At 36.5% G+C, this 72089-nt stretch overlaps 3 protein-coding genes and 1 long non-coding RNA gene across 4 annotated transcripts; 3 read left to right on the top strand and 1 right to left on the bottom strand.

The window, feature by feature from the left end:
• Positions 1-23719: 23719 nt before the first annotated feature.
• LOC136201459 (putative 12-oxophytodienoate reductase 11) lies at positions 23720-28019 on the top strand. The gene is made up of 5 exons (XM_065992123.1): positions 23720-23809; positions 23907-24047; positions 24151-24281; positions 26408-26560; positions 27393-28019. The coding sequence occupies exons 1-5, from the start codon at positions 23748-23750 to the stop codon at positions 27983-27985; spliced, it is 1080 nt and encodes a 359-aa protein (XP_065848195.1). The 5' UTR covers positions 23720-23747; the 3' UTR covers positions 27986-28019.
• A 17066-nt stretch (positions 28020-45085) lies between these two features.
• On the top strand, positions 45086-47098 carry LOC136235504 (12-oxophytodienoate reductase 1-like). Its single transcript, XM_066025217.1, has 2 exons — positions 45086-45162; positions 45802-47098. The coding sequence occupies exons 1-2, from the start codon at positions 45153-45155 to the stop codon at positions 46392-46394; spliced, it is 603 nt and encodes a 200-aa protein (XP_065881289.1). The 5' UTR covers positions 45086-45152; the 3' UTR covers positions 46395-47098.
• Positions 47099-49467: 2369 nt separating this feature from the next.
• Positions 49468-59948, bottom strand: LOC136235506 (uncharacterized). The gene is made up of 2 exons (XR_010691813.1): positions 59174-59948; positions 49468-57918 (listed from the first exon to the last, which is right to left on the bottom strand). It is a non-coding gene; the product is annotated as an uncharacterized lncRNA (long non-coding RNA).
• A 4-nt stretch (positions 59949-59952) lies between these two features.
• On the top strand, positions 59953-63107 carry LOC136235997 (12-oxophytodienoate reductase 1-like; the record flags this gene model as incomplete). The annotated part of the gene is made up of 4 exons (XM_066026124.1): positions 59953-59987; positions 60080-60210; positions 61612-61764; positions 62515-63107. Coding segments are annotated over 4 exons (912 nt in total), but the record flags the coding sequence as incomplete, so codon positions are not given.
• Positions 63108-72089: the final 8982 nt, after the last annotated feature.

Below are 72089 nucleotides of genomic sequence, written 5' to 3'. Positions count from 1 at the left end.
ATCTGGCATGCACAATTCACGCAATAGCCAATCTGTAACAGTTTGTCCACCAAGTTGAGGGGTCGATAAGCCGACTATCCTCCATAAATCACCTGTAAAGCTGCAATCAACAAATAAATGGTTAGCCGTTTCGTCCTGCTCCACACACACAGGGCATTCAGTCGTGATGGGAACACGTCTTTGAGCCAATCTAGCTCGAGTGGGTAAGTAGTCTGAGCAAACACGCCAGATAAACAATTTAAGCTTAGGGGGGACATCCAACCTCCACAAACCTCTCCAACCCTCATTACCCACTTCTTCTTCCTCCCCCTTCATCCCTTCCGTGAACCCCGACCTCACGGTATAGAAACCATCTTTTGACCAATGCCACACCCTAGTGTCTTCTCTAACATCAAAAGGTAGGATGATATCACTAATAGCACTCACTTCTGCTTCATTTAAACACCCATGAAGCCTATCCCGATCCCATCCCCTACCATTTTCAAGTAACAGGTCAGCAACTCTCATATCTTGCATCCCAGGGACCAAAAATGAATTTATGCAGAAATCATCTAGTTTGGGCACCCATTTAGGAAATGTTAGTGAGTTTTTAGAAACATTTTTTTATGTTTTTCCTTCTATTAATATTCAAATATTTCATTTTATAAATAAAATTTTCTAGTACCCGAAGGTTTTTTTTTCTATTTTTTTATAATAATAATAATTGTTTACTGATATTTTGTTATTACAATAATAATATCCGCTTTTTTTCTTAATATATATATTATAACAATAGGATTAGACTATGCTTACTTTGTTTTTGACAAAAATATTAAAGTGTTAATTAATTAAAAAATATTTTTAAAATGGAAAATCGTGTTGCTCTATTTGGATTAATTAGACTTTTTTTAAAATTGCTAAAATTCCCAAATACTATAGTAAGTAGAATGTTCAAAGCTAAATATTTTTTCTAGGGATGACTTAATTAGGCAATAATCCTAGTATGGTTTGGAGAAGTATATGGGAAGGCCTTAGCATATTGAGAAAAGGGACTAGATGGAGGGTTCAAAATGGTAGGTCCATTAGAGTTTGGGAGGACGCATGGGTATCTAATTTAGAGGGTTTTTGCATAAATTCCTTTATGGTCCCTGGATTGGAGAATTTGACAGCTGCTGACTTGTTACTTGAGAATGGGAGAGGGTGGGACATGGAGAGACTGAATGGGTGCTTTAGTGAAACTGAAGTGCAAGCCATTAGGGACATTATTTTGCCATATAACGTAGGGGAAGATATGAGAATCTGGCATTGGTCAAAGGATGGGTACTATAATGTGCATTCAGGCTACCTGGCAGGCATGGGTATTGTAGAAGATAATAGGGCTCAGGAAGGTTGGAGGAGATTATGGAGGTTGATGATTCCTCCTAAGCTTAAACAGTTTATTTGGCGAATTTGCTTAAGATGTATACCAACTAGAGCTCGGTTGGCCCAAAGAAGAGTCCCTATTACAACCAAATGCCCAGTATGTGTGGAGCAAGAGGAGACGAATAACCATTTATTTGTTGAGTGTTGTTTTGCAGGTGACATTTGGCGAATTGCAGGGGTTCCTACTCCGCTTGTGGGCAATTTGAATCTTGCTGAGTGGCTATTGCAAGCTGTATGTGGCTCAAACCAGGATATGATCGTCAGACTATGCTGTGCTTTAAAATCAATTTGGCACCACAGAAACAGAGTCTTTTAGCACATGAGGTGGTGGCCGGCAGATACTAGTTGGCTCATCAGTATGGAGGCAATTCAAGACTGGAGAGCCTATCAACAAAAGGTGTCGCCCAGACAAAGCAGGCTGACGGAACAGGGGACCATTGGAACCAATTATGGACAGCGGCAACCAGTATCGACAGTCGTTGTCGACAACGCGGCGTCCTCGTCGCACAGCATGGTGGGGCAGCCTGAGATTTCGACCAACAGATTTGTGAGGCAACCTGCGTTGATTCAGAAATGGAGGTCACCCAATCCAGGTTTTGTTAAATACAACATCGACGGGGCAATTTTCAAAGAATTAAGGAGCAGCGGCATGGGCACGGTAATCTGAGACGAAATGGGAGCCTTCCTACTATGTAGCAGCAGTTTTATTCTAGGTATCAAAGAACCTAGCATTATTGAAGCTCTTGCTATTCGCACGAGTTTGATATGGCTTGCTAATATGGGATATATATCTGTTGAGTTCGAATCTGATGCTAAACTTGTGGTCGATGCTATTCAATCTGGAAAACAGGATATCTCTGAGTTCGGAATGATTATACAGGATTGTCGAGTGTTGTTAAGATCCAACTCATCTTTTAAATTAGCTTTTATTCCTCATTTAGCGAACAGTGCAGCTCACTTGGTAGCTAGGCTTGCCTGTTCTAATGCTAGCGATTTCTTTTCAACTGTTGTGCCGGAATGGCTTTTGAACACTATTGAAATGGACGCGAGTCCATCATTTATATGATATTCATTTTTCTGGTTCAAAAAAAATAGACTTTTTTTATACTATAGATGTTTGAAAGAAGTTGATTAGATCTTAACATTATTAACATTTTTTTATTAGAAGCTCAGGGGAAGGAAGAGGCGAAAGGAAGGAGAACCCGATAGGGACCCCGAACCCAGGCCAAACCAAACCACCCGGAGAAATATATAAAAAATAAAAAATGAAGAAATACAAAGAGTTGAAAGAAAAAAAAAACTCAAAAACACACTCACAAGGAACTAAGAGAACTTATAGAATACTCTATTACAATAATCATTATCTAATAACTCATTGCAAAACTCAAGAGCACCATACCACCATTTGAAGGAGTCTGTTGAAGAGCCAAATTTAGTCAAGTCGTCCGCCACCCGATTTTCTTCTCTAAAGACATGAGAAATGAAAAACTCCATTCTGGAAACTAATGATAAACAGTGTAACCAATCATGACGAAGACTCCAGGGAATCATCATAGATTTAGATTTGAAAAGATTCAACACGTATGTAGAATCAACTTCAAGCCAGAGCTGATGCCAACCTCTATCCCAGGCAATAAAAATCACATGCATTGCACCTCATAATTATGCAATGAAAGCAGACGTATCAGAGAGCGGAAAAGCGAAGCATCCTTTCGGGAAACCACGACCATTACGGAACACACCCCAACTCCCGTCCTGTGACCACTAGAAGAGCCATCCGAATTGACTTTAGTCCAACCGAGACTAGGTGCTTGCCAACTAACCTCCACAATTCGAGGTGCACGAGGTAAGTTACCCCTAATACCAAGCTGTCTGAAAAAGTGAGTGTCAGACTAACGATTAAAATAAGTACTGGAAATTAATAGACTTGACTCCCTGATGAAACGCCATAGCTGACGAAGCATAACATGTATGTTTGGAGTCTGATCCTCAAAACAGACTCGATTACGTGAAGTCCAGATGATCCATATGATGCTAGATACGTCGACTTTCCAAAGATCCTTCATTTGTGGATTGAGTTACAACCGACAAGTATCAGAAAAAATAGAATTAATTGTGGTGTAATTAGTTCGAACTTGAAACAATCCATCGAGAGCCGCCTAGAGCGTATCAGCGAAAGGACAATCAATAAACAGGTGTGCACTCGTCTCACAGCCAGCGCAATAGAGAAAACATCGCGACGAAAGAATAATACCCCGTCATTGAAGAATGTCATGCGTAGGCAGTTTGTCACGGAGTAAACGCCAGCAGATTAGCGCCCGAGAAGGAGGAACAAATCCTTTCCAAATGACTGAGCACCAATCCGTCCATTCGGCGAAAGCAACATTATTTGTCAAAACAGAATAGAACTCCTTAACAGAAAGCTGTCCACAAATACGTTTCTTCCATATCACTTCATCGGAGTCAAACACACTTAAATTAAATAAGCACTTAACATTTTAATTTAAGTGATTAGGTTGGTTATGAAACAAAGCCTAACTCCCTTAACTTGTTTATTTGAAACAAATAACTCATCAAATAAGTTATGTCTGTGATTTTGAGAGTTTTTTTTTTATCATTTTGTTAATGTATCAACATATTAGTTAGATGTAACAGCAAATATTTTGGACATCTTTCATTTCTGCGGTAAGGCTATGTTAAATGTTTTTTGGGGTTTAAGATTATTTGTTACAAATAAGCAACTTTAAAGGGTTATTTGTTCTAAATAAGCAAGTTGAGTGAGTTCCCTCGCTCAGCGGGGACGCATAGTGCGGCCGGGCCGTCCTTTAAGCAAGTTGAGTGAGTTAGTTGTAACGTTGTGAAGTTCAGATATCGATTGTAGTTTTTGGACAACTTTGAGAGTTAAGGATGTATTAATTATTATTTAAAAAGGAATTATCTTTAATTACACCTTCTCTGAAAAAGTCATCTTTATAAAATACTAATCATTCAAGAAATTTTTATCAAAATCATTCAAGAAATTACAATGTAAATATATAACATTTGAAAAATTATGACCTTTTATTTCCGCATGACATAAAGTATTTAATATAATCCAACATGAAAATATATTAGTATTATTTGACCTCATCAAACGAATGTCTTAATTGCAACTGGACTCAATTATTCCTTAATTACTAGGACAAATTATAATTAGGTTAATACATATATATTAGTATTTATCTGTTATGTTATATATGCTCATATATCAAATAAATAGTTAATTATATTCTCGTAATTGTTGATGAAGGATACATATATTTGATTGTCGTTAATAATTATGAGTGTATATTTGGTTATTTATTACAAATAAGGGTATATTTATCCGTCGATAACAATTATGAAAGCATATTTGATTATTTATTTGATATAAGTGAGGTGGAAATAATGTAAAGGTTGGGGTGTTGGGTTGTTAGTGTCATATCATAATTGTTAGATTATTTCATTTTAGGCTTAATACATCATTTGCCTCTTGAATTTGTTCAAAAAAGTTTGATTAACCTCCTGAACATTCAAAGTGTTTCATTAACCCATCAACTTGCATAAAATGTTCAGTTAGCCTCTTAAACTTACGTAAAATGTAATCAATGGTTAACTCGGTTACAAAAAAGTAAGTTTTTTTTTATATAGAAAATGCTTATAATTTCATTAGATCAAAACACAATCAATACAACAAGAAAACAACAGTAAGGAATCAAACCTTACAAGATCTACAAAGAGAATAAAATGACTACATAGAGCAAAAAAAAGGTCATAAAGGCATAAAAAATACAAAACAACAATGAACCATATATTTCTCGTAAATCGGAATCTGCAGAAAAGTAGATGCAATCCAAATTTCACCATTTGGATCTGAGTCCTTTCTTCTGTTGCAACCACGTAGATTTACAAAAAAGTAAGTTAAATCTGGAAGATGTATTCCACACATCTTCGAATGTTATTACATAATTCAAAAATACATTAAAAATGAAGTTATTACTTGCTCAACTATAAAACTTGTCTTTTCTAATATTAAAACCGCATACCTCAATCTTGGTCATTTTACTTTTTTAAGACGTGTGCAATATATCTTCGTATTTAACTTACTTTTTTTTTTGCAACCGAGTGATCAAGTGATTATTTTACGCAAGTTCAGGGGCTAACTAAACATTTTATGCAAGTTGAGGAGGCAATCGGGACACTTTGAAAGTTCAGGGAGCCAAGCTTTTTGGACAAGTTTAAGGAGCAAATGATGTTTAAGCCTTCATTTTTTTTTTGTCATTTGAAAAATATGAAGATATATTGGATTGTTAATTTGGTATATGGACATATGTGACAGAACGGATAAATACAAAGACATATAGGGTTAAATGTGCATTTGTTCACTGAATTTATATGGTTGTTTCAAAATGGTCACTCAACTTTAATTTGTCTCAATAAAACAACTCAACTTTGAGTGACCAAATTCTTGACAGTTATAACATCACACAGAGCCTTATTATGACTGATAAGCCCAAAATATACCTAAAATATCATTAACAATTGCGTCAGTTTTATATTAAAATCGTGCTAATTATATCTATTTAGAGCACTTTTACGTCTATATATGTTTTTTTGATGCAATGTACTCAATTTTTTGGTTAAATCCAAATAGGAGCTAAAACGGAGCAAAAACGAGAGAAAAATCTAAGTTACGAGCTAAAAGTACGTGTAATTTAGAAGACCGATACGAGGAGATGGGAAGCAGTTGGAGACCGGGAACAAACACCCGTGTCGCGACCGAGATTCCCATATCTCGATCGCGACACGCTAATTTCAGACACGAAAATACACTTTCGTTTAGCTATATCTCTCAGTCTCAGGTCGCGACTGAGATTTCAGAATCTCGGTAGCAATAGTAGCAATTCCAGCACTGATTTCACATGTTAAATTTCCAAATAACGCGTCTATTCGTTCGGATAGAAACAACCCTTCACCAGCAGACACGACCCTTCTAACACAACCCTTCAACAACTATAAATAAGTGCTTCCTTTCAGAATTCAAAGTGGTTAGAGTTTTAGAGAGTTGATATTATGTTGAAGAAATTCTGATTCAGAAGAGAGTTGGATATTAGTTTTCATTTCTGTAAAGACACACTTACCGTACACAAGTTGTTCTTAGTTTAATTACAAACACAGTAGCAATTAGTTTAGATTTAAGAATTGTTCGAAGACAAGTTCACATTCTGATAGTGGATCCAGCGATCTCTATTTCGAGGGTTCAGCGAGAAGGATTAGCGGCTGAAGCGCCCCAGGGTCTGACAAACCTACGAAGTTTGAGGAAAGGATTGACAACCCATAACTCAAATTAGTTAAAATGGTATCCATGTTTCTTTTTCTCTGTTAACTTATGAAGATTCACAATTCAATAATAATACATTTTTTCTATTCAATATATACTTTCTGTTGTTATTTTGATGTTGTTCTGACAAAATGATTTTCAAAGTAATGTACTGGTGTTTTCATTAAAAACCTTTTACACAAATATATTTGTAAGGAAACTTTGTTGAACACTTAAAAGGATTAGGATTTATGGATGATATGATCGATAACTCGGCTTATCAGACATAAAACACCAATTTGATTAAGGTGGCGATTTGTTCCGACCGTAGAAAAATCGTCTGCAGTTTGAAGCCCGTTAATTGCGTTAAATGATGAATTATTACATGTTTATAATCTTACCAAAGTTATAGTTGTTTTCTTGCTTAATGCGAGTAAGTCTCGTGTATTTCTAATTCTAAAACATAAAAGTTTTCTGTAGTGTAATTAAATCTCAAGACAGATTTGCATTCTAAAGTCTCAACATATTATTTCTATCTAAACCAAACCAATCCAAATAATTAAATGATTTTCTAAAGTTAAACCTAAAGACGTGAATTAAACTGAATTAAAATAAGTTTTCGTTAAAAAGCGTTCCCTGTGGGTTCGATATCTTTTATTACTACAAGCGATTACGCAAGTTTTTACAGAAGGTTTATAAAAAACTTTTCTGTACTTGCCAAACCACTTACTAACTTACTTATGAAAGATTCTACTTTTGATTTTAAAAAGGATTGTTTACAAGCCTTTAGTACGTGCACGGTATACGCTTGTAGTAATAAAAGATATCGAACCCACAAGGAACGCTTTTTAATGAAAACTTATTTTAATTCAGTTTAATTCACGTCTTTAGGTTTAACTTTAGAAAATCGTTTAATTATTTGGATTGGTTTGATTTATATAGAAGTAATATGTTGAGACTTTAGAATGCAAATCTGTCTTGAGATTTAATTACACTACAGAAAACTTTTATGTTTTAGAATTAGAAATACACGAGACTTACTCGCATTAAGCAAGAAAACAACTATAACTTTGGTAAGATTATAAACATGTAATAATTCATCATTTAACGCAATTAACGGGCTTCGAACTGCAGACGATCTTTCTACGGTCGGAACAGATCGCTATCTTAATCAAATTGGTGTTTTATGTCTGATAAGCCGAACTATCGATCATATCATCCATAAATCCTAATCCTTTTAAGTGTTCAACAAAGTTTCCTTACAAATATATTTGTGTAAAAGGTTTTTAATGAAAACACCAGTACATTACTTTGAAAATCATTTTGTCAGAACAACATCAAAATAACAACAGAAAGTATATATTGAATAGAAAAAATGTATTATTATTGAATTGTGAATCTTCACAAGTTAACAGAGAAGAAGAAACATGGATACCATTTTAACTAATTTGAGTTCCGGGTTGTCAATCCTTTCCTCAAACTTCGTAGGTTTGTCAGACCCTGGGGCGCTTCAGCCGCTAATCCTTCTCACTGAATCCTCGAAATAGAGATCGCTGGATCCACTATCAGAATGTGAACTTGTCTTCGAACAATTCTTAAATCTAAACTAATTGCTATTGTGTTTGTAATTAAACTAAGAACAACTTGTGTACGACAAGTTTGTCTTTACAGAAAGGGTAAATTCCAAAAAAAACCCATGTGGTTTCACCGATTTCCAAATAAACCCCTGTGGTTTGTTTTTACCAAAAAAAATGAGCGTGGTTACGCTGTTACCCCGAAAAACGGAAAATGGCTTAACACCGTTAAATCTGATGACGTGGCGAAGGGTAAATTTGGAAAAAAGATTTTTTTTTATTTTTTTATTTTTTCTTTCTTCTTCTTCTTCTTCTATCTTCTTCTTCTTCTTCTTCTTCTTCTTCTTCTTCTTCTTCTTCTTCTTCTTCTTCCTCCTCCTCCTCCTCCTCCTCCTCCTCTTCTTCTTCCCCTCTCTCTCTTCTCCTTCCTCTCTTTATTTTTTTTAATCGGAAATCCCCAGATATCCAATTTCGGAAATCTGGAATTTCCAGTTTTCTGGAATTCCAGAAATTTGGAAATTCCAGATTTCTGAAATCAGAAATCTGGGGATTTCCGATTAAATGCAGCATTTGAAACAATATGGCACCGCTCAGACTTCTGCAAAATGTAATCCGCCATACTTGAAAGTTGAAGCTTCATGATGTTATTAGCCCGAAAGCTCAAATTGCTCCATTTAATCACAAATTATGAGTCTTTCATATCCATCAAATGCTGCATTTTCAGAAATACATAAACCACATTCATGTATGACACCAAACAAATGGAAAATTAACTATCCTACTCTTCAACATTCTGGCAAGCTATCAGTTGGATTGGAAGCATTCAATTCAATAATAGGCTTTATAATTTTTTATTTTATTTTACCAACTGTGTCAGCTTTGAACTTGCATATAGGATTGTCATAAAACGATTTCATTATGCATATTATTGTTCTTCAAATTTCCAGGAATCTGGAAATTCCCAGATTTCCGATTTCGGAAATCTGGGGATTTCCGATTAAAAAAAAGAAAGAGAGGAAGGAGAAGAGAGAGAGGAAGAAGAGAGAGAGAGGGGGGAAGAGGAGGAGGAGGAGGAGGAGGAAGAAGAAGAAGAAGAAGAAGAAGAAAGAAAAAGAAAAAATAAAAATAAAAAAATAAAAAAAAATATTTTTTCCAAATTTACCCTTCGCCACGTCAGCATTTTTAACACTGTTAATCCATTTTCCGTTTTTCGGGTAACGGCGTAACCACGCTCCTTTTTTTTTGGTAAAAACAAACCACATGGATTTATTTGGAAATCGGTGAAACCACAGGGTTTTTTTTTTGGAATTTACCCTTACAGAAATGAAAACTAATATCTAACTCTCTTCTGAATCATAATTTCTTCAACATAATCTAAAACTCTAACCACTTTGAATTCTGAAAGGAAGCACTTATTGATAGTTGCTGAAGGGTTGTGTTTGAAGGGTCGTGTCCGCTACTGAAGGGTCGTTTCTATCCGAACGAACATACGCGTTATTTGGAAATTTAACATGTGAAATCAGTGCTGGAATTGCTGCTGTTGCTACCGAGATTCTGAAATCTCAGTCGCGACCTCAGGCTGAGAGATATAGCTGGACGAAAGTGTATTTTCGTGTCTGAAATTAGCATGTCGTGATCGAGATATGGGAATCTCGGTCGCGACACAGGTGTTTGTTCCCGTTCTCCGACTACTTCCTGTCTCCTCGAATCGGTCTTCTGAATTACACGTACTTTTAGCTCGTAACTTAGATTTTTGCTCTGTTTTAGCTCCTATTTGGATTTAACCAAATAATTGAGTACCTTGCATCAAAGAAACATATATAGATGTAAAAGTACTCTAAATAGATATAATTAGCACGATTTCAATATAAAACTGACGTAATTGTTAATGATATTTTAGGTATATTTTGGGCTTATCAATGACCATGAAAATTAGTGCCTCTATCCCGTCCTCTCGAATTCCATTGCTGGCAATTTTTTGATTCATTATTGTGGAAATTTCTGGCTCCTCTGCCTCTTCCATTACTTCCATAGACCTTTACCTCTTGCTCTTCCTCTTCCATTCCGCCTATAAACTGCTTCTTTTCATCCTTTTCATTTAAATTCATCATTGCTTGTAAAGCTTGAGTGGCCGATTCTTATCTTTTCTTTAATCTCTCCTCATGGGCTTGTAATGAACCTAATAGTTGATCTACAGACAGTCTCATGGTCCTTTGATTCTTTAATAGCAGTCACCACATAGTCAAATTTTAGAGTTAAGGAACAAAGGATTTTTTCTACCACAAGAACATCCTTTATCGTCTATCCATATCTCTTCAACTGATTGACAGTGGCTATAGTTCTAGTAAAGATCTCCTTTATCGATTCCGACTCATTCATCTTAAGTTTTTCATACTCACCTCTCAAGGTTTGCAAACGTACCTTGATCACTTATCTTTTCCCTTAAAGGAATTCTCGAGAATGTCTCTTGCTTCCTTTACTTTGGTTACAGTAGAGACTTTCACTAACATATTCTCATCCAAACACACGTGGATAAGAAATATTGCTTGCTAATCTTTCTTTTTTAACCTCTTCAAATTTTCCTTTTGTGGAGCCATTAATTACTCTTCATTCTCTGTTTGAACATGTCCATTTTCTATCATGTCTCACACATCTTGGGATCCCAACAACGCCTTCATTCTAATGCACAAGTTGTCATAGTTATCCTTAGAGAATTGTGGATATTTGTTGGGGATATTTTTAGGCTTTGATATTAGATTGTTGGATCAAAAGAATAAAGTTTCAGAGGTACATATGAAGAGTATAATTATTGGAAAAAATTCTCTTAAACTGTTGCTTTTATTCATAGGTATATATAGATTACAAATAAAACTGTTAAGAAATAACACCACTCTCAGGAAATCTTAGTAAATACAGATAACTCTTAAAAACAAAAAAAAAATCTTAGTAAATACAGATAACTCTTAAGAAATAACACACCTCTAAGAATTCTATATATCATAATTAAGACTAATAAATATTTATCTTTTCAACAGACTGCTATGTCACCATAAAAGGTTATACAGTTTGAGAGAAATAACATTATTCCCAGATTCATCATATCATACCCCATTTTTTCTTATATTCCCTCTCAAATCTCATCCACTTCGAAATAAAACTTTGAATCAATAATTTAATATTGACCTTTTGTTTAAAAAACGATTATCGAGTATTAATTCCTATTTGGAGATATATCCATTTTTGATATAATGAATGTAACTTATAGATCATAACGTGTACATGTTTATTGAGTTCGTGAGCATTTGAGTACACATTTAAACTCATTACATCTCTCTCTAAAGACTTTTTTTTTCATAATACATGTCATTTTAGCATGATCAATACGCATTAAGTCACATTCTTTCTGTTATAAAACGTGGGTTTATGGTGATTAATTAGAATAATGGACTTATTATAAAATAAATAAATAGTGGAACCAATAAATAAGAGGCAACAAAGTCTTTTTTATAATATTCTTAATTTCTGTACAGTTCTATAGAAAGACATGTAATATTGAACATGTGGAGTAATAAATATCATTAATAATTTAATAATAATAATAATTCACTTGTAACACGTAAAGTGACTCTCTCTTTTTTTGAATAAAACAAACCTTATTATTATCTTAAATCAGAAGATAGAACATCAAGTATAAACGATCGTGGACAAGCCCACTCACCACGAACAGAACTAGAAGTAACAGTCTTAGCAAGACTATGGGCTGCTAAATTCGCTGATCGTTTCACAAAAGAGATAGAACAAGTGTTCAAATCTCGTAATAAATCACAACACTCACAAATAACATCAGACAAATATGATAATCGAATGTTTTGATGTTGAATATCCCGAACCACCGCCAAACAATCAGATTGAAATTCGACGTGTCCTAGATTGAAATCCTTGACCCATGATAACGCTTCGCGGATCGCCATAGCCTCTGCCAAGGGAGGATTAACTGTATCTGCAAGATAGCCCATACGAGCCGCAAAACATCGCCCTTGGTGATCTCGTAGAAGAAAACCATATGAACAGAAATTGTTTTGGTTATCAATGCACGTCAACATTGCATATGAAGCTTTCTGTTGCTGCCGAATGACATATTTCCTCAGGAGTGCGAAGCTTATCGTTCCATACTTTGTCATTTTGCGCCTTCCATAATTGCCAACATATCATTGCGATACGATTACAATCGCTCGTTGCATCTTCAAGGAGATTGATAAACCACTGAATGAAGCTGGTAATCTGATCCATTCGATTATCTTAGAAATTTTTTTGCCAAACTTGAGACGCCCGTGGACACCCGATGAAAACATGAAATTCATTTTCCCCAAATGCGCCACAAACGGGGCAGCAATTAGGAAGAGAATTATGACGGGATGCAAGGTTGTTTAGCGTTGGTAAACAGTTAGTAAATATTCTCCATAGACAATTCTTAATTTTCGGTGCTACCTTCAGGTTCCAAATTAAATTCCAGTTGATTCGATTTGTATTTATCAGAGACATCGGTATTGGTCTCAATGCTTGAAAGTATCCGCTTCTTACTGTGTACGCTCCAGATTTATCCTTCGGCTAGAACCATCCATCTTCTACCCTCCTACGTCTGATAGGAATGGAACGAATAAGCGCACCATCACGACTATTAAAATTAATGCTGATGATCTCTTCATTCCATCCCCCATAATCATTCCTTAAGTCTTTCACAAGGCCTGTTTGTAATGATGCAGCAACCGAACTCGTGGGATACGGGTTCTGATCGTCAGGAAGCCATGGACTATTCCAGATGGAACTGGACTCTCCATTGCCAATCTTCCGTCTCAGCCCCTCAATCAATAAATCATAACTAGCCATGATGCTACGCCATACGAAAGAAGGGTTATGCCCTACGGAAGCCTGTAAGAAATCAACATTAGGAAAATAACGTGCTTTCAGTAATTGAGCAACCAATGAATTCGGATATCGAACAAGTCGCCAACTTTGCTTAGCCAACAGTGCAAGATTAAATTTGTGAATGTCACGGAAGCCCAGTCCTCCATTTGATTTTGGCCAGCACAACTTATCCCAAGCCTTCCAGTGAATTCCACCTGATGTAGAGCCCGATGAATTCTACCAGAACTTGTTCAACATATTATTAACATCATTACAGAACTCATTTGGCATAAGAAAAATGCTCATTATGTAGGTGGAAATAGATTGTAGCACAGATTTGATGAGAATCTCCTTCCCTGCTCGAGACAAGTATTTTTCTTTCCAACTATTGATACGTTTCCAGATTCTGTCTTTTAAAAAACCAAAGGCTTGCATCTTGCTTCTACCAACAACTATAGGTGCCCCCAAATAGAAACCCGTATCCTCAACTTCTCCAACCCTGAGTTCATTACAAACATCAGAGCGGGCCTCAACTGTCGTATTGCCGCTAAAAAATATAGACGACTTTTGGAAATTCACGCATTGACCAGATGCTTGCTCGTAACACCTCAAACATGATTGAACCTCCTCGGCTTCTCTTTTATTTGCCCGAAAGAACAGGTAACTGTCATCGGCAAAGAATAAGTAGGAAACTTTTGGAGCATTGTGAGACACCTGAGCTCCATGAATCAATCCCATCTGTTCTCTGGCTGATAGTAACGATGATAGGCCTTCAGCACAGATTATGAATAGGAAAGGTGATAGCTAATATTTTTGATAGAATCCTGAGCAGAACATTACAGAGTGCAATCAAACGTAAATCAGAGACATATTCTGGCTTACTGATCTTTGGAATGAGCACAATCAATGTATCATTAAGATTCAGTGGGATCCTGCCAGAATGGAGAATAGAAAAACATACCTCGCATACATCAGGTCCCACTATACTCCAAAAATGCTGAAAGAAAGCCGGAGTTAATCCGTCAGGGCCCGGACTTTTATCCGGATGCATAGAGAAGCAAGCATTTTTTACTTCGTCGTTTGAGAATGCGTGAGATAGCAACTCATTTTCCTCCTATGTGACCCTTGATTGTACAAACGGTAGAAGTGCGGAATCATTATGATCCATACTCGTGAATATCCCATTAAAATATTCAGATAGAATATCGTCTAATCCGTTGCCCTTTGTGCACCAATTACCGTTAGAATCCTTGAGACTCGAAAAGTTGTTCCTCTTTCTTCTGTCTGTTGCGTAGGAATGGAAGTATTGTGAATTTGAATCACCATCTCTTAACCAAAGCAATTTAGCTCTCTGCTTCCAAAAATCTTTTTGTTTCTTTAATGTTGACATATATGCTAATGAGGCCTGCTTGAATCTTTCCATTCCATACTCGTCCCTTCTTCCTTGTATGGCTTCCATCTGCAATCTGTACATATTCAAGGATTTTTTAAAATTTGATTCCAAAGAGGAACTCCACTCTTTGAGTGCATCGGTACAAGCTGATATCTTAGTAGATATCGAACAATTTTTATCAGAGATCCATGCTTGACGAACAACTGTTTCACAGTGAGACTCCCTTAGCCAAGCATTCTCGAAACGGAACCTATTGATTATAGGACAGCGTAGCCACATCTTACTCTCTAAAAGGATAGCCGAGTGATCCGATGAAATATTCTACAAATAATTCTTTCCATTTTGAATTGACAAGTGCACGATCAAGAGTTTCCTCAATCCATCTATGAGTACCTCGACCGACTTTCCACGTGAATGGATACCCATCCATGGGAACTGACCCTAAACCACTCTCCTCCACGGCTTTTTTGAATCCTTCAATAAGCCAATTCGGCTGACTTCTACCTCCTCGCTTCTCCTGCAAACTCATTATATCATTAAAGTCCCCTATGCAGCACCATGCATAACCCTCTTGGTCTTTGAGGGATCGCAGCAAATCCCAAGAGGCTCTCCGGCGATGTCTTTCCGGGAAACCATAAAATCCCGTAACACGGACGTAAAGTGACTCTTATTGTAACAAGCCAGTCCGTTATATTTGAAGCTCTTACAAAAAGTCCATTGTATAGCAGGCTTAAATCTGTTACAATTACATTATTTTTGTAATGGGCCTCTCAAATGGCCCGTTACAGTTACAACCACTTCTATAACGGATCTTTCAATGAACCTGTTACAATTACATGGCTTTTGAATGGGCCTACCAAAGGGCCCATTATAAATGAGGTATTTTATAGGGATAGTTACGTTATATTTACATTTCAATAAATAAATATAAATTTTTGTGAAAATAATTTTTATTATATCAAATCTCCAAGAACTATATCTTATTATGCCAAATCTCCAAAAAAAAAAAAAAAAAAACTACACATTTCATATTCACTAATAAGTATCGTTTATAATTTGATAAAGTAACTATTTATATTGACAAAAAGAAATATAAAAATTGTTTACTCTACGTAAAATAATTTTCATGATTTATCATGTAATTTTTCCTATTTTATAAGCTGCTAGTATGTGTTAAAGGTATTGCAAATTGTTTATTGACTTATTAATTTTTAATATTTTTTGATATTTTTTTGAATCATTATTTTGATATTTTAAATATATGTAAAGTATTTTAAAATAAAAATATGATATTTTTATTTTATTAAAATATTAGTAATAACTATCAAATATTAAATATATAAACGTGTAAATATTTAAACTAATAGAAAATTGAAATATAAGATTAACATTTAGGTATATAAAAGTGTAAAATACGTAAAATCCAAGTATCATATATGTAATTTATCCATAATAAGTAACAAGAGGTCAGTATTTTAAATAGATCGAGGGACTAAATTATTGAATAAATAACTTAAATTATTAACATTTTTAGAGAGCAGAATCGTGTTGCTGATCGCTTGGCGGCGGCGGGCCATGAAGGGACGTTAGGCGTTACTACCCTTCCTGTTTCCCCTAGTTTCATCTCTCATCTTCTCTTAGAAGATAGGATTGGGGTTAGCTTCCCTAGGCTAATTCCTGGGTAGTTTGTTGTTATTCGTTTTTCTTTTCCTTTTCTACCAAAAAAAAAAATTATTGAATAAAAAAACTTAAAATAAATAACAAGAGGTACTAAATTATTGAATAAAAAAACTTAAGTACCATGTAATTAATGTATTATTGATAATAATTAATAAATTATTTACTTTTTTTATAATAGTTTAAAAGGTTTTACATATTAGGAGGATTGAATGAGATAACGAAAGTACTGAAATTTTGTTTTGAACATTTTCTACCTAAGTAAATTTGGACAATTTTAATAAAAAAAATATGTGCTTATGGCCAGGATCGCTGTTCAGCTACTGTCTCCAGTCTCTTATAGACCGGCTTTGGGCATATGTCAGGAATACAGTCGCCTAGGACTCAGGGCCAAAAGGGATCTAATTTTTTTTTTCTATATATATGTAATAATTGTTTTTTTTTATTATAAATGTAGTTATAATACTCATTCGGACTAAAAGGATATGAAATAATATGATATTTTACATTTAAAATGAGTCCAAATTTCTATTTTGAAATTTAAAGTACTTTTTTTTTATTATTAAAGACCCTTTATCTCTCATCGCCTAGGGCATATAAAATGTCAAGACCGGTCCAATATATGTTTGTCCGATTTGTTCATCTGCTGCATTGCTAAAGAACCTTTGTTTGAGTAATATTGTTCCGAGTCTATTTAAGCATAGATGCTATGTTTTGAGTTTTTGCCTCCCGCTGTTCAGTGCTAGCAAAACAGTCAGTCGTTGCTAGAAAAGAACCGCATTGGGAGGAGACATGCAAGTGATGTAGATTGAAAATCGATGTGGACGGTTTTAGTCTTAAACCGTCAAAGAACACAATCTTCTCAAGCCTAGCTTGAAGGTTGAATAAACCCAAAAGAATAACTCCGTGCTCCAATGGAGGCTTAATATTCAATATATCAAAAGTTGCGCTTTATTACAAAAGAGGGAGAATTTATACATTTTCCAAACTTAAGAGGAAATGACTAAAGACCCTCACTAGGGTTACAATATTAGCTATACCTCTAGTGGTAAAATAGGAGTGAGGTAAGCTAATGGCAGTTCAATAAATAAAAGGGGGATGACAAAACAGTGAATAAAAGGTGGCAGATCTTGCTCCTTGCAGGAAGAACTTGGAGAGGAAGTATCCCTCGGTCTAGACACGCTCCGCGTGGGTGCAGTCATAGACTTGGTGCATCTCGCTTCCTCATTTCACGTGACGCGTAGTTTGGGACACGCTCCGCATATTTGACCTCCTGGATATTACGCGTTCCGATTGCTCGATCAACGCTCTGCGTAGTTGGAGACACGCTTCGAGCGTACTTGGAGACACGCTTCGCGTATGTGGCTTCCTAGACTCTCCTTTTTGTTTGGGACTCTTCACGCTCCGCGTGCTGGCATCCACGCTCCACGTGTTTGGTTGGCTGAACTCTTCCTCCTTGGCTGGATCTCCATCGCCTTCACGAGCTTTGAAGCCACGCTCCGCGTTTCCAATGCCACGCTCTGCGTCCCTTAGCTCCGAATCTGCTGTTAGGAGAGGGATGCCTAGGGGTGGGCACGGTTCGGTTAACCGGTCCATTAGACAAAAAAAATTAACCGAACCGTTATCAACGGTTTTTTAACCATCCAAACCGAAACCGATCCATATCAACCGGTTAACCATACAACTGGTTAACCATTAATTTCGGTTAGGTTTTTCGGTTAACGGTTTTTAACCAATTCTCACCAGTTAACCAAAAATCAATGGTTAACCATAATTTTTACCCAAACCTAAATTTTTAAACAATATTAAAATACACATTCCAAAAATTCAAACGAAACGAATTCATATAAAAGTTCAAATTCAAACATAAGTACCGAACTAAAAAATAATTCATCAAATTTACATTTAAAACATAAAGAAATGTAAATAATATTTCGTCAAAGTGCTTATTACAACATTAATCCATCAAGTTTACATTCACGTATAATCTATGTTATATATTTATATTAATATAGGTTATAATCTATGTTAAAGACTTTTTTTAAATCTTATAATCTATGTTATCTAATCTATGTTATATAATTATATATTAATTTTTTTAAAAAAATTGGTTATATTTATTAAACGGTTCGGTTAACCGTTAACCGCGGTTTTTGAAACTCTAACCCGAAACCGAAACCGAAACCGGTAACTATATATTTTTTTTAACCATTAAGAAAACCACCGGTTCGGTTAACCGCTTTTTCCGGTTCGGATTACCGGTTTTCGGTTCGGTTACCGGTTTGATCGGGTTTTTTGCCCACCCCTAGGGATGCCCTCATCAGCAAGTGTGTTACCTATACATATAGCAAGCTAGGCATGACCAATATTTATGCTACAACTTGAGGGAGAGTATTACAGAAATAGCTAATCGATTATAGGAATTAGTCATTCTTAATTTAAAGGGTAATAACTGGGGGTAAATTCCATCAATGGTGTACAACCTTTACCCACATTTCATACTTTGGTGTACAACCTTCAATTTGTCTCACTAATATTTACGAACTTATAGGTGACCTCCCACGATGGTGTACAATAGGCAAAAATGACTGGTCAATGCTCAGTCAACGCGCCACCTCAGCTTTGACCGGTCAAAAAGTAAAAAAATAAATAAATAAATCTTAAATTACTTATATATCCTTCTAAAAATACTTCTTTTCTTATTAATTTTCTTTCTTTCTTTATTAATTTTCTTTTCTCTTTCTTTCTCTGTCTTTAGTTGCACAACTCTCTCTTCCACCTCTGGCCATCTCTCTTTTCTTTGAGAGAGAACGTGAAACTCAACCTCCTCTTTCTGTCACCTGCCGATTCCTTTTCCCTCCATCACCTCTGTTCTCGTTTTTTTTTCTTTTTCTTCCTCTTCCCTTCAAGGAAGGCGGCAATTCCGACTTCAATGGCTGGAGGAACCGAAAGGTAAAAAGAAGTTGCTAAGAGTAATCAGAATTTGAAGAAAGATCAAAAACCACAAATCCATGAATTTCAAGCTATTCAATGTCCCCAACTCCTCCTTTAATGGCCTAAAAAGTCTATTCACTTAAAGGAACAGAGTTTCCAATTTTTGTAAATTCCCTATTTCATCTCATCGGATAACATGTAATTAGCGGCGAGTTTTGAAATATCGTCGACGAGGACTAAATTTGAGTCGAGATAAATGACTCGTCTAGCACCAGAAGGGAGAATATCAAGCTAAGTAGCTCCGAGCATAGTTCAAAAGGAAATCGAGAGAAGAATGGATTGAAGTAAAAATGGGTCTAAAATGGAGGAGTCGTCTAAAGTATAGATGTTGAATTTGAGGTAGGGAAAAATTTGCAAGAGTTTCTCAAAATTTATTGTAAACGGTGGAGCTTCTTTGAATTGCTGGATCTTCTCAAATTGCCGGGAAAAATTTTCAGAGAGCTTCTTAAATTGTTGGGGAAATTTTTGAGAGAGAGATGATTTCAGATTAGAACTTATAATTTATAAGTACTAAAAAGAGAAAAGTAAAGATAAAGGGAGATAGGGTCATTTTTACTGATCATTTTTACCTGCTGTACACCATAGCGGGAGCTCACCTATAAAATCGTACATACTAGTGAGACAAATTGAAGGTTGTACACCAAAGTGTGAAATAAGATAAATGTTGTACACCATGGGTGAATTTTACCCTAATAACTGGATGATGGAAGAGTTTGAGAATATGAACATATTCAAATTAGGAAGACATAAAAGTTTATTTGGCTCAGATGGTATTCAAAATTTTATCATTACTCTGTTATGGTATCATTTGGTAACATTTGTCCTATGAGGTATCTATATGTGACCTTTAACTATTTTGGATGAAAAATTAACCGATTTGTTAATTATTCTCACACAACACAATATTGGACACGTGACATGTACAATTGTTTTAATTTTTCTTTTCCATATAGACTTAATATGTGGATAAATAAGAAAAAAAATTGATTCCTTAATTATCCACATATTAAGATCGTGTGAAAAAAAAACTTAAAATAATTTTCTCGTACACACGTCACATGTTAAAAATTGTGTCATATGAAAAAGTTAACAAATTAAATAATTTTCCATCCAAAATGGGTTAAACCTATAAGAATATTTTAAAGGGAAAATTATATGGACTCGTCTCTGGATTGAAAGTGACTCGACTTACGTTATTCGAATTTTCCGTGCCCGTGCGCAGATCATTCCCTGGACAATGCTTATGGATTGGTTAAATTGTTTAGATTCAATGACGCATATTCAGGTGGTTGTCTCCCATGTGTTCCGTGAGAGAAATCAAGTGGCGGACGCTCTTGCTAATTACGGACGTCTGGCCTCAGATTTACAAATGTGGAATACCCTTCCAGACTTCTGCTCCCTTCTTGCTAGAGATAATGCTCTTGGTAGGGATACGTTTAGATTTTCTTAAACCATTCTTTGTACTGGTTTCATACTTTTTTCATTTATTCATTTATATATTTGGTTCTTTGCCTTTTCGGGGGTGCCAACCTGGTTGGGATTCCCGTTGGGCTAGGTCCGTATTTCAATAAAAAAAAGGGCAAATTATACTATATGAGACAAATGATAAAATTTTGGATACGATAAGAACAAAATAAAGATTTTACCTAATTAGGCATTGAGATTTTGCACACCGTTTAGGGATAAAGTGCAAAAAAAAAATACACTTAACGTTTACAAATATGAGAAATTTTACTCTTAGGCCCCGTTCGCTTGGGGAAAAATATTCTGCAGGAAAATATTTTTCCAATTTTCCAGTGTTTGTTTGGGTAGGAAAATAAGTCAAAGGAAAATAAGTGGTAAGTCAATGGAAAATGAAGGAAGAAATAAAAGGGTAAAACATTTTCCCCAAAACACACGCGTTTAGAGAAAAATGGAGAAAACGTAAAAAAAATGTAAAAATACAAAAAATATGAAACACGAAAAAACATGAACAATGTGAAAACGTTACAAAACACGAGAATATGAAAAAAAAAATCGGTAAAAAATGAAAATGTGGACAAACACGAAAAACACAAAAACGCAAAAAAAAATAAATAATCAAACACTTGAAATCACAAAACATGAACAACGTGAAAAAGAGACAAAACACGAAATATACAAAAACGTGAAAAATACAAAAAAACACGAAAACGTAAAAAATACGAAAAACACGAAAAATACTAAAACGCAAAAAAAAAAAACAAACACTTGAAAAATCACAAAACATGAAAAAGTGATAAAACACGAAACATACAAAAATGTGAAAAATACAAAAAAACACAAAAACGTAAAAAAATACAAAAAATGCTAAAACACAAAAACATGACAATACGTGAAAAACGCGATAAGCATGAAAAGACGAAAAATGTAAACAAAACACGAAAACGTAAAAAACACAAAAACGTGAAAAATACGAAAAACATGAAAAAAACGCGAATAAGACGAAAAAGTAACAAAATACGAAAATAAAAAATACGAAAAAAAGAAAACGTGAAAAAGGAAAAACCCGAAAAACTAAACGTGAAAACATGAAAAAATGAAGACAAATGCTAAAAAAACACAATAACGTTAATAACACAAGAAAACGTACAAAATATGCCAAAAATATGAAAATGTGAAAAAACGTTTTTTGTGCACTTTTCCCATGTTTTCATTTTTTAATATATTTTTTACTTTTCGTGATTTTCACATTTTTTCAATTTTTGTGTTTTGAACAAATGTTCGCGTTTTCTTGTGTGTGTTTTCATGTTTTTTTGTTTTCCATATTTTTTTCAGGTTTTCGTGTTTTCCACACCTTTTCACGTTTTTTCAGGTTTTCGTGTTTTTCACATCTTTTCACGTTTTTTTTAGGTTTTCGTGTTTTCCACATCTTTTCACGTTTTTTTGAACGTTTTCGTGTTTTCCACATTTCTATTCCATTTTTTTTGTTATTCTATTCCTTTGCTGCTTAATTTGTGTTTAATACATGTGGATCTCTTTTTTGTGTTTTATATATATAATTGAAAATAAAAAAATAAAAAAAAATCTATATTTAGTGGTTGGAAAATATTTTCTAGTGTTGTAACCAAACACCAGAAAATATTTTCCAGTGTTGTTGCCAAACACAGAAAAATATTTTATTTTCCTGCACAATATTTTCCCTGCATAAAATTTTCCGGAATACAATATTTTCCCCCAAACAACAGGGCCTTAATGTTTAAAATTGTGCAATTTTACCCATAAAGTTGCCAGCCAAGAGCAATTTTACCCTTATCGTTGGCAAATTGTGTCAATTTCAGCATATCATTATAAAACACAAATGTTTTTTTATTATTCTGCACCAATTGCACGGAAGTTGATACTAAAAAAAGATTTCATTTTTTTTATGATTTAATAATAAAATTGGAGATAAATATTTGAATTTTTTTTGTCCAACTTGTACAAAAAAAAATATAATATAGTTTTTAAAAAAATTTAATTTTTTTCACATTTAATCATATGGTTGTGATTTGTTACTAATAAGTGATAAAATGACGCACATGTGAAATGTAGATGACAAGATTCATGACTGAAAAGACAATTTGATGAATAGTTTCTTCAACTGACCCAACTTGTCAACGTTAGAGGTAAAATTACTCTTGACTGCTAACGTCAACGATAAAATTGTACCATTTTAGACGTTAGGGGTAAAATAGCTCATAAACATTAATGATATTTTTACACTTTATCCCCACCATTTTTAATAATTCTATATGTTTTTTTAATAAAATAAAAGTAATTAAAAGGCCATTATTATTGTGTTCGACCACTGGACCCTCGGCATATGCCCCTCCTACACTGGCTCATGACAAATAGACATGTGCTCAATCCTAATATTTTCAGTTGGCAATCACAAATTTGACACTTGAGCTAACTCTCATTATTGTATATAATTGGCTTGAGAAATTATTTGCTCTCTTATTTACTTTCAATAGTTTTAATTTCTACTTAAGATTTTTAATAAGCTTAAATCTAATAGTGACGGGTCAAATTCACTTGGTCAGTCACTGACTAAGTAAAAACCACCGATGAATTATAAATTAATAAGTGTGTTAAAACCTTAACATATAACAGAATCTCGATCCATAAAAATTTAACGAACGGTTAATTTTTTTAGCTATTAATTTATCATTCACATTAATTGAGATTTCACCAATATTAATCTCCAACACACCCCTTTACGCGAATGTTCCTAGGCATGAAGTGTGCACAACACAAGCTCATCTAACCATGTGTTAAATTTAATCAACAAATGAGGTTGCAAGAATTCGAACCATCAACCACTTGGTTTTAAGAGACTCTGATACCATATCATGAAATCAACTGATTAATAGTTAATGTGCAAAAATACCTTTATTATTATCCGTGACATGTGACGGACCATATATAACAAGAACACCATTACTGAAATAACACTACCATCAATATGTCTTCTATTATTCCTCTCCTCACCCCTTACAAGATGGCAAACTTCAATCTTTCTCATAGGTAACATTAATTCTTATAAGTGCTTGTAACAATTTTTTAATTTCTTAAAGTGATCGATAGATCGAATTCTGAAATAATTTACAATTTTTTGGTTCAGAATTGTTATGTCGGCACTAACCAGGCAGCGATCTTACAACGATGTTCCTCAACCACATGCCATATTGTATTATTCTCAAAGAACAACCAAAGGCGGTCTTCTTATTACTGAAGCTACCGTAATTTCTGAAACCGGTAGAGGGTAATTTCGACTTTTATTTATTATCTACAAAGCTATATTTTTTGAAATTTAATTGAATTTCTAAGCATAAAGTAGTTGCCTTGTTTGGATACATTAATTGAAGGTCTAGAGATACACCTGGAATTTGGAAAAAGGAACAAATTGAAGCTTGGAAACCTATTGTAGATGCTGTTCATGCTAAAGGTGGCTTCTTCTTCTGTCAACTTTGGCATGTTGGTAGAATTTCAAATGCAGGTTTGTTCTTCACCACGTCTCAGGATCGGATCATTACATATAACATGTTAAATGCAAAAATAGGAGAAATTATTAGAATAAGTAAACTTTCTGTTACCATTTTATCTGTTACTATATTCAATCCCTAAAATCTTGTGAAGATCACAATTTGATTGTATTTCAATTACCTAGTTAGCAGTGGCGGATCTAGGATTTCCGAACAGGGGGGCTAATTTTAGCCCAAGGTTTAAAAAAAAATTATTGCATATATAAAAAAGTAAAATCAAATTATACAAAATTTTAATTGTATTGATAAATAAATGCTAAAAAGTACTTGTTACATATATTACTAGAAAATGTACCTATTTTTTGACAACGGACACGCTCTCGAAGTTAAAGAAGAACCTAAAATACATTCCATAAACTATAAAAACCCTAAACTAAAATTCCTAAATCAAAACCCTAAACTAATTCAACAAATTATAAATTAAACTATCAAAACCCTACAAATTCCATAAACTATCAAAACCCTAAATTAATTCAACAAATCACTAAATTAATTCAACAAATTATAAATTAAAAACCCTAAATGAAAATAAATCTAATTTTATAGAAGAAATTACATATCATATGAAATTTGGAGGCTAGCCGGAGTAATTAGAAGAAGAAAGTGGAGGAAAATGAAAAGAAAACGGAAGGGGGTGATGAAATAGGAAATTTGGTAAAAATGCAATGTGGCTTTTAAGGCCACTTTGCGCACTCCCCTAATCCCTGTTTTTTTTTTATTAATTGGCCCCCCAAAACGACGTCATTTTGGGTTGGGGCCAAATTAAATAAAATAGAAGAGATCGGGGACCTCTCGATCTCTTCTATTTTTTTTTTAATTTGGCCCCAACCCAAAACGACGTCGTTTTGGGGGGGCCAATTAATAAAAAAAACAGCCCAACCCAAGTGGGCTGGGCTGTATCTTCGCTACATCTCCTTCTCGACAGAGAAGATGTAGTAGTGGCTGGCGAACCCTAATCCCTCAGTGATACCGGGCAGCGGCTGGCTGGGGGGCTAATATTTAGCCCTCCCTAATCCTCCATGGCAGTGCCGGCGCCGTGGAGGCTGGAGCCCCCACGGGCGCCGGGCTGCCTCCGCCTCTGCTAGTTAGGACCTTAATTATAAGGATATTTATTTGTAATTATTGTATAAATATTAGGGAAAGGAACGAACTAAGCCAGGGGCGGATGTATGGGGGTCAAAGGGGGAATTTGCCCCCCCCCATTAAAAAAAAAAACTTTTTTTAGTCCAAAAATAAGGATTAAAGTGCAAAAATACCCCTAATGTTTTGGGTCAGGAGCAATTTTATCCCTAACGTCTAAAATGGTACAATTTTATCCCCAATCTTGGAAGCCAAGAGCAATTTTACCCCTAACGTTGATAAATTGGGTCAATTTGAGAAATAATTCATCAAACTGTCTTCTCGGTTATGAATAATAGTGTCTGAAATTGATCCAATTTATCAACGTTAGGGGTAAAATTGGTGCAAAATTACAAAATTGATATGCAATTGGTGCAAAATAAAGAAAAAAATGACTCTATTTTATAATAGAGTCTGAAATTGAGACAATTTATTAACGTTAGGGATAAAATTGCTCTTGGCTACAAACATTAGGGGTAAAATTGCATCATTTTAGATGTTAGGGGTAAAATTGCACCTGACCCAAAACGTTAGGGATATTTGATGCGTAACAACCCGAGAATCCCGGAAATGGATGATTACGAGTCGGAAACATTATAATTTATGTTTTTTATCAAAAAAATCATGAAAATAATGCATGACAATTGAACGATTTTGCATTTTTCGTCACCAAAAATTGAACAATTTTGCATTTTTTGTCATAAAAAATTTAACAATTTTACATTTTTTGTCTAAATTTTTTTTACGTAGAATTTTGCCCCCCCCTCTCTCAAATCCCGGATTCGCCACGGAACTAAGCAAGGATTCCAATTCTATCAGGAATGGATTAATCCTCATTAGTTTAGGCATGTTTCTAAATGAAAGAATTGAAACTCGGATTTTTAGTAGACTAACATACTAGTAAGAGAATTTAAGAAGAACACAATATTTGTAATTTTAATACTGAGTTTTATTTTGATAGATTTTCAACCAAATGGGCAGGCTCCTATCTCTTCCACAGGCAAACCCTTAAGTGAATTTGCAGAGTTCACACCTCCAAGACGACTACAAACAGATGAAATTCCTCAAATTATTAATGATTTCAGGATTGCTGCAAGAAATGCCATGGAAGCTGGTACATTTTTTCAGTATTTTTTTTTTGTTAGAATCAGATCCATTCAACATAATTCATCAAGATCAATAGCAGAAGTGTACCTGAATCCGTAACACAACGGAATGAATGTTATAATCTGAGTGGTTAATGACCAATTTTTAGTGGGTTGGGGGCCGATTTTGCACGTGTGTGGGTATTTTTTTTTTTTTGCTAAATCGAACTTGCCCAATTTTTTTATATATATATACATGTTATAATCTGAGTAAATGAACAAATTGTAAGTATTAATGTAAAAAATTTCAAAATTAAGGCACATTGTGTCTACGATTCTTAACATATAAAAGAAAAATTGTGTTCAATAAAAAAATTTTGATTTAGAGGACCTAACAGGCAAAAAAAAAATTAGAAATTTGGATTTGGACCGGCCTAATAGTCCAAAAATAAATTAGGAAGTCGGATTTGGTGGCCTAACACGTAAAAATAATAATTAGAAATTTGGATTTAAGAAGGGTCTAACAATTCTTGGGACATCTTGGGAATGTTAAACCAGCACGCCATTAATATTTCTTGGAGACACGGGTCCGGAATTGCCCCTGATCAAACCAATTTATCAAATACACTAGGTCAAACATCAAATTTATCAAATATCTAATCAAATTTAATGAAATCACAAATTTAGGACCATAATCCTTACATTTTATGGAGACAGGGGTCGAAACTACCCGTGATCATGATGGCTGTGGCTGCCGGAGGGGCCGTCCCCCTGTATACGTCCGTGAACGCAATCGAAAGCGTCTCAGATTGATTTGTGACATTATTGAATAATTTGAAATTTTCATTTTGTTACTTCCAGGCTTTGATGGAGTGGAGATCCATGGAGCTCATGGTTACCTAATTGATCAGTTTATGAAGGATTCAGTGAATGATCGAACAGATGAGTATGGCGGATCTCTGGAGAACAGATGTCGATTTCCTTTACAAGTAGTTGAAGCTATAGTCGACGAGATAGGAGCAGATAAAGTTGGAATTAGATTATCACCATTTACTGACTTTTATGAGTCAGAAGACTCAAACCCTAATGCTTTGGGATTTTACATGGCAAAATCTTTGAACAAATGTGGAATTGTTTACTGTGACATTGTTGAACCCAGATTGAAAATGGATCTTGACATAATTGAAACTCCATATAGTCTAGTGCCTATGAGAAAAGCTTTCAAAGGTACTTTCATGGTAGCTGGGGGATATGATAGGGAAGATGGAAACAAAGCAGTGAAAGAAAATTGTGCAGATGTTATTGCTTATGGTCGTCTTTTCTTGGCGAATCCGGATTTGCCAAAAAGATTTGAGCTTGATGCTCCTCTGAATAAGTATCACAGGGAAATATTTTATACAAATGATCCTGTGATTGGTTATACTGATTATCATTTTCTTCAAGACACTTCATAGGGTTTAGATGAAGAATTTGATTTCATTTCACTTATATTTATGTACTTGTACAAACTTTCAAGTTTTAGAAATAAGTATATTCATGTTTCAAAAAAAAATAAGTATATTCCATTTGTGAATAAAGAGAGCTAAAGTAAGGGGTATTCCCTATTAAAATGGTCAGGCCCCGGAAACAAAGCAAAATGGAAAAACCAAATTAAACACGAACACAATAAGGAGTAGTATCAAACTCAGACGTATCAGCATGTAGGAAATCCCGGAGGTCTGCATGCGGCACAACACATATAACCCAAGGATAAAGTTCCTCCGCAGTCATCCAATCAACGACCCGATTACTTTCTCTGAAGGTATAAACTAATCTGACATCCAACATTGTTTCAATAGAGTCTTGCACTCATTAATCAACCAAAAATGCCGATATGAGGGTTGCTCCATGTCAGCGAGAAGCCTAATTAGGACTTGAGAATCAATCTCTATAATAATGAGACCGAACCTCTTCTTCCAAGTCAACTGTAACCCATAGTAGACCCCCAAAGCTCAACAAGCTAATTTATAGGCAAACCCATCTAACCAACCGCTAACTCATCATGCACCAAACCACCCCTGGAAGCATACTCGGATTATGTTTGGTTGCTGATGAGGGCATCCCTCATTCAAACCCGAACCCGGAGTTAAGAGATGAGGACAGCGAGAGGCGGGATCACCAGCCAAGCACGCGAGGCATGCTTACCAAGGCGCGGGGCGTAGAGGGTTCCAGTCCCAAAGAGTTATCCAGGGAATCACTGACGCGGGGCGCATCCCCTAGTACGCGGGGCGTGAAAGCAGGGTCCGAAGTGCAGGGTGACCAGGAGGCCAACTACGCAGGGCGTACCACCAGGGACGCCATGCATGAAGATCATCAATGAGTATCACCACGGTCAGAGGTTCAAATGCGCGGGGCGTGAACCCAGGAACGCCACGCGTGAAGTCATCTTCGAAGGCCTTCCAATCTCAGTAGCTAAAACACACGGGGTGTACCAAGGTCCACGCGGGGCGTGTCCTACTAGAAGAATACTTCTCCTCCAAGTTCTCACTAGTGGGGGACCAATCCTACTCTTATTTAATTACTGTTTTGCCATCAACCACTATTTACTAGGTTGCCATTATTTTCTTCCCTTCCCATCTTACCCTTGATCCTATGTTTTACTAAAAACCCTATTCAAGGGTTTCTAGTCTTTTCCCTCTTATGTTGTTGGAGTATATAAGATCCTTTATTTGTAATGAAACACAACTTTTATGAAATTTATCTCAAAGCCTCCATTGGAGCTCAAGGTTAATCCTTGCTTGGGTTTATTCAACCTTCAAGTTTAGCTTGAAAAGATTGTATTCTTTGTGAGTTTACGACTAAAACTCTCAATCGACTTTAATCTACATCAGTTGGTATCAGAGCCGAGTCGTTTTCCTTCCCGGAGACTTCTTCTCGGAGATGGTTCAACCACGTATCACAAATGAAGCCACTGGATCCATGGAACAAAGAGTTGAGACGTTAGAAGGAAATTTGAAGCATCAAACGGAATCTCTAAACACGTTCGAGGAAAGGTATAACACGAGTACCCGAGAGATTCTTCTTGCCCTTGAAGAACTATCGGACTCCGCAACACTCAAGCTCTTCTAACCGGGGAACCCCACCGGCGGCAAGAAGAGCAAACCCGCCCTCTACTTGACCGGCAACCGACACCGCCACTAAGGAGAACTTATGCACCCCAAACATTGGACCCTCGGGTTCAAGAGGTAAGGCGGACTAATCCTGTAATCATTAGAAATGTGGATAGTGATAGTGATGGGGACTTATTTGACGATTACGATATACCTAGGATTGCTAAGAATATGTGGATTAGGATTGATGATAATGCCATATATGATAGACCTAGGCATGATGTGCTTGTGAATGATGTTGTTGGTCCCACGCATGTGCGTGTCGGGAATATGGATATTTTGCATAATGATGTTGTAGGTGGTTATGAGAGGGAGAATGTTGGTTTTAATGACCCGTATGGGGGTCGGGGTAATGAAAGAGGCGGATGTAGGGGCGAGCCGAATATGAGGATGTGGTACGGTGGAAAATTTGAGAGGGATGACGCCTTCAAATTAAAAGTAGACTTACCGTCATTCGGGGGAGAACTCGACATAGAGGGTTTTCTCGATTGGTTGCTAGAGGTGGAACGGTTCTTTGATTATTCAGGAATACCGGAGGATCGGAAAGTCCGTTTAGTGGCTTACCGGTTGAAAGGAGGAGCTTCGGTTTGGTGGGATAATGTTAAAGAAGGGAGAAGAAGAGGAGGAAGGGAGCCAATTAGATCTTGGCTTAGAATGAAGTCGATGTTGTGGGAGAGATTTCTACCACCCGACTACGAGCAGTACATTTACAGTTCTTATCGGAATTGCTCACAAGGTGCAAGGAGTGTGCACGAGTACACCTCGGAGTTCTTACGGCTTTCGACAAGGGCTAACTTGTCGAAAACCGAAAGCCAAAAGACTTTAAGGTATCTTGAAGGATTAAGGTACAACATCCAAGACCGGATTGGAACGCAAATGGTGATTCGGGTGCAAGACGCCCGTAATTTAGCATTAAAAGCCGAGGCACAGTTGAGTTTGAGGGGACGAGAGGGCTATAGGAGAGTCGGGACTGAAGGCGCTTATGGAGGGAGAGGAGCTCCCAAGGGGATTGATAAGGGCAAGGGTATTGCAAGTTCAAGCGATTCTAAGGCACCAAGTGCGGGAAAGGCACCTAGCGGAGATGTGAGGCCTTTTAAGGCGACACAACCCCCTAGGGGCAACAACCCTTATGCTAGACCGGCTCCATTCAAGTGTTTTTGATGCAATGAGTCGGGCCACCATTCTAATGAGTGTCCCAAGAGGAGGAGTGCCAACATGATTGTGCGGTACGAAGATGATGATGAGTACGATGATGAAGGGGATGTTTGTTGTGATCCGGTTGATGATGAGTATGAAAGAGAGTACGAAGGGCGGCAAGCCATACATGTGGTGAGGAGACTCTTAGTCTCGAGTAAAGTGGAAACGAACCAACGGCATCAATTGTTCCAAACCCGATGTTTAGTTCAAGGGGTAAAGTGCAATGTGATTATTGACAATGGTAGCCAAGAGAACATCACTAGCGACACAGCGGCTAAGAGGTTTGGGTTGGTTATCGAAGCACATCCGAGTCCGTATAGTGTGGGTTGGATCAAGAATGTCGGGGAGCTGAAAGTCACTCAAAGGTGTAGGGTACCTCTTGAGATAGGAGAGTACCAGGATGAAGTCTATTGTGACGTTGTAGAGATGGATGCTTGCCACCTACTGTTGGATAATCCGTGGCAGTTTGATAGGGATGCTACCCATGCCGGAAGGAAGAACACCTATCGATTTGTGAAGGACGGGACTCGTTATGTGCTCACACCTCTTGTAGGAGAGTCCAAGACTAAGGAGAAATCTACTTTGATCGTTTGCCCGACTCACAAGGCGTTTATCAACGAGTGTGAGGAAAGTCAAACGGTCTATGTAGTGATGGTGAAATCTAGTACACCATCGGGGAGGGTAGGTAGCGAAGGGGAAGAAGTCCCGGAAGAAGTAGGGAATTTGCTTAATGAGTTCCGTGATGTGTTTCCGGAGGAGTTACCATACGAGCTACCACCCCTACGGGACATCCAACACCATATCGATCTTGTGCCGGGAGCTAGCTTGCCTAGCCGCCCTCATTATCGGATGAGTCCCAAGGAGAGTGAGGTGATGAAGGAGAAGGTGGAAGAGTTGATAAGAATGGGCTATGTTAGGGAGAGCATGAGTCCATGTGCGGTGTCGGCTTTGTTGACACCCAAGAAAGATGGGTCGTGGAGGATGTGTGTGGATAGCCGAGACATCAACAAGATCACTATTCGGTACAAGTTTCTGATTCCCCAACTTGATGACATGCTTGATCAATTGGGTGGGTCCAAGTTCTTTTCGAAGATTGATTTGAGGAGTGGTACCACCAAATCCGGATCAAGGCGGGAGATGAATGGAAGACATCGTTTAAGACGTGTGATGGATTGTATGAGTGGCTAGTGATGCCATTCGGGATGACTAATGCACCGAGCACTTTCATGAGATTGATGAACCAAGTATTGCGTCCGGTGATTGGGAAGTTCGTGGTGGTCTACTTTGATGATATTCTCATCCATAGTAAAACGTTGGAAGAACATGTGGAGAACTTGAGGACCGTACTAGCTTTGCTCCAGGAGAACCAACTCTTTGCCAACACTAAGAAGTGTGACTTTGTGATGGAGAGCTTGGTGTTTCTCGGGTATGTGGTCAGTGGGAGCGGTATACAGGTTGATGAAGAAAAGGTTAGAGCTATTCGGGAGTGGCCGACTCCGAAGACCGTTGGGGATATTAGAAGCTTTCATGGGTTGGCTACTTTCTATAGACGGTTCATCCGGAATTTCAGCGCCATTGTGGCTCCTATGACCGAGTGTTTGAAGAAGGGTAGAGGCTTCAAGTGGGAAAACGAGCAAGAGAGCAGTTTTGCATTGATAAAGGAAAAACTAAGCACCGCTCCGGTTCTAGCCTTTCCAGATTTTGATAAGCTCTTTGAAGTCGAGTGCGACGCGAGTGGAGTAGGAGTTGGGGGAGTATTGATGCAAGAGAGGAGACCCATTGCTTATTTCAGTGAGAAGTTGTGTGACTCGAGACAAAAATGGGCCACCTATGATAAGGAATTCTATGCGGTAGTGCGGGCTCTTAAGACGTGAGAGCACTACCTTATTGGGAAGGAGTTCATGTTGTACACCGACCACCAAGCCCTCAAGTACCTAGGAAGCCAAAGGCAACTCCGAAGTTCTATGCATGCCCGGTGGTCCGCCTTTGTGGATAAGTTCCCCTATAAGCTTCTCCACAAAGCGGGGCAACAAAACAAGGTAGTGGATGCTTTTAGTCGAACAGTAGCACTCCTCAAAACAGTAGCCTTGGAGTTAGTAGACTTTGAGCACATCAAAGGGGAGTACTGTGATGACCCGGACTTTGGGAGCGAGTGGGAGAAGTGTAGGAACGGTACCGAATGAGGGGAGTATCAGTTAGTCGACGGGTTCCTCATGAGGGGTAGCCAATTGTGCCTGCCAGGTACGTCCATACGAGAAAGAGTGATCCGAGAACTACATGGAGGGGTGTTGGGAGGTCATTTTGATAGAGATAAGACCTTTGAGGCGGTTAGCTCCCGATACTTTTGGCCTAGGATGAGGAGAGATGTGGCATACATCGTGGAGCGATGTGAGAATTGCCAAACATCCAAGGGGCATGCTACTAATGCCGGATTACGAATGCACCTCCCGATTCCAGAAACCATTTGGGAGGATCTCTCAATGGATTTTGTGTTGGGGCTACCAAGGACCCAACGGGGTATGGATTCTATATTCGTGGTGGTGGATCGATTCTCCAAAATGGCTCATTTTATCCCGTGTCGAAGACTAGTGACGCCACCGCCATTGCTAAGCTTTTCTTCCGTGAGGTAGTGAGGCTACATGGGGTACCAAGGACCATAGTATCGGATTGGGACACCAAGTTCGTCAGCCACTTTTGGCGGACCATTTGGACCATCCTCGTATCCACTTTGAAATTTAGTACCACGGCTCACCCACAAACGGACGGGCAAACCGAAGCGGTAAACCGGACTTTGGGGAATCTATTGAGAAGCAAATGTCAAGACAAACCCAAGATGTGGGATTATATGATCGCGCAAGCCGAGTTTGCCTACAACTCCACCGTGAGTTCGACCACCGGGAAGTCCCCTTTGAGATTGTGTATACTAAAGCTCCGAATCACTCATTTGATTTGGGCGAGGTTCCGAAGGGAGAAAAGAAGAGTGTAGCGGCACATAACTTGGCTAACGACTATCACCAAATGCACCAAGAAGTTCGGCATAACATTGAGGAGAAAAACTGTAAGATCAAGGCCAAGGTTGACGAACACCGGAGAGATGTTCAGTTTGAGGTGGGAGATGAGGTGATGGTGTACTTGGGAAAGGAGCGACTCATGCATGCTACTAGTAGCAAACGGAGGCCAAGGAAGTATGGCCCCTATCGGATCACCAAGAAGATTAGCATCTCTCTTCGGGTCCCCAGGCACGTCCAGGACGATAGCATTCCTGTCATTGACTGTTTGGGTGAAAGCACAAAACGGCTTCAGCGCTACTCTAACTATCTCTCCTCTGCCGCCAGGAATAAGACCTTCCTTTACCAACCCGATGATGGCAAAACGGGGGAGACAAGTAAAAGAGGAACTCAGCCTCAGCCTTTAGGAACTGTGTCTGCGTCTGGAAGCAAAGGAAAAGTAATTGCTTATGTTGATCCCTCAGCTCAAAGAAAGAAGAAGTAAATCTAGCCAGTTTGTGTCTAGAGATTTGTCACCATATCCTGTTACCTGTTTTTTTGTGTTCTCTACTGTTTAGGTCAATATGCTCTGTTTTGTTGTTGTTTAAATCCAATATCACAATATCAGTTTTTTTTTTCTTCTTGATCTGACTAATCAAGTTTGAACAAACAAATCAAAAAGGTTAACCACATTAACACTAAACTAAGAGACAACATCTTTCCAAAACTAAGTCAGTATATACAAATGTAACAAGTCTAATGAAATTTGATCTTGGAAGGCTTAGAATAAAAGTAAGACAAAATGAATGCAACCCTTACGGGGGAGTCATATCAAAAACATCAATCATGGGGCAACTTATAACTGAGTTCCGTAATTATGTATTTTGCCAACATCAAAATGGGGGAGTTTGTTGAAACACCTTTCCACAAGATTTTGATTTGACAAAATCATCCATGATTAAGAGGCAATGAAATTTAGATGCTTTGATTTAATTGTACTTATATGTTTGTTAAATCTTGAGTGCAAAAATATATAAAGTAAAGACATGACAAAAGTCAGCACAAACGAAGCTGAGTAGAAAGGAACTCAGCATGACAAAATAGAAGCTGGTTGGAGCTAAAATTCAGAAACAAAACGAAGCTGACTAAAGCTGAAGACTTCTTCAGGAGCGGTTAAACAAAATGAAGCTGACCTTATAGGAACTCAGCATGAATCGTGAAACATTCGAAAAGAACAAACAAAGCTGAGTAACAGTCAGGACAGCATGAAGGATTCGTTCACAAAAAGACAAAGTCTGCAAATCTTCTGCACCAATAATTGGAACCTCGAAGACACCTAAAAGACTAATTCCGAGAGTCATGGGACGTTGGATTATTGGAAACAGACAACTGGCATAAGCAAACAAACCAGACGCTAGAGGACAAACCTGACGCCTGAAGAAAACAGAGAAAGGGAATGGAGGTGCAGTCTGAAGCTTTCCAGAAATTGTTCCCCAAAAGAGCCGTTTTGGTAGCAACGGTCAAGACATTTCAAAACAATCAAGTCCACAGAATTTCTTCTATAAAAGGACAATCGAAGAACTTAAAAAATGACTGAAGCATCAAAGAAAAATACAAGAGAGAAAGTTTCAAAAGCACTCAAATACAAAAAGAATCTTACACCGACGTTTCTATTCTATGTGTAAAAGCTAGATTGAGTTGTACTCATCTAAAGTGTTCTTTAGTTCAAAAATGAACAAGTCTGTGATCAGTAGGAATATTGAGAGTGTAAAGCTGAGTGCTTGGTTGTAAGCATTTCAGTAGTAGAGAAATCTAGGTGCTGGGTTGTAGCACTTAGTAGGAGTTGAGTAGACGAATAGAGGAAGGTACTCTTGCATATTCAACTGCCTTGTAATTGGTTTGTGCTCTACCTTTAAAGAGCTCAGTATTGGATTCAAAAAGCCAGGAGGACTCTGGGGACTGGACGTAGGCAGAGAGGCCGAACCAGGATAAGTGATACTGAGTAATCTCTAAACTCTCTCTTATAACTGCATTTGTTGTTTGCTTTATTTACTCAACATATAAATTGCCCAAGCTGATCCTGAGTAAGTAATTGGTGCTGAGTTAGAAGTTGACCTCCAAGAGTGTCAATTCCTAACTCTCAAGGAAACAACTTTGGTCAACATCTGACTAAAGCCGTCCTGTGATATATCTCACCAAGCTGACCAAAGGCTGAGTTAATAAACTCTCAAAATAACTTCTGGTCAGGTCAATTAAAACACGAAAAAGTTATATTAGTTCCTAACCCCCCCCCCTTGGAACTAATTACCAGGGACCAACAAGTGGTATCAGAGCAAAAGCTCACTACTCAAAGATTTAACAATCTTGAGCTGATCCCTAAAAATGGGTGAGAATAGCACTCGTTTCCTTCCTGGAAACCAAACAACACAGATACTCCCTGAGGGATTATCAATCACTAGACCACCCCTATTCTTTGGATCAAATTATACATTCTGGAAGAATAGGATGAAGAACTTTATTCAAGCCACAAACATGAGTGCATGACTTACAATTGTTCAAGGTCCACATGTGCCATACAAAACTATTAACAATGAGAAAATTGTTAAAAGTGAGGCTGAGTGGACAGAGGATGACCTCAGAAAACTACAAAATAATGCTTCGACTATAAACATGCTTCATTGTGCGTTAGATGCTGCAGAATACAATAAGATTTCAGGTTGTGAGTCAGCACAGGAGATTTGGAAGAAGCTTGAAGTAACCTATGAAGGCACAAGCAAAGTTAAGGAGTCTAAAGTCAATCAACATATGAGACTCTACGAGCTGTTTGAAATGAAGGAGAATGAAGACATCTCAGAAATGAACGCAAGGTTCACAAACATTATAAATGAGCTAAAAAGGCTTGGAAAGAACTTCACTGAAGAAGAACAAGTGAAGAAAAATTCTGAGAAGTCTGCCCAAGAGCTGGCAAGCAAAGAAAACAGCCGTAGAAGAAGCCCAAGACTTGACTACCTACAAATATGATGAGCTGATCGGATCCTTGCTGACCCATGAAATCTCTATGAAAAACTTTGAAGCCAAAGAAAAAGAAAAATCAGAAGATAAGAAACAAAAATCCCTTGTCATGAAAGCTGACTCAACTGAAGCGGAGTCAACTGATGATGAGGAATTGGCCATGTTCACCAGAAAGATGAAAAAACTGTTCAGGAGAAATGATAGAAATGGAAAAAGATCATTTAGAAGAAATGATAAGTACAAAGCTGAGTCAAGTGATAAGTACAAGAAGGACAGCTCGAAATCCGTCACATGTTTTGAGTGTCATCAAACCGGGCACATCAAGTCAAGCTGTCCCAACCTCAAGAAAGAGAAGAATGGAAGCAAAAAGGCTATGGTAGCCACATGGAGTGACAGTGATGAGTCAACATCATCTGAAGCTAAGCAAAATGAAACAGCCAACATATGTTTTATGGCAGATGATGGAGCTGACCAATCCCAATCTGAGCATGCTGGCCTTTCTGATGAAACTGACCAAGAGAATCACAACAATGAGGTAACATCTTTACTTTTTCTTAGAAATGAAATGGTGAATGCCCTGAGTGACTTATATACACTAACTAAGAAGTGTAATAAAAAGATTAAGGCACTCAGCAGGCGCTGTGATGAGATTGAAGAGGTCAAGCTGAGTGACCTCCGATATCTTCTCCAGGACAACTCTGACTTGCACACCAACATGCAAATCCTACATAAGTTTGTCACGGAGGTTCAATCTGAGTCAAAGAAACTTAGAAAGGATATCACAACATTACAGAGTCAAGGGAAGGGCTCAAACAGAAATAAAGCCATGATGAGTACGCAAATAATTGTCAGCATAAGCAAGTCACTCAATGTGAATGTTGTGGAAAAAGGGGACACACAAAGGATGTGTGTTGGCATAACAAGCGGATTGTCCAATGTGACTTCTGCGGAAGAAAAGGGCATTCCACAAAAGTATGTTGGCATGCCCAACACAATAATGCTGACTATACTCAGTTCAATCCACAAAGGGTATCTTTTTGTGACTTCTGTGGTAAACCAGGCCACACCATAAAAGTATGTCGTCACAAGTTAAAATATGACTTTGCACCTGTCTATACTAACAAGAAAGGACCCAAAAGGAATTGGGTACCTAAAAATGAATAGTTTAAACTACAGGTCAGCTTGACATGCGTGGAGAAGTCAAAACTATGGTATAGACAGCGCATGCTCAAGGCATATGACAGGTGATGAAACTCAGTTCATCACACTAGAGCTTAAACGAGGTGGAAGTGTAAGCTTTGGAGACAACAAGAAGGGTAAGATAGCCGGCTCAGGTACTATCGGAGGTAATCCAACCATTGAGTCTGTCTCCTTAGTTAAAGGTCTCAAATACAATCTGCTGAGTGTAGCTCAGCTTTGCAAGAGCGGCAGAAGGGTTGTATTTGATGATACTAAGTGTCAAATACTCGAGGGAAATACAAATGAATTAATTCTAACTGCCCCACGTGTAGAAAATGTATATATGTTAAACTTGGAAAAACAGTTTCCTAAAAATATATGCTTAGTGTCTAAAGAGGACAACTCCTGGCTATGGCATAGAAGACTTGGGCATGTCAGCATGGACCTTCTTGCCAAATTAGCTAGAAAGCAATTAGTTGAGGGATTACCCAAATTAAAGTTTGAAAAAGATCAACTATGTAGAGCCTGTCGGCAGGGTAAACAAACTAAAAAGTCATTTCACAGCAAAAATATCATCTCAACCAAAAGGCCATTGGAATTACTACACCTGGATCTTTTTGGACCTATCCAGCCACTCAGCTTGGGAGGTAAGAAATTTTCTTTGGTCATTATAGATGATTTCTCTCGGTACACTTGGATCATCTTGCTGAGTAGCAAGGATGAAACCTTTGAGATGTTCACCACATTGATCAAAAAGCTTGAAAATGACAAAGACCTAAAAGTAGCTCACATTAGAAGCGACAATGGTGGAGAATTCAAAAACCAACAGTTTGATGAATTCTATAAAACATGTGGTATTGACCACAACTTCTCTGCTCCTAGAACACCTCAACAAAATGGGGTTGTTGAAAGGAAAAATAGAACCATTGTCGAAATAGCTAGGACAATGCTGAGTGAAAATAGGAGTCCAAAGTACTTCTGGGGTGAAGCTGTTCACACGGCACGTTATATACTGAATAGGGCTCTAGTCAGACCTATACTCAAGAAAACCCCATATGAACTTTGGAAAGGTCGAAAGCCCAACATTGGATACTTTCGTGCCTTTGGGTGTAAATGTTTTATACTCAATACAAAAGACAATCTTGCTAAATTTGATGCTAAAGCTGATGAGGCGATCTTTTTAGGGTACTCAACAAACAGTAAAGCATATAGAGTATTTAATAAAAGAACCCAAATTGTAGAAGAGTCTGTACATGTTGAGTTCGATGAAACTAACCCTACAGGTAAGTCAGCTCAGACTGAAGAAGATGAACCAGGCTCAGCTTCCGCTGATCAACCAGAAGCCACAGTGTCAAACATACAGGAGCTGACTCAAGGTAAGCAAGAAATTGAAATATCATTTGCTGACCAATCTATTCCTGTAAAAATTGTAGAAACACCTCTTCCAAACAACTCAACATTGCCCAAGGAAGTAAAGATCCCAAGAGGTCATACAGAACAAGCCATTCTTGATGCTGCCAACAACAAACTGATGACCAGGGATCAACTTAGAAAATATCTCAGCAATGTTGCATTCGTATCAATACATAAGCCAAAGAATTTTGCTGATGCAAGAAGAGCTTGACCAATTCACCAGAAATGAGGTATGGGATTTAGTACCTAAACCTAGGAATCAAAAGCCCATAGGAACTAAGTGGGTCTTTAGAAATAAGCTAGATGAACATGGAAATGTGATTAGAAACAAAGCCCGACTTGTAGCCCAAGGCTATAGTCAGCAAGAGGGTATAGACTATGGAGAAACATTTGCTCCTGTTGCTAGATTAGAAGCTATATGTATATTGTGTGCCTATGCCAGTTACATGAATTTTAAACTATACCAAATGGATGTAAAAAGTGCGTTTCTTAATGGCTTTATAAACGAAGAGGTATACGTTAATCAACCTCCTGGATTTGAAGATCCAAAATTTACAAATCACGTTTATAAACTCAAAAAGGCCCTGTACGGCCTAAAACAAGCTCCAAGAGCTTGGTATGAGAGGTTGACCAACTTCCTGCTGACCAGGAAATATGTCAGGGGAAAAGCTGACACAACCTTGTTCATTAAGAAAAAGGGTAAACATACCCTACTTGCACAGATATATGTTGATGATATAATCTTTGGTGCTACTGACGAATCTTTATGCAAAGAATTTAGCCAACAGATGCAAACTGAGTTCGAAATGTCCATGATGGGTGAACTCAACTTCTTCCTTGGACTCCAAATCAAGCAAGGTAAGAATGGCATATTTATAAGTCAGTCTAAGTACACCAAGGAAATGTTAAAGAAATTCAGCATGGAAGATTGCAAACCAATATCAACCCCCATGGGTACCGATACTGTCCTATGCAAGGATGAAAAGAGTAAGTCAGTTGATAGTAAACTCTATCGAGGTATGATAGGTTCATTACTCTATCTCACTGCTAGTAGACCAGACATTCAATACTCAGTATGCTATTGTGCTAGATATCAAGCTGACCCCAGGGAATCTCATCTAACTGCTGTAAAAAGAATTTTTAGATACTTGCAAAGCTCAGTTGATGCAGATCTATGGTATCCAACCTCAAATGACTTCACACTCATTGGATATACTGATGCTGACTACGGACGAGATAAGCTAGAACGAAAAATTACTTTAGGAGGATGTCATTTCCTCGGAAGATGTCTAGTATCTTGGTTTAGCAAAAAGCAATCATCCGTTGCTCTGTATACAACTGAGGCTGAGTACATGGCTGCTGGAAGCTGTGTTGCACAAGTCCTATGGATAAAGCAACAGCTTGAGGATTACGGAGTCAAAACAAAGACAATAGAGATCAAATGCGACAACAAAAGTGCCATTGATCTATCTAAAAATCCAGTCCAACACAGCAGGATGACGCATGTTAACATAAGGCATCACTTCATCAGAGACCATGTACTAAAAGATGAGATCAAGCTGACCTATGTGCCAACAAACGATCAGCTTGCAGATATCTTCACAAAGCCCTTAGCACGAGAGCAATTCAACATACTAAGGGAAGCAATTGGTATGTCATATCCACTCTAACTAAATCTATATTGAATGATTGCCATGTGAGTGGAACTTTGAATAATTGTGCAAATGCCATGTTGAGTGAAATATCTATTCCCTACTAAGCTTAAAAATGAAAAAGCCACCCTATGCATACATATTAAGTAACGATACTGAGTAGGCATAAAAGTTGAGTAAACATCCCATGCTGAGTAGATAAACAAATCACTCTATGCTGGGTAAAAACACATGCTGAGTATGTAACTTATGCTGAGTTAATAAGAGATAGAAAAATTGTCTTCAAAAACACTAGAAGCTTAATATCATGGACGCTTCGAATTCCAGCGAAACCTAGCAAAAACCCACTCGCGTAAAGTGAAGCTACACGTGTAACCTTTGACACCTTGGGAAGACGCACATTAATGCCAAAACCCATGCACCGAAGATGTCATAATTGACAGAATATCTGTCGGTTGAACTTCCCTAGGAGAAAAACGGCTAGATAATGATTTAGGGTCTTCATGAATTTATATAAAAATAGAAGAATCACTCGTCATTTCTTACGTTTGTAATCTAAACTTCTTCCTCTCTAAGAACTTCAAAATCGTCAAAAATGTCTCCCAGCAAAAGAAAACCCCAAAAGCTCAAAACACAGACCAACCCACTGACCACGCTGGTCCTTCAATGGAAAGGGAGAGGACAATGATCAAGGTACACTCAAAGGTGAACAATCTGGAGGTGTTAAAATGCCGATGGTTCTCTCCAAGCTTCGTATCGTCTGAGACGCCATTCTGTGAATGGATCGAGAAAAACAACTGGAAAGGTCTCTTTTCTCTTCCAGGAACAACCTACCCCAGGTTAGTTCGAGAATTCTACTCGAATTTACGGGTTGATGCAGATGACTCTGATTATTTGGAGACCACTGTGAAAGGTCAGAAAATCGTTATAACCCCTGCCTATCTAGCCACACTATTAGAGATACCAGACAAAGGAATCCAATTTAGAACAACAAAGGAGAAAATACCAAAAGCCACATCTGAGAAGCTAAAGGGGTTCTGTAAACCCAAAGATCATAAAGGGGAAATACCCAGTACATGTATGGGTAAAGAACAAAAGATGGTCCACTTCATGCTGACTAACTTCATCTTTCCCAAACTCAGCTCAACCTCCTCCGCATCAAACTTCGAACAGTGCTTTATCTGGCACATGTTGACCTCCACTCCATTCAATCTTCCCGTGTTTCTGGTTGGAGCATTTCAACAAAGCGGTAAGAAACTACGCTTGGGTTCACTTATTACGAAAAGTATACAGGACAAGCAAATAGAGACCGTGGATGAGACGAGTTCGTTGGGAAGTGAAATCACTATAGTCCTACTAAATGGACTATTGTATAATCAACCCTTGAAGGGGTATGAAGGAGCTGGAGATGTTGAGGAAGATGAAGAAGCTGAGCAACCAGAAATGGAACCTGAAGCTGAGCCTGCAAAAGATGTTGAGGCTCATACTGAGTCACCTGAGACAGTTCAGCCTGAAAAAGGGAAGAAGAGGAAGGCTGTAGAAACTTGCTCCAAGGACATTCATTCTGTTCCAAAGAAAGTAAGGTTTTCATCAAGACAGAAAGCTAAAGCTGACAAGGGTAAGGAGCATGTTGAGAAAAGAAAGAGGCAAGAAGAGCCTGAGGATAAGCACGAAGAAACTCCTGAAACCCCTTTAAAGAAGAAGAAAAAGGGTAACTCTTTAAAGATAGTAGAAGCTGTTCCACTAGCCTCCACTCAACCTGAAGGTCATGGGATTGACCAAGAAAAGGAAGATGAGCAACATGTTGAGCACCAACAAGTTAATACTGAAGAAGAAGAATACCCCAATGATGATGCTGAGCAGAAAAGGAAAGAAGGTAATATTGAGCCACCTGTAAAAGAGGGGACAGTTGCTACTGAGTCCAGTGAAGGTCTTCGAACTGACCATTCACCGCCAAAAACTGAGACCCGGCGAAGATTAAAGAAGAAAGCGCAAAAGCAACTTGATCTCATGAACGACTTTCCCATTGAAGAGCCTGAAACTGACCTCTCTACAATTCAGTTCCAGTATTTCTCAAATGCAACTAAGTCACCACCAGAAGATCCAGTGGAAAAGCAAGCCTCTGTTACTCAGGATGAGGAATATGCCAAAAACCATGCAGATCCAATTCAAACTACTCCAATTGAGCCAACTCATACCTCAACTCCACCTCCAACACAAAATGTTAATGACTCAGCTCATCAAATCCATCAAAGTCCAGGTACTCAATCTGGCAAGGAACCAACACCTCCACCATCATCAAATCCTGCACCAGCCTCTGAGTCTAATACTGATAAGTTTGCATACTTGAATGCTACTGAGTCTGGCCGACGGGTCATTGCTTCTGCTCAGTCCTTGCTTCAAGATTTTCATCCTACTCAAGCTGAAGGTCGCCAATCCACTCAAGCTGAGTCCTCTCACCTGACAGGTATCACTCAGCTTCTGCATGAACTTCGTAGCCTAAAAGATCTGGTCAGTATTATCACTACAGTCTAGACTCAGCAACCAAACCAAGAGCAAATGGCAAAACTAACTGAATTAGTGCTTACAATGGCCACCCATATGAACTCCCTTGAAGGGAAAATTCAACAACTGTCTGAAGCCAATCCAGGGTACGTCACTTCCACTGAGCTTCAAAACTGTTTTGTTAAGCTAGCAGCGGAACTGACCCCCCTCTAGAGCAAATGCCCATACTGAGTCTGTAACATCTGCTGAGTTGCAAGATTGCTTCACCAAGCTATATGCTGAGCTAACTAAATCCAGTCTACCCAGCAATACTGAGTTTGTCACCTCTACCGAACTCCAACAATGCTTCACTAAGCTTCAAGCTGAGCTGACGAGTACACGTGACTTAGTATCCTCTTCCTCTCAGTGCACCATTGACCAATTAAGTGAGGCAGTCAGACTCCTGAACATTGATAGAACCCAGATGGATGTTGATCCCGTATCTAACACAGAACTCATGAGCTTTTCACAAGCTATCATGAAGGCCATGCGGATCAACAATGCCCAGCGCATGTTTTATGACTCTGCTCTGCTCAAACTATTCCATCAATCTTATGGTCAGGTCACCAGCTCAATTTCCTGCCTGAGCAAAGCCCATGAATGTCTCCTCAGCATGATCAGCAGCTCTCTTCGGGTCCCCAGGCACGTCCAGTACGATAGCATTCCTGTCATTGACTGTTTGGGTGAAAGCACAAAAAGGCTTCAGCGCTACTCTAACTATCTCTCCTCTACCGCCAGGAATAAGACCTTCCTTTACCAACCCGATGATGGCAAAACGGGGGAGACAAGTAAAAGAGGAACTCAGCCTCAGCCTTTAGGAACTGCGTCTGCGTCTGGAAGCAAAGGAAAAGGCATTGCTTATGTTGATCCCTCAGCTCAAAGAAAGAAGAAGTAAATCTAGCCAGTTAAAAATTGAAGTTCAATGGCCATAATGATAGAATAAGTAAAATTTAGTGGCCATGGATGTAATTTACTCGCTTAAATTCTTATAGATGTATATAGTCATTATTAGAAACGTGTACTTCAATTCTTTCTATTATTTCACTCTAACGTCTCGTCTGAAGATCAGATCATTACATATAATATGTTAAATGCAAAAATAGGACTAATGAATTAAAACTTTTTAGTTTAGGCATATTTCTAAATGAAAAAATTGAAGCTCGAATTTTTAATAGACAACATTACTATTTTCGCTTCTATTAAGAAAATGTTCATTCTTCGGCTCATTTTAAAATACTTCAATTGGTACACGCAAAAATAGGCCAATTCTGTTACTTTTTTCTCAATTCCTAAGAGAATTTAAGAAAAATATTTGTAATTTTAATATTGAGTTTTATTTTGATAGATCTTCAACCAAATGGGCAGGCTCCTATCTCTTCCACAGACAAACCCTTAAGTGAATTTGCGCAGTTCACACCTCCAAGACGACTACAAACAGATGAAATTCCTCAAATTGTTAATGATTTCAGGATTGCCGCAAGAAATGCCATGGAAGTTGGTAATTTTTTTAGTTTTTTGTTAGAATCAGATCCATTCAACATAATTGCAAGATCGAGATCAATAGCGGAAACTTATCTGAATCCATAATGCAACAGATTGAACGTAATCAGAAGCGTCTCAGGCAAGGGCGGGAGAGGCCGACCGCCTCAAGCCGCCTGAACCACCATGACCAGGGGTAATTTCGGTCCTCTGTCTCCACAAAATTTCAGGCTGTGGTGGTTCAGATCCCTCTGTCTGGAAATTTTGATGGGGTGCTGGTCCAGGTCATGTTAGGCCCCCTCTAAATCCAAAATTCTAAATTTTTTTATCTATTAGGCCATCTCTAAATCCAAAATTTTTATTTTTTTTTCCTCTTAAGTCTTCCTCAAATCTAAAATTCTAATTTTTTGGTCAGTTAGGCTCACCTTAAATCCAAATTTCTAAATTTTTTTGGCCTATAACTAAATCTGATTTTTCCTATTAGACATAGTGTTTTTCCATGTTAAGAATCTTAAACACAATGTAGCTTAATTCTGAAAAGTTTTACATTGGTACTTAAAAATTGGTTCTTGACCATTATAACAAGTATATATACAAAAAAAAAATTTTGATTTGTGACATTATTCAATAATTTGAAATTTCATTTTGTTACTTGCAGGCTTTGATGGAGTGGAAATCCATGGAGCTCATGGTTACCTAATTGATCAGTTTATGAAGGATTCAGTGAATGATCGAACAGATGAATACGGCGGATCTCTGGAGAACAGATGCCGATTTCCTTTACAAGTAGTTGAAGCTATAGTCGACGAGATAGGAGCAGATAAAGTTGGAATTAGATTATCTCCATTTGCTGACTTTTATGAGTCAGGAGACTCAAACCCTAATGCTTTGGGACTTTACATGGCAGAATCTTTGAACAAATATGGAATTGTTTACTGTGACATTGTTGAACCCAGATTGAAAATGGATCTTGACATAATTGAAACTCCATATAGTCTAGTGTCTATGAGAAAAGCTTTCAAAGGTACTTTCATGGTAGCTGGGGGATATGATAGGGAAGATGGAAACAAAGCAGTGGAAGAAAACCGTGCAGATGTTATTGCTTATGGTCGTCTTTTCTTGGCGAATCCGGATTTACCGAAAAGATTTGAGCTTGATGCTCCTCTGAATAAGTATCACAGGGAAACATTTTATACATCTGATCCTGTGATTGGCTATACTGATTATCCTTTTCTTCAAGACACTTCATAGGGTTTAGATGAAGAATTGGATTTCATTTCACTTATATTTATGTACTTCTACAAACTTTCAAGTTTTAGAAATAAGTATATTCATGTTTCAAAAAAAATAAAAAAAAATAAGTATATTCCATTTGTGAATAAAGAGAGCTAAAGTAAGGGGTATTCCCTATTAAAATGGTCAGGCCCCGGAAACAAAGCAAAATGGAAAAACCAAATTAAACACGAACACAATAAGGAGTAGTATCAAACTCAGACGTATCAGCATGTAGGAAATCCCGGAGGTCTGCATGCGGCACAACACACATAACCCAAGGATAAAGTTCCTCCTCAGTCGTCCAATCAACGACCCGATTACTTTCTCTGAAGGTATAAACTAATCTGACATCCAACATTATTTCAATAGAGTCTTGCACTCATTAATCAACCAAAAATGCCGATATGAGGGTTGCTCCATGTCAGCGAGAAGCCTAATTAGGACTTGAGAATCAATCTCTATAATAATGCGACCGAACCTTTTCTTCCAAGCCAACTGTAACCTATAGTAGACCCCCAAAGCTCAACAAGCTAATTTATAGGCAAACCCATCTAACCAACCCCTAACTCATCATGCACCAAACCACCCCTAGAAGCATACTCGGATTATGTTTGCTTGCCCATCAGAGTTAACCTTACGCCAGAGCCAGCCTTATTCTGCAAATTTGCTAGATTTATCGAGCTGCAATAAATGTACACTTAATGATGAAAATGCTTTCAAGTAATAAATTTTATGCTTAAATTTCTCCCTCATTGAAGTTTGCATTAAATTTGTGGAACATAGATTAAAATTTCTTTTATCTTTCTTTATTAATAATTATAATTATTTTATACCCTCATTAAACTGAAACACTCTCTGTACATTGAAAACTTAAAATGACGAAAATTGCAATCAATATTATGCTCATTAATAAGGGTAAAATAGAAAAAAAAAATGACTTGAAAAAACTAAACCTAACAAATAATATAAAATAAGAAAATTTGATCAAATATGCTAATTATTTTGAAATTAAGAGAGTAATCGTTAATAGTACTGTACCTGACAAAGTTGTTGTCTAAACCTAAAAATTCATAAATTATTTATAGCCACAAAAAAAAAAAAAAAAAAAAAAGGTTCAAGACACCCTTTCATAAATTTATAAAGTACTCTATCAAAAAAAATAAATTTATAAAGTACACCTAAATGAAGTACATACAATAATGAGCTAGGTTCTAAAAAAATGTAGACCCTAGTTAGATAGATAGTAGTTTGGTAGTAGATTTATATATTTTTTATTTTATTATTTATTAATAAATAAATTATTATATAAATTCAATTTTACTAGGTAAAAATAATAAAAACAATAAAACAAAATTTTATAGAGAAAAACATGTAATATATATACTTAAAAATATACCAATAATTATATTTAAACTATTTAAACAAGTACAAATAATGTGAATAAGTAATATAATTCATTAAAAACTACGAAATTATGCTCTTAAACCATTAAGCATATCATGAAAATAAATAGAGAGCATAATTCAATAAAAATTTCTGAAAATAATAAACATAATTCTCAAAAAATAATGTGACAATGTTCAAAGCTGAATTGAAATCAAATAAATAAATAGATGATAAAAACCGTTTGTTTTACTGTTGCCTAGCGAATATCCAGGTAGACCTTGTGTGCCCCATATGCAGCTTAGGCGTTCTCGAGGCAATCAGGTGGAATTCAACAAATATGAGTAATAAGTTAATAAGTAAGTATAGTCTAACCCTAAACTTTAACCTATATAACAAAATCTCGATCATAAAAATTTAATGAGCTGTTAATTTTTTTTAACTATTAATTTATCATTCACATTAATTGAGATTTTACCAAGATTAATCTCCAACACACCCTTTCACGCGAATGCTTCTAGGCGTGAAACGTACACAACACAGACTCATCTAACCATGTATTGAATTTAATCAACAAAGTAATGCGCGTTTTACGTATACGTGCATATGAAGGCAAGTGTACCTTAATCGTGTACCAAGTAATAAAGTGTAAGTAGAGTATCGTTCCCACGAGGATGGTGATTATAAGTATTAATCTTTTTGCTCACTATCTATTATTTAAACAATCGAAATGTAGAATTTGTGTGACAACCAAATTAAGACTTAAGCAAGAAAATAAATAAAAATTATACAAATTAGGTGAGAGATTACTTATATTAAAACAAACTAAGGCTTCTAGCTTCACTTAACCTCTTTGCTTGATAATAACACTTAACCCCTTTTAAGTTGTTTTATCCTTTTTAAGATGGCGATTTTTCTTATTAACTATTAGTTCTCGAGATTGGTTCTAAACTCTTGACTAATTACTTTCCCTTGGTCCGGCTCAAGTAATTAATCAAGAGAAGCATTAAGTCTTCTTAGTTCCAAACCTTCGATTTATTACTTTCCCTTGGTCCGGCTCAAGTAATAAATCTAAGATTTGTAATAAGATTTAATCTAAACCTTTTTAACCTACTTTACCTTGGTCCGGCTAAAGTGATTACTTAAGATTCAAGAAAAACCGCTCAAGTAATTAGTTCTAAACTTTCGATTAATTACTTTCCCTTGGTCCGGCTCAAGTAATTAATCCAAAGAAGCATTAAGTTTTCTTATTTCCAAACCTTCGATTTATTACTTTCCCTTGGTCCGGCTCAAGTAATAAATCTAAGATTTGTAATAAGATTCATGAAAAACCTTGGAAAACCAATAAGCCACGCTAAATGGTCATTAGGTCCAACTTATGAATTTCGATTAATCAATTTAATCATGATCAATATAAACGATTAATTATACCCAAGTAGAGAGTTGGCCCATCTCCTACAAGCATTAAGAATCATAAGTTAGTTCTTAAAATGGATAAAGATAACTTAAATAGGTTAAACGTAATTACCACATAATTAAGGTTAAGATCCGCTTTTAGCCTTAGTTAAGGGGGTTTTAGCCCATGATTAGATTAAAACACACCTTAGTAAGATAGATAATGGAGTTCATAGTAATAAAAGAGATTAAAGTTTAGAAGAAACCGTAATGACGATTGTCGAATGAACTTCTTCGATAACTTAAAACTTACTTTTATTGAATGAACTCTTGCACAAACAACAACTTGAGCACAATAACAACAATTATAATAACACAAACAACTGATTTTTGAAGAGAAAAATCAGCAAAGTAACATTATAGAGAGAGAAGTTAAGCCTAAGCTTGGTGTGTCTTCAAATGGCACCCAAGGTCTCCTTTTATAGTAAAATGGCACACATAATTCCAAAGACCAAGTCTCCTTACCCACTCCCTAATCTTCTGAATTTTGCATTTAAGAGAGGATGGTGGAAGACTTTGACAATTTAGGAGTTGAAATGTGTAAAGGTGGAAAAGGAATCATAGGCTTCAACATGTTCATCAACTTTGGGAATTTTCTGGGCTTGATACACTTCGAATTTGGAGAGGCCATTATTAGTCACTTGTTCATCTTTCTCTTAGCTTTCCAACGCATTTTGAATCGCCTCAATCCGAGTCCGTATGAGGGAGATACGTTGAAAATACGAAAATGTGTCAAATCTGTCCTAGTGTGAACAATTGGACTTTTTATCTTACAGCACACATCCGCGACGAAGTGCACGCTGGGTGTCGCTAAAATTCCTTTTTTCTGGTCCCTTTTACTCCCGAGTTGTTGCCTTAAGCCCCGACTTGGTTATTTGTGCTGAAAACCTTGCGAAAGTGCCTAGAAAACACACAAATTGGCTTAGATACATAAAATGAAGAAAATATACAAAAACCATTATTAAAATTTATTAAAATGGTACAAAATAACTAGTAATTAAATACTAAAAATGCTATAAATTACGACGATAACAACACCCCCAAACTTAAGCTTTGCTTGTCCTCAAGCAAAGAAAAGCTGAAAACAAAATTTATCGTCGAATAAGTTAACGTAAAGACAGGAATTATTTTAATCGAAAATGAGCAAAAATTCTATATTCAAATCTCGGACTATTTCTTTGGATAAAATGATTTGTTTTTACACTCTTATTTTCCAAACCGACATTTTTCATTATGTTGAATAAAATCGAACCAATTTAAACACCTCGCATGGAAGTCACTCTTACGCTCAAGTGTTTAGGGCATTAAATTTTCGCTCAAATCCAATAAAAACACTAACTATTAAAAATTTGCATGGTCATCCAAATATTTACCAAACACGACTGACTATAAACACGATCAAAAGGTCTTTAACGGGTTGTAACGTTGGTTGAAGGTAAAGGTATGGAGAAGAGGGGATTTTGTGGGTAGGTAAATTCACGGGCAATTATTTGATAGATTCACAAAAAGATTGTCTTTCGGAAATTCAAAATTTTTGTAACGGAAATTCCTCTTTTATTTATATGATACTATATGTTTTTATTTTTATTTATATATATATATATATAGATTTTTTTTTTGACTTTATATATATAAATATCAATATGAATTGTATTTATATGTATATATATATATAGAAAGTATGATATATATGAAAATAGAGAGGTATAACCGTTATATATTGGTAGAAGTGTTTGTCTGAATTTCGTATTTATTGTGAATCACCATCTCAAGCATATTGGTTACTAATTACCCGTAAATTTAGGGGGGACAAAAATGGTATTTATGAAGGGAATGCGGCTTGTAACGTGGTGAAACGAATGAAATGTCTAGGCTCAAAGGGGTGAACAACGAAGAATGTGTTTAAGGTGGGCTACTATTTCGAGTTTGAAATGTGGGGGTAAAACAAGGAAGGCCTTAATCATGTCGTGTTTTGAGCTAGACGCGTGAGGTTTTGACCGGTATTTGATGCAAATTCTCAAGTTTCGTGTAATTATGGAGCACTCGTGAGAAAAAATGAAGCATTAGTGAATGCTTTTTAAATTAGGCTCAAAAACTCACTTTGGAAAGGTAATGTGTGCCAATTAACTCAATTTTATTCCTCAAAATGTAAATGTCGATTTGTTAAATACTGAGTGAAATCAAAAACTTTACGTATTTAAAATAGTCCAAAATTCGTTTACAAAATTTAAGATTTTCAAATAAAATTTCATCCTATCAAAATTTAACATTTATTCTAGACAAAATTTTGTTTGATTTTCTTGTTCGATTAAAGCAAAACTTTAGAGTGGGGTTTTTATTCAAAATTATTTAACAAAAATATTTATTTAAAAACTAAACAAATATAGTAAAAATAAAGAGAAAAATAAAGGTGGTAAAAATAAGGTGCAAAATAACACAAAAGTAAAAATAAAGTGTAAAATAACACAACATTAAAATTAGAGGTACGTCACACGATTGAAACAAAAGTACGAAAATAACAATAAAAGAGAAAATAAAAATAACGTTCTATCCTTTACTCTCATCCCCCATTAGTGTAGCGTTTTGTCCCAAAATGCGAAATAACACGAAAGCAAAAGTAAAGGATAGAAGGACTCCCTGTCTAAGGTAACTGTGAGGATTAGAGTGTCTGAGATCGATTGGAGGTAGAAATTAGATGTTTTAATGGAGGTTGTCGCTAGAAAAGTTACCGAAGATGGAGGAGGGGGCAAAAATAGAGAGCTGCTAATAGAAGGAAGAAGGTTAGAATGATAAATAAAAAAGAATAGAGGAATAAAAAGAAAAAAAAACAAAAGAGAATGGAAGAAAAAGAAAAAGAAAAAAAAATAAAATAAAATAAAAGGCAAGCGGGAGGAAGTTCCAGGAGGTTTAGAAACTTCCTGGAACTCGTCGAAGTAACGGGACTTCCACGAGATGCACCTGTACCTCACAAAAACAATATGGATATATTCCCATATGCTAAAAGTTGGTTTTGATTATTATTATTTTTTTGATTTTTTTTCTTTTATTAAACAATAAATCTTTTCCTTTCTTTTTCTTTTTTTTTTGATTTTGTTATCTTATTTATCTTTTTGTATTTATTTTTTTTGTTGTTTTAATTTTTTTTATTATATATATATATAAAGCTGAAAAAAATAAACGAAAAGTTAGAAATATCGGGTTGCCTCCCGACAAGCGCTAAATTTAAAGTCGTTTAGCTCGACTTATACTTCTCTTTTTATGTGAACGCATGCAGTCGTATGAGGAATCCAAATTCTTTGATAAAAATCCTGTAAATGCACATTGGATTATCATATTGGAGATAACTTAATAAAATCCACGACATAAATTTAAAAAAATTATGTACGAGTTTCGATTTCTCCCTTTTTGACTCTCGTGGCAAGTCATATAATGTATAAAATGTTTGAGTCGGGATTATCTCGAACTCCTCTATCGTAGATTTTAAAATTTTCAATTCTTCTATTTTGGTTGGACAGTCATTATTCTCCGTTAATATTGGCTCCAAAGAACTATTGAGAAAATTATCATGACGAGGCTCATTTGGAATAAATACTTCAATCTGATCATCTGAATCAAACTCTCTAATTGACATATCTGCAGTTAAATCAATTAGTAGACTGCGTTTAATGCAAACATCTCTTATTAAAGTATAGGAACTATCATGTTGATTTTCTTTTGAAGAAATAAAATCAATCATTAGTTCCTCAATAGTCTTTTCTTCATCACCGATATGTTGTGGTGAATTTGGACCATCATATTGATATTTGTCCTCCCAATTTGAGTAGAATGAGCTGAAAACCATTAAGAAAAGTGAAGAAAAAGATCAAAATATTTACAAAAAAAAACGTTTAAATTAATAGAAGTTCGACTAGATTAATATTACAATTCTACCATCCCCGGCAACGGCGCCAAAAACTTGATGCGCGTTTTACGTATACGTGCATATGAAGGCAAGTGTACCTTAGTCGTGTACCAAGTAATAAAGTGTAAGTAGAGTATCGTTCCCACGAGGATGGTGATTATAAGTATTAATCTTTTTGCTCACTATCTATTATTTAAACAATCGAAATGTAGAGTTTGTGTGACAACCAAATTAAGACTTAAGCAAGAAAATAAATAAAAATTATACAAATTAGGTGAGAGATTACTTATATTAAAACAAACTAAGGCTTCTAGCTTCACTTAACCTCTTTGCTTGATAATAACACTTAACCCCTTTTAAGTTGTTTTATCCTTTTTAAGATGGCGATTTTTCTTATTAACTATTAGTTCTCGAGATTGGTTCTAAACTCTTGACTAATTACTTTCCCTTGGTCCGGCTCAAGTAATTAATCAAGAGAAGCATTAAGTCTTCTTAGTTCCAAACCTTCGATTTATTACTTTCCCTTGGTCCGGCTCAAGTAATAAATCTAAGATTTGTAATAAGATTTAATCTAAACCTTTTTAACCTACTTTACCTTGGTCCGGCTAAAGTGATTACTTAAGATTCAAGAAAAACCGCTCAAGTAATTAGTTCTAAACTTTCGATTAATTACTTTCCCTTGGTCCGGCTCAAGTAATTAATCCAAAGAAGCATTAAGTTTTCTTATTTCCAAACCTTCGATTTATTACTTTCCCTTGGTCCGGCTCAAGTAATAAATCTAAGATTTGTAATAAGATTCATGAAAAACCTTGGAAAACCAATAAGCCACGCTAAATGGTCATTAGGTCCAACTTATGAATTTCGATTAATCAATTTAATCATGATCAATATAAACGATTAATTATACCCAAGTAGAGAGTTGGCCCATCTCCTACAAGCATTAAGAATCATAAGTTAGTTCTTAAAATGGATAAAGATAACTTAAATAGGTTAAACGTAATTACCACATAATTAAGGTTAAGATCCGCTTTTAGCCTTAGTTAAGGGGGTTTTAGCCCATGATTAGATTAAAACACACCTTAGTAAGATAGATAATGGAGTTCATAGTAATAAAAGAGATTAAAGTTTAGAAGAAACCGTAATGACGATTGTCGAATGAACTTCTTCGATAACTTAAAACTTACTTTTATTGAATGAACTCTTGCACAAACAACAACTTGAGCACAATAACAACAATTATAATAACACAAACAACTGATTTTTGAAGAGAAAAATCAGCAAAGTAACATTATAGAGAGAGAAGTTAAGCCTAAGCTTGGTGTGTCTTCAAATGGCACCCAAGGTCTCCTTTTATAGTAAAATGGCACACATAATTCCAAAGACCAAGTCTCCTTACCCACTCCCTAATCTTCTGAATTTTGCATTTAAGAGAGGATGGTGGAAGACTTTGACAATTTAGGAGTTGAAATGTGTAAAGGTGGAAAAGGAATCATAGGCTTCAACATGTTCATCAACTTTGGGAATTTTCTGGGCTTGATACACTTCGAATTTGGAGAGGCCATTATTAGTCACTTGTTCATCTTTCTCTTAGCTTTCCAACGCATTTTGAATCGCCTCAATCCGAGTCCGTATGAGGGAGATACGTTGAAAATACGAAAATGTGTCAAATCTGTCCTAGTGTGAACAATTGGACTTTTTATCTTACAGCACACATCCGCGACGAAGTGCACGCTGGGTGTCGCTAAAATTCCTTTTTTCTGGTCCCTTTTACTCCCGAGTTGTTGCCTTAAGCCCCGACTTGGTTATTTGTGCTGAAAACCTTGCGAAAGTGCCTAGAAAACACACAAATTGGCTTAGATACATAAAATGAAGAAAATATACAAAAACCATTATTAAAATTTATTAAAATGGTACAAAATAACTAGTAATTAAATACTAAAAATGCTATAAATTACGACGATAACAACACCCCCAAACTTAAGCTTTGCTTGTCCTCAAGCAAAGAAAAGCTGAAAACAAAATTTATCGTCGAATAAGTTAACGTAAAGACAGGAATTATTTTAATCGAAAATGAGCAAAAATTCTATATTCAAATCTCGGACTATTTCTTTGGATAAAATGATTTGTTTTTACACTCTTATTTTCCAAACCGACATTTTTCATTATGTTGAATAAAATCGAACCAATTTAAACACCTCGCATGGAAGTCACTCTTACGCTCAAGTGTTTAGGGCATTAAATTTTCGCTCAAATCCAATAAAAACACTAACTATTAAAAATTTGCATGGTCATCCAAATATTTACCAAACACGACTGACTATAAACACGATCAAAAGGTCTTTAACGGGTTGTAACGTTGGTTGAAGGTAAAGGTATGGAGAAGAGGGGATTTTGTGGGTAGGTAAATTCACGGGCAATTATTTGATAGATTCACAAAAAGATTGTCTTTCGGAAATTCAAAATTTTTGTAACGGAAATTCCTCTTTTATTTATATGATACTATATGTTTTTATTTTTATTTATATATATATATATATAGATTTTTTTTTTGACTTTATATATATAAATATCAATATGAATTGTATTTATATGTATATATATATATAGAAAGTATGATATATATGAAAATAGAGAGGTATAACCGTTATATATTGGTAGAAGTGTTTGTCTGAATTTCGTATTTATTGTGAATCACCATCTCAAGCATATTGGTTACTAATTACCCGTAAATTTAGGGGGGACAAAAATGGTATTTATGAAGGGAATGCGGCTTGTAACGTGGTGAAACGAATGAAATGTCTAGGCTCAAAGGGGTGAACAACGAAGAATGTGTTTAAGGTGGGCTACTATTTCGAGTTTGAAATGTGGGGGTAAAACAAGGAAGGCCTTAATCATGTCGTGTTTTGAGCTAGACGCGTGAGGTTTTGACCGGTATTTGATGCAAATTCTCAAGTTTCGTGTAATTATGGAGCACTCGTGAGAAAAAATGAAGCATTAGTGAATGCTTTTTAAATTAGGCTCAAAAACTCACTTTGGAAAGGTAATGTGTGCCAATTAACTCAATTTTATTCCTCAAAATGTAAATGTCGATTTGTTAAATACTGAGTGAAATCAAAAACTTTACGTATTTAAAATAGTCCAAAATTCGTTTACAAAATTTAAGATTTTCAAATAAAATTTCATCCTATCAAAATTTAACATTTATTCTAGACAAAATTTTGTTTGATTTTCTTGTTCGATTAAAGCAAAACTTTAGAGTGGGGTTTTTATTCAAAATTATTTAACAAAAATATTTATTTAAAAACTAAACAAAGATAGTAAAAATAAAGAGAAAAATAAAGGTGGTAAAAATAAGGTGCAAAATAACACAAAAGTAAAAATAAAGTGTAAAATAACACAACATTAAAATTAGAGGTACGTCACACGATTGAAACAAAAGTACGAAAATAACAATAAAAGAGAAAATAAAAATAACGTTCTATCCTTTACTCTCATCCCCCATTAGTGTAGCGTTTTGTCCCAAAATGCGAAATAACACGAAAGCAAAAGTAAAGGATAGAAGGACTCCCTGTCTAAGGTAACTGTGAGGATTAGAGTGTCTGAGATCGATTGGAGGTAGAAATTAGATGTTTTAATGGAGGTTGTCGCTAGAAAAGTTACCGAAGATGGAGGAGGGGGCAAAAATAGAGAGCTGCTAATAGAAGGAAGAAGGTTAGAATGATAAATAAAAAAGAATAGAGGAATAAAAAGAAAAAAAAACAAAAGAGAATGGAAGAAAAAGAAAAAGAAAAAAAAATAAAATAAAATAAAAGGCAAGCGGGAGGAAGTTCCAGGAGGTTTAGAAACTTCCTGGAACTCGTCGAAGTAACGGGACTTCCACGAGATGCACCTGTACCTCACAAAAACAATATGGATATATTCCCATATGCTAAAAGTTGGTTTTGATTATTATTATTTTTTTGATTTTTTTTCTTTTATTAAACAATAAATCTTTTCCTTTCTTTTTCTTTTTTTTTTGATTTTGTTATCTTATTTATCTTTTTGTATTTATTTTTTTTGTTGTTTTAATTTTTTTTATTATATATATATATAAAGCTAAAAAAAATAAACGAAAAGTTAGAAATATCGGGTTGCCTCCCGACAAGCGCTAAATTTAAAGTCGTTTAGCTCGACTTATACTTCTCTTTTTATGTGAACGCATGCAGTCGTATGAGGAATCCAAATTCTTTGATAAAAATCCTGTAAATGCACATTGGATTATCATATTGGAGATAACTTAATAAAATCCACGACATAAATTTAAAAAAATTATGTACGAGTTTCGATTTCTCCCTTTTTGACTCTCGTGGCAAGTCATATAATGTATAAAATGTTTGAGTCGGGATTATCTCGAACTCCTCTATCGTAGATTTTAAAATTTTCAATTCTTCTATTTTGGTTGGACAGTCATTATTCTCCGTTAATATTGGCTCCAAAGAACTATTGAGAAAATTATCATGACGAGGCTCATTTGGAATAAATACTTCAATCTGATCATCTGAATCAAACTCTCTAATTGACATATCTGCAGTTAAATCAATTAGTAGACTGCGTTTAATGCAAACATCTCTTATTAAAGTATAGGAACTATCATGTTGATTTTCTTTTGAAGAAATAAAATCAATCATTAGTTCCTCAATAGTCTTTTCTTCATCACCGATATGTTGTGGTGAATTTGGACCATCATATTGATATTTGTCCTCCCAATTTGAGTAGAATGAGCTGAAAACCATTAAGAAAAGTGAAGAAAAAGATCAAAATATTTACAAAAAAAAACGTTTAAATTAATAGAAGTTCGACTAGATTAATATTACAATTCTACCATCCCCGGCAACGGCGCCAAAAACTTGATGCGCGTTTTACGTATACGTGCATATGAAGGCAAGTGTACCTTAGTCGTGTACCAAGTAATAAAGTGTAAGTAGAGTATCGTTCCCACGAGGATGGTGATTATAAGTATTAATCTTTTTGCTCACTATCTATTATTTAAACAATCGAAATGTAGAGTTTGTGTGACAACCAAATTAAGACTTAAGCAAGAAAATAAATAAAAATTATACAAATTAGGTGAGAGATTACTTATATTAAAACAAACTAAGGCTTCTAGCTTCACTTAACCTCTTTGCTTGATAATAACACTTAACCCCTTTTAAGTTGTTTTATCCTTTTTAAGATGGCGATTTTTCTTATTAACTATTAGTTCTCGAGATTGGTTCTAAACTCTTGACTAATTACTTTCCCTTGGTCCGGCTCAAGTAATTAATCAAGAGAAGCATTAAGTCTTCTTAGTTCCAAACCTTCGATTTATTACTTTCCCTTGGTCCGGCTCAAGTAATAAATCTAAGATTTGTAATAAGATTTAATCTAAACCTTTTTAACCTACTTTACCTTAGTCCGGCTAAAGTGATTACTTAAGATTCAAGAAAAACCGCTCAAGTAATTAGTTCTAAACTTTCGATTAATTACTTTCCCTTGGTCCGGCTCAAGTAATTAATCCAAAGAAGCATTAAGTTTTCTTATTTCCAAACCTTCGATTTATTACTTTCCCTTGGTCCGGCTCAAGTAATAAATCTAAGATTTGTAATAAGATTCATGAAAAACCTTGGAAAACCAATAAGCCACGCTAAATGGTCATTAGGTCCAACTTATGAATTTCGATTAATCAATTTAATCATGATCAATATAAACGATTAATTATACCCAAGTAGAGAGTTGGCCCATCTCCTACAAGCATTAAGAATCATAAGTTAGTTCTTAAAATGGATAAAGATAACTTAAATAGGTTAAACGTAATTACCACATAATTAAGGTTAAGATCCGCTTTTAGCCTTAGTTAAGGGGGTTTTAGCCCATGATTAGATTAAAACACACCTTAGTAAGATAGATAATGGAGTTCATAGTAATAAAAGAGATTAAAGTTTAGAAGAAACCGTAATGACGATTGTCGAATGAACTTCTTCGATAACTTAAAACTTACTTTTATTGAATGAACTCTTGCACAAACAACAACTTGAGCACAATAACAACAATTATAATAACACAAACAACTGATTTTTGAAGAGAAAAATCAGCAAAGTAACATTATAGAGAGAGAAGTTAAGCCTAAGCTTGGTGTGTCTTCAAATGGCACCCAAGGTCTCCTTTTATAGTAAAATGGCACACATAATTCCAAAGACCAAGTCTCCTTACCCACTCCCTAATCTTCTGAATTTTGCATTTAAGAGAGGATGGTGGAAGACTTTGACAATTTAGGAGTTGAAATGTGTAAAGGTGGAAAAGGAATCATAGGCTTCAACATGTTCATCAACTTTGGGAATTTTCTGGGCTTGATACACTTCGAATTTGGAGAGGCCATTATTAGTCACTTGTTCATCTTTCTCTTAGCTTTCCAACGCATTTTGAATCGCCTCAATCCGAGTCCGTATGAGGGAGATACGTTGAAAATACGAAAATGTGTCAAATCTGTCCTAGTGTGAACAATTGGACTTTTTATCTTACAGCACACATCCGCGACGAAGTGCACGCTGGGTGTCGCTAAAATTCCTTTTTTCTGGTCCCTTTTACTCCCGAGTTGTTGCCTTAAGCCCCGACTTGGTTATTTGTGCTGAAAACCTTGCGAAAGTGCCTAGAAAACACACAAATTGGCTTAGATACATAAAATGAAGAAAATATACAAAAACCATTATTAAAATTTATTAAAATGGTACAAAATAACTAGTAATTAAATACTAAAAATGCTATAAATTACGACGATAACAGGAAGCTACCGTAATTTATGAAACCGGTAGAGGGTAATTTCGACTTTATTATCTTGAAAACTACTACTTAATTATATTTTTGAAACTTAAGGTATTTATTACAAACTTGTTTTGATACATTGAAGGTATACAGATACTCCTGGAATTTGGAGCAAGGAACAAATTGAAGCTTGGAAACCCATTGTAGATGCTGTTCATGCTAAAGGTGGCTTCTTCTTTTGTCAACTTTGGCATGTTGGTAGAGTTTCAAATTCAGGTTTGTTCTTCTTCTGTGTAACAAAAAAATTTCAGGTAAAATTACACTCATAACCATTAAACTTTACTTATTTTAACATTGTGGTCATTGTAAAGGTATAACCACTGTACTTTACACTTTTTAACACCAGTGGCCACTCAAAGCCTCAAAAAGATTGTTGGCGGTCTTAAAATAAAAAATTCGAAGAGTTAATGATATTCTAAAGAGCTTTAATTCTTGAAATTTGTTTGTTTTGAGGTCATTTAGGTGTTTTTTGGCTAGGAGGGAGAGTGAATTTTTAGAGAGAGAAAGCTCCAAAAATGTGATTTCAGAAAATAAAAAATAGGGTAATTAATTTATTAGTCCCTATATTTTGACAAAACATACTGTTTAGTCCATGTATTTTAAAAAACACATGATAAAGTCCCTAATCTTTTTCTCGATAAACTGTTTAGTCCCTAACGTTTTTCTCAGTGAACTGTTTAGTCCTGCCGTTAGACTCTCATGAAGGTTTTGTTAGTCAATTTGGATTTGCGTTCTTCTTTTCCTTTATTTTCCTTTCCTTTAAACTCTAATGCATCTGAAATCAACTTTGAGCGTTCTTCTTCTTGATTTTCTTCTTAATCGTTCAAATTCGTAAGCATTGGGTCTATTCTTTTCTTGTTCTCCATACAAATAGCTTCTTCTTCTAAATTGGATTTCCTCTTCTAAAGTTTGAGGATAAATAGTAAAGGGTAATTTAGTCATTTCCGAAGTTATAAATGGTAAAAAATCTAACAAACAGACGGAAGGACTAAACAGCTCACTGAGAAAAATGTTAGGGACCTTACAGTGCGTTTTTGAAAATACAGGGACTAAACAGTGTGTTTTATTAAAATATATGGACTAATATATTAATTACCCTAAAAAATATGGTTTCATGGTAAAAGACGTTCTGAAAAACTTTAATTCTTGAATATTTTCATTTTGAGGTTGTCAACGGTCATTTTAGGGAATTAGTTAAAATTTACTGGCTACGGATGTTAAAAAGTATAAAATCCAGTAACCATACCGTTAAAAATTAAAGTTCAATGGCAACAATTATAAAATGGATAAACTTCAATGGCCATGATGTAAGTTACCCGCTTAAATTCTCATAGTTGTACATAGTCATTATTAGAAACATGTATTTCAATTCTTTCTGTCATTTCACTCTAACGTCTCGTCTCAGGATCGGATCATTACATATAATGTGTTAAATGCAAAAAAGAATTGAAACTCGAATTTTTAGTAAACAACGTATTATCTTCGCTGGTGCTAAGAAAATGTTCAATTGGCACACCTATTTTTTTAGGCCAATTCTGCTCGTTTTTGCTCAATTTGTAAGAGAATTTAAGAAAAACACAATATTTGTGATTTTAATATTGAGTTTTATTTGGAAAGGTTTTCAACCAAATGGACAGGCTCCTATCTCTTCCACAGACAAACCCTTAAGTGAATTTGGGCAGTTCACACCTCCAAGACGACTACAAACAGATGAAATTCCTCAAATTGTTAATGATTTCAGGATTGCCGCAAGAAATGCCATGGAAGCTGGTACTTTTTTTAGTTTTTTTGTTAGAATCAGATCCATTCAACATAATTGCAAGATCGAGATCAATAGCGGAAACTTATCTGAATCCATAATGCAACAGATTGAACGTAATCAGAAGCGTCTCGGGCAAGGGCGGGAGGAGCCGGAGAGGCCGACCGCCTCAAGCCGCCTGAACCACCATGACCAGGGGTAATTTCGGTCCTCTGTCTCCACAAAATTTCAGGCTGTGGTGGTTCAGATCCCTCTGTCTCGAAATTTTGATGGGGTGCTGGTCCAGGTCCTATTAGGCCCCCCTCTAAATCCAAAATTCTAAATTTTTTTTACCTGTTAGGCCATCTCTAAATCCAAAATTTTTATTTTTTTTCCTCTTAAGTCTTCCTCAAATCTAAAATTCTAATTTTTTGGTCAGTTAGGCTCACCTTAAATCCAAATTTCTAAATTTTTTTGGCCTATTACTAAATCTGATTTTTCCTATTAGACATAGTGTTTTTCCATATTAAGAATCTTAAACACAATGTAGCTTAATTCTGAAAAGTTTTACATTGGTACTTAAAAATTGGTTCTTGACCATTATAACAAGTATATATACAAAAAAAAAATTTGCACAAATTCGATTTAACAAAAAAAAAAAAAAACTACACATGCACATGTAAAATCGGCCACTCCAATCAACAAATCTTGTATTCACCACTGGTCTCGGGTTGATTTGTGACATTATTCAATAATTTGAAATTTCATTTTGTTACTTGCAGGCTTTGATGGAGTGGAAATCCATGGAGCTCATGGTTACCTAATTGATCAGTTTATGAAGGATTCAGTGAATGATCGCACAGATGAATATGGCGGATCTCTGGAGAACAGATGCCGATTTCCTTTACAAGTAGTTGAAGCTATAGTCGACGAGATAGGAGCAGATAAAGTTGGAATTAGATTATCTCCATTTGCTGACTTTTATGAGTCAGGAGACTCAAACCCTAATGCTTTGGGACTTTACATGGCAGAATCTTTGAACAAATATGGAATTGTTTACTGTGACATTGTTGAACCCAGATTGAAAATGGATCTTGACATAATTGAAACTCCATATAGTCTAGTGCCTATGAGAAAAGCTTTCAAAGGTACTTTCATGGTAGCTGGGGGATATGATAGGGAAGATGGAAACAAAGCAGTGGAAGAAAACCGCGCAGATGTTATTGCTTATGGTCGTCTTTTCTTGGCGAATCCGGATTTACCGAAAAGATTTGAGCTTGATGCTCCTCTGAATAAGTATCACAGGGAAACATTTTATACATCTGATCCTGTGATTGGCTATACTGATTATCCTTTTCTTCAAGACACTTCATAGGGTTTAGATGAAGAATTTGATTTCATTTCACTTATATTTATGTACTTGTACAAACTTTCAAGTTTTAGAAATAAGTATATTCATGTTTCAAAAAAAAATAAAATAAAATAAGTATATTCCATTTGTGAATAAAGAGAGCTAAAGTAAGGGGTATTCCCTATTAAAATGGTCAGGCCCCGGAAACAAAGCAAAATGGAAAAACCAAATTAAGCACGAACACAATAAGGAGTAGTATCAAACTCAGACGTATCAGCATGTAGGAAATCCCGAAGGTCTGCATGCGGCACAACACACATAACCCAAGGATAAAGTTCCTCCGCAGTCGTCCAATCAATAACCCGATTACTTTCTCTGAAGGTATAAACTAATCTGACATCCAACATTGTTTGAATAGAGTCTTGCACTCATTAATCAACCAAAAATGCCGATACGATGGTTGCTCCATGTCAGCGAGAAGCCTAATTAGGACTTGAGAATCAATCTCTATAATAATACGCCCGAACCTCTTCTTCCAAGCCAACTGTAACCCATAGTAGACCCCCAAAGCTCAACAAGAGTAGTAGTAGCAATACCTAATTTATAGGCAAACCAATCTAACCAACCCCTAACTCATCATGCACCAAACCACCCCTGGAAGCATACTCGGATTATGGCCCTGTTTGGTAAAGAGCGTTTTGAGATAAAAAGAGCGGTTTTGACCAACTTTAGCGGTTTGACCACTGAAACCGCTGATTGGAGTGTTTGGTGGAGAGAGGTTTGGGAGAGAGTTTTGGGATGAAAACGCTAATTTAGAAAAAGCTCCTTTTAGGAGCTTTTTCAATTAGCGGTTTGCAATATTAAAATTAATGGACTTCTTTAATCCTAATTATTTTAAATATATATTTTATGTATTAAAAAAAGAAATGCCCTTATTCGTCTTTTTGCACAAACCGCTATTATCAATCAGCTAATTTTTACCAAACAGGTCTACACAAACAGCTAGTCAAATCAGCTAATGTAATCAGTTAACAACTAACAGCTAATTTCCAAACAGGGCCTATGTTTACTTGCCCATCAGAGTTAACCTTACGCCAGAGCCAGCCTTATTCTGCAAATTTGCTAGATTTATCGAGCTGCAATAAATGTACACTTAATGATGAAAATGCTTTCAAGTAACAAAATTTTATTGAGAAAAACATGTAATATATATTTAAAACAAGTAATATATTATATTTAAAACATGTAATATATATACTTAAAAATATACCAATAAATATATTTAAACTATTTAAACAAGTATAAATAGTGTGAATAAGTAATATAATTCACCAAAAACGACGAAATTATGCTCTTAAACCATTAAGCATATCATGAAAATAAATAGAGAGCATAATTCAATAAAAATTTCTGAAAATAATAAACATAATTCTCAAATAAATAAATAGATGATAAAAACCGTTTGTTTTACTGCTGCCTAGCGAATATCCAGGTGGACCTTGTGTGCCCCATATGCAGCTTAGGCGTTCTTGAGGCAGTCAGGTGGAATTCAACAAATATGAGTTATAAGTTAATAAGTGTGTTAAACTTTAACATATATAATAAAATCTCGATCATAAAAATTTAATGAACTGTTAATTTTTTTAACTATTAATTTATCATTCACATTAATTGAGATTTTACCAATATTAATCTCCAACACATCTAGGGATGGATCCAGAATTTTTATCTAGTGGGGGCAATTGTATATGTAAAATAATAACTTTATAAAAACTAATAACCATATAAATAAAGTGTCTGAATTGCAATATAAATAAACCTTTTTGAAGTATTTGTAATTTTGTACTGTTAATGGAACAAATGGTAAAACTATAATTAGTGTGCAAAAAAACAAGCTTAATATGTATGGATTTCAAAATCTTAATTTCCATCGATTACGATTGAATTGAATGGTTAAGGTTTCAAGTCGCTTAAGTTAGATCTTCAATAACTCTATATTCTTGCCCTATCGCATTTAATAAACTCATATTCTTATTCAATTACATTCAATAACAACAAAACTTCAATTGTTCCGTAAACTTTCAAAGTTACTAATTATTGTCTATTTTGACATTTTTTTTTGACACGTGATGGAACATGTTGTTGAAACACCTTTCCACATAATTTTGATTTGACAAAATTGTTTAAGTATAATTAAAAACATATTCTAAACACACTAAGTTTAAATGCTTTGATTTATTCGACTAATGTGTTTGTTCAATGTTGAGTTAAATTGTTTATAAGACATAAGGATTAAAAGACCCAAGCCTAATACAACAGTCAAAGCCCAAGTCAAACAGTACAATACAACTCGGCCCGCGTTTATCAAAACGATGTCGCTGTGTACCAAAACGCAACTCAGCAAGAGAAGGATCTAGAAGACCTTCAGGGAACAACTTCGGAACGAAGCTGCTGAGTTGGTTCGACAAAGCGTACAAGACAGCAGCTGGTTAAGGAAAACTTCCAGACAAAGTATTTCTACTTTGGGTAAAGTTCAGATGACACAGTATGCTGTCTAGTTGACTTTACCATAAAAGGAGAGACATTCTGCCGAGCTGACCAAAAGCTGATCGAGGACAGAAGATACACAAATCTGATTGGCCGAGAGCTCTGAGCAAGTCAGGATGACAACGACAGGAAGCCGTTTCCCTCCAACGGTTATTTTGAAATTCGAAATGACCGATGCCTCAAGACGTCTCTATAAATAGTGCCATCAGAAGCTTCATTCAACACAGAACTTGATCAAGCCATTACGCTGACCAAATTTCTACGCAAGTTCTGCAAGCAAAAAGCAAAGCAAATCTTACACTACAGTTCATATATTTGTGTAAAAGTCTAGAGTGATTATTCAATCATCTAAGGTGTCTTAGCAATCATTGTTTAGGACAAACACTTATCATTTCTAGAGATTAGAAAGGAGAGGCTGAGTACTCGGTTATAGTACTCAGCGAGAGATTAGGATTGAGTAGAGGTATAGAGGAAGGTACTCTTGTTATACTCAGTTGCTAAGATTGTAAAAGGTTTGAGGCTCTACCTTTAAAGAGCTCAATAGAGGATTCGAAATCTCGGAACGTGTTCCGGGGACAGGACGTAGGCTTAGAAGAAGCCGAACCTGGATAAATCTGCTGAGTAACGTATTTCTTACCTTAAACTCCTTATATATATATATTGCTTGCTTAAATAACCAAAAACTGACCAAGTAAAGAGGTCAAGCTGAGTTGTGCGCATCAAACGTCTGAGCTCAGGAATAGACTTTAAGTGCTATCTCCTGACTCAAGTCAAGAAACTGACCTAGTCACCAGTTGACTAATCCAGTATCTTACTGATTACTCAGCGCCGCTGTTAAAACCTTTTCTCTTGAGAAAAGAAGTCTGCCCTAAATCTTAAAAAAGTTTAAATAGTTCCTAACCCCCCCTTGGAACTATATTGTAACGTTATAAGGGACCAACAAGTGGTATCAGAGCCTAAAAGCTCACTGTAAAAGGTTTAACAACCTTGAGCTGATCCACACTATGGGCGAAAACAGTACTCGATTTCTCCCAGGAAACCAAACAACTAAGATATTGCCTGAGGGGCTGTCCATCACTCGGCCTCCCCTATTCTTCGGGTCTAACTATACCTTCTGGAAGAATAGGATGAAAAATTTCATTCAGGCTACAAATATGAGTGCCTGGCTATCTATAGTGCAAGGTCCATTTGTACCTGTCGAAGTTGTGGCTGGCCAAACAGTTGTAAAAGCTGAGGCCAAATGGACAGAGGATGATCTCAAGAAGCTTCAAAATCACGCTTCGGCTATTAATATGCTTCACTGTGCGCTTGATGCTGCAGAATATAATAAAATCTCAGGTTGTGAGTCGGCGCAAGAGATCTGGAAGAAGCTGGAGGTCACCTATGAAGGAACCAATAAAGTAAAGGAGTCCAATGTGAACCAGCAGATGAGACTGTACGAGCTTTTCGAGATGAACAATGATGAGGGGATATCTGACATGAATGCAAGATTTACCAACATCATAAATGAGCTCAAGAGACTTGGGAAGATCTTCACTAAGGAAGAACAAGTCAAAAAGATACTCAGGAGTCTTCCTAAAGACTGGCAAGCAAAGAAGACCGCTGTTGAAGAAGCTCAGGACTTAACCACCTACAAATATGACGAACTCATCGGCTCGTTGCTGACCCATGAGATATCAATGAAAAACTTCGAGGTGAAGGAAAAGTCTGAAGACAAGAAGCATAAATCTTTTGTCATGAAAGCTGACTCCACTGAAGGGAGCTCAACAGATGATGAGGGGATGGCTATGTTCACAAGGAAGATGAAAAGGCTATTCAGGAAAAATGACAAATATTCTAAGAAGCCTTACAGAAAGTTTGATAAGTATAAAGCTGACTCCAGCGACAGCAAATACAAGAAAGACAACTCAAAGCCTATTACATGCTTTGAATGTCATCAAACTGGCCACATAAAATCAAGCTGCCCCACGCTGAGGAAAGATAAGAAGAACGGAAAAAAGGCAATGGTGGCTACATGGAGCGACAGTGATGAGTCTTCATCAACAGAAGCTGAGGCCACCGAGTCAGCAAAGATATGCTTCATGGCTGACGAACTTGCTGAGCCGTGCGTTTCTGAGCATACTGACCCCTCTGTTGCATCTGAAGATGAGGAGCAATCAAATGAGGTAATACCACTTTCCCAGCTCAGAAACGAAATGGGTAATGCCCTGAGTGATCTCTATACACTTATCAAAAAGTGTAATAAGAAAATTAGAGCACTCAGCAGGCGCTGTGACGAGGTTGAAGAGGTCAAGCTGAGTGACCTCAGATACCTTCTTCAGGACAACTCAATGTTACATGATAACATGAAGATCATACATGAGTCTGTCTCTGAAGTCCAATCAGTTTCAAAGAAACTGAGAAAGGACGTCACAACTATCCAGAACTAATTAAAGGTTCCAAATAAAATAAACAGTCCTCTGAGAACTCAGTACCAAGGTACTCGGCAGAGATGGAATCCCCAGCGGAATGTCCAATGTGACTTCTGTGGGAAGAAAGGTCACACCACAAAGGTGTGCTGGCATGCTCAGCACTGGGGTGCTGACCAGTCAGTGAGACAACCTAAACAGAAGGTCAGCTGTGACTTCTGTGGAAAGAATGACCATACTGTCCATGTATGTCGCCATAAAATAAAGTATGATGCTTTACCTGTTGCACCTAACAAGCAATGACCCAAAAAGAATTGGGTACCTAAAAGTAACTAATTACAATGCAGGTAAGCCTGAGATGTGCTGAGAAGTCAAAGATGTGGTATATTGACAGTGCATGCTCAAGGCATATGACCGGTGATGAAACTCAGTTCATCACGTTTGAGCGTAAACGAGGAGGAAGTGTAAGTTTTGAAGACAACAAAAAGGGTAAGATAGTAGGGTCAGGAACCATTGGAGGTAACCCCACTATTGAGTCAGTCTCCCTAGTCAGCGGACTCAAATATAACTTACTCAGCGTAGCTCAGCTATGTGACAATGGGAGAAAAGTTATATTTGATGCTACTGGATGTAAAATATACGAGGGTAAAACAAATGAGTTAATCTTAACTGCCCCTCGCATAGATAATGTCTTTATGCTAGACTTAAAGAAAAAGTTTTCAAAAACTGTATGCTTAGTATCAAAGGAAGAAAATTCCTGGCTATGGCACAGGAGACTTGGTCATGTAAGCATGGACCTCCTGGCCAAATTAGCAAGAAAGCAATTGGTTGAGGGACTGCCTGAACTTAAATTTGAAAAAGATCAATTATGCCATGCTTGCCAAGCTGGAAAACAAACCAAACAATCTTTTCACAGCAAAAACATTGTCTCAACTAAGCGTCCGTTAGAGTTACTACACTTGGATCTCTTCGGTCCAGTCCAGCCGCTGAGTCTGGGTGGAAGAAGATTTTCCTTGGTCATTGTAGATGACTTCTCTCGGTACACTTGGGTCATCTTGCTGAGTAGCAAGGATGAGACCTTTGAGACATTTTCAAATTTGGTTAGAAAAATTGAAAATGATAAAGACCTAAAATTGGCTCACATCCGAAGTGATAATGGTGGAGAATTCAAAAACCAAAAGTTTGTTGAATTTTGTGAAGCCAGCGGCATTGACCACAACTTTTCTGCTCCTAGAACACCTCAACAAAATGGGGTTGTAGAAAGGAAGAACAGAACTCTGGTTGAAATAGCCAGGACAATGCTGGATGAGCATAGGCTTCCAAAGTATTTTTGGGAAGAGGCTGTTAACACAGCGTGCTATATTCTTAATAGGGCTCTAGTTAGACCTATACTCAAGAAAACCCCCTATGAACTTTGGAAAGGACGAAAGCCCAATATTGGATACTTTCGTGCCTTTGGCTGTAAATGTTTTATTTTGAATACCAAAGATAGCTTAGCAAAGTTTGACTCAACAGCTGATGAGGCTATCTTTTTAGGCTACTCAACAAACAGCAAAGCATACAGAGTTTTTAATAAACGAACTCAAGTTTTAGAAGAGTCAGTACATGTTGAGTTCGACGAAACTAACCCTACAGGTAGATACCAGCCACTGACCGAGGATGATCCACACTCAGTAACCACTGACCAAGAACCAGCTACTGAGTTATTCACTAAAAGGCTGACCAAGAGTAAGAGTGAACCTAAGATTACTTTCACTGACCCATCTACTTCTGCAGAGATTGTTGAAACATAGACAGCACAAGACATAAATCTACCAAAAGAGATAAGGATTCCAAGAGGGCACTCAGAGAGTGCAATCCTTGATTCTGCTGGGAATACCCTGATGACGAGGAATCAACTCAGGAGGTACCTCAGCAATGTAGCCTTCGTCTCAGTACAGGAACCTAAGAACTTCGCTGATGCTGAGGAAGATGAATTCTGGATGAGCGCAATGCAAGAGGAACTCGATCAATTCAGAAAAAACGATGTATGGGAGCTAGTGCCACATCCAAGAAGTCAGAAGACCATTGGAACAAGATGGGTCTTCCGCAACAAAATGGATGAGCAAGGAAATGTAGTTAGGAACAAAGCAAGGCTTGTAGCTCAGGGCTACAGTCAGCAAGAAGGTATTGACTACGGTGAGACCTTTGCCCCAGTTGCAAGGCTAGAAGCTATTAGGATCTTATGTGCATATGCATCTTACATGAACTTTAAATTATTCCAAATGGATGTTAAGAGTGCATTTCTTAATGGAGTTATAAACGAGGAAGTTTATGTTAATCAACCTCCAGGGTTTGAGGATCCAAAATTCCCAAACCACGTTTATAAACTCAAAAAGGCTCTGTACGGCCTCAAGCAAGCACCACGTGCTTGGTATGAGAGGCTGACCAGTTTCCTGCTGACTAGAAATTATGTCAGGGGCAAAGCTGATACAACCTTATTCATTAAGAGAAAGGGTAAAGATACCCTGCTGGCTCAAATTTATGTTGATGATATAATATTTAGTGCAACTAACGAATCAATGTGCAAGGAATTTAGCAAACAAATGCAGACTGAGTTCAAAATATCGATGATGGGAGAACTCAACTTCTTCCTCGGACTTCAAATAAAACAAGGAAAGAATGGCATCTTCATCAGTCAAGCTAAATATGCCAAGGAGATATTAAAGAAATATGACTTGGAAAATTGCAAGCCAATATCCACTCCTATGGGCACTGACACTGTCCTCTGCGCTGATGAGAATGGTAAGTCAGTAGACAGCAAATTGTATCGAGGTATGATAGGATCTCTACTTTACTTAACAGCCAGTAGACCGGACATTCAGTTCTCAGTATGCTACTGTGCTAGATATCAATCTAACCCTAAGGAATCTCATTACATAGCTGTAAAAAGAATCCTTAGATACTTGCAAAGCTCAGTGAACGCAGGTTTATGGTATCCCAACACATATGGCTTTACACTCGTTGGATACACTGACGCTGATTATGGTCGAGACAAGCTAGAACGGAAAAGCACCTCTGGAGGATGTCATTTCTTAGGAAGCTGTCTTGTGTCTTGGTTCAGCAAGAAGCAGGCGTCAGTAGCCTTGTCTACCACTGAAGCTGAGTACATTACTGCTGGTCACTGTGTTGCTCAAGTCTTATGGATTAAGCAACAGCTTGAAGACTATGGTGTTCAAACAAAGACAATTGAGGTCAAATGCGACAACAAAAGTGCAATTGATCTATCAAAGAACCCAATTCAACACAGCAGAATGAAGCATGTCAGCATAAGGCATCACTTCATTAGAGACCATGTACTCAAAGGTGAGATAAAGCTGACCTACGTCCCAACGGATGAGCAGCTTGCGGATATCTTCACAAAGCCACTGGCTCGTGAACAGTTCAGCATATTGAGAGAAGCCATTGGTATGTTTAATCCTCTTCAGTAAATTCCTGTTCTATAATGTGAATTTATGCTGAATGAGTTACTATGCTGAATGATTTATGCAAATGCATGCTGAGTGATTGTTATGCTGAGCACTTAACACAAAATACACATCAATACTGAGTCAATATGCACACCGAGTAGTAATCTTAAACTGAGATATCATTCTTTCATACTACTGACCGCTTAGAATTCTAAACGCTTAGTATTCTAAACGCTGAGTGTTAGATCCGTTGCACTTAATGCTTAAGCACGCGAATAGCCACCTAGGATGACGTATGCGCCGAATGTGTCATAAAAGCCAGGATTTTTGTCGGTTGACAATCCCAAGGCAAAACTGACACATGGATTCGTTAAGATCCACACTTCATCGCTATAAATAATGGGTAAATCCCCATTGTTATCTTCTTTACGTCTACCGAATTTTAAGGCAAAGAGCTTTCTCTCTACAAAATTCTCAAAGCTTCCCAAACGCATTCTTCAACTATGACAAAAGTTACATTCAACATTTTCGGTGCTGGCCACCCTAAGCCCAGCTCCGATGAAACCTTCAGGCAAACCTCTGTGCCGGAATCTACCAAGGTC

Source organism: Euphorbia lathyris, chromosome 7, assembly GCF_963576675.1.
Source record: "Euphorbia lathyris chromosome 7, ddEupLath1.1, whole genome shotgun sequence".
NCBI classification, from domain to species: Eukaryota; Viridiplantae; Streptophyta; class Magnoliopsida; order Malpighiales; family Euphorbiaceae; genus Euphorbia; species Euphorbia lathyris.
This window is presented reverse-complemented; position numbering and strand designations above follow the sequence as displayed.

Excerpts from the sequence above, each read along its gene's own strand:
- LOC136201459 (XM_065992123.1), top strand. The coding sequence starts at position 23,748 with ATGTCTTCTATTATTCCTCTCCTCACCCCTTACAAGATGGCAAACTTC. Across the intron at positions 24,048-24,150 it reads ATTTCTGAAACCGGTAGAGG|GTCTAGAGATACACCTGGAA; the intron begins GTAATTTCGACT and ends CATTAATTGAAG. Across the intron at positions 26,561-27,392 it reads AAGAAATGCCATGGAAGCTG|GCTTTGATGGAGTGGAGATC; the intron begins GTACATTTTTTC and ends TGTTACTTCCAG.